The sequence below is a fragment of the Scatophagus argus genome, chromosome 20 (genome assembly GCF_020382885.2).
Source record: "Scatophagus argus isolate fScaArg1 chromosome 20, fScaArg1.pri, whole genome shotgun sequence".
In the NCBI taxonomy this organism is placed as follows: Eukaryota; Metazoa; Chordata; class Actinopteri; family Scatophagidae; genus Scatophagus; species Scatophagus argus.
The window spans coordinates 16,892,356-16,953,303 of NC_058512.1; the positions used below are offsets into that span (position 1 = coordinate 16,892,356).

General features: G+C 39.3%; 1 protein-coding gene across 5 annotated transcripts; it reads left to right on the plus strand.

The window, feature by feature from the left end:
• Positions 1–36,848: 36,848 nt before the first annotated feature.
• On the plus strand, positions 36,849–59,593 carry sh3bp2 (SH3-domain binding protein 2). Of its 5 annotated transcripts, none has more exons than XM_046375602.1 (13): positions 36,849–36,960; positions 52,109–52,248; positions 52,401–52,503; positions 53,409–53,526; positions 53,719–53,786; positions 54,376–54,461; positions 54,553–54,630; positions 54,845–55,601; positions 55,734–55,857; positions 56,939–56,994; positions 57,360–57,435; positions 57,993–58,052; positions 58,192–59,593. In XM_046375602.1, exons 2-13 carry the CDS (start codon positions 52,113–52,115, stop codon positions 58,327–58,329), a joined length of 1,800 nt encoding a protein of 599 aa, XP_046231558.1. In that variant the 5' UTR covers positions 36,849–36,960; positions 52,109–52,112; the 3' UTR covers positions 58,330–59,593. The 5 variants fall into 5 exon arrangements, with proteins under 5 accessions (XP_046231558.1, XP_046231557.1, XP_046231555.1 ...); XM_046375601.1 differs by lacking the exon at positions 36,849–36,960 and adding an exon at positions 40,944–42,269; XM_046375599.1 differs by lacking the exon at positions 36,849–36,960 and adding an exon at positions 50,208–50,853.
• The last annotated feature ends 1,355 nt before the right edge of the window (positions 59,594–60,948 follow it).

The window sequence follows — 60,948 nt, forward strand, 5'->3', positions numbered from 1 at the left end:
TTTTCACTGTACTGTGCAAAATACAGCAAAGCTGATAGTACCACTCTTGGTGGGCACATTAAAGTTTGAAACACATTACACACAATGGAACCACATTAGTGAGTGCACAGTGTGAAACTACATGACAATTCTTGCAAGCTGTGAGAGTTGCACAGGGGCTGGTGTTTATTTGCATGTTTTGAGTAGATTAAGACACTGTACAGTATTTTACTATGTTTTTGGCTTTGGAAAGGTGGCAGGTGGTGATGATGTCTTTCAGTGGGGGCAGAGGGCAGCCAATGACTTTGTGGGTTGAGTTTTTGACCCTTTTAAGAGCCTTTTTATCTGCTACTGGGCAGCCACCGTACCACACTGTGATGCAGTATGCCAGAATGCTCTTTATCATGGAGAGGTGAAAGGCCCCCAGCAGCTTTTCATTCAGATTGTTTTTATCTAAGCCCTCGCAGGAAGTGCAGACTCTGCTGTGCCTTTTTAACAGCAGCTGTAGTGTTGGAAGACCAGGAGTGAGGATCCCAAGGAATTTAAATTTCCACACAGTCTCCATCAAAGTATAGTGGGAGGGGGGTCTGTGTTTTTTTTTTTTTTTGGGGGGGGGGGGGTTTGTTTGTTTTTGTGGGCTTTCATGTCAAGTTGTTTGTTGAGCACCACGCCCTCACTGCCAGTTCTATAAGTTAAGTGACCAATGGGTTGTACATATGAAAGAGATGAGCAGAACGAGGAAGAGACGACAGAGGAGCAAACGGAAACTGAAAAAGAGACACATTAAAAGAGAAAGAGAAGAAAAGAAGCAAACGAACAGTAACAGTCGCGCAAGAAATAATTTCACAAAACAAAATGTCCATGAAAATAAAACAAAAGAAAAGAAAAAAACTCTTAGAGTCAAAGTCCACGTAACAGTGAGGGTTTGAAACCTATTTGGCTTCTGTTTATTGACTGAGCTAAAGCTAAACCAGCCTCAGTTTGGATCTTTTCTGCCTGAGCTTTGCATCTTCCATAAACAAAGTCTGGTTGTTGAGGCAGGAAATAAATTCATCGTGAAACAGACAAAGCTCTGGCTTTATGTGGCTGGGGTTGCCTATCCGCCTCATATAACAGCCAACTGTTGGAGCAACTGCAACATAAACACAGAGCTCAGTAAGAATAATAGAGTTAATCTGGTGGAAACGTCTTAAATAAAACCAGTCTGTTCCCTGTGACTGGCTCCAGGACTGAGCGGGACGAGAACCAAACCTGGCAACCCAAGAAACAATTCATCTGGGATGCTGTCGCTCACTTTATAGCAGACATGGTTTTTTCATGTTTTAAATGAAATATAAAATAACCAATAAGAGTGAGAGAGGAATAAACATCTTAAAGTCAAACATGTTGTTGAAAAACAGAAAAATAAAAAATGTTTTTTTCAGACTTTTTATCATTTCCTGATGCGATTCTTTTCTTTCAGACCACAGGTTCACAAACTCACACACACACACACACAGACACACAGACCTGCTGCAGTATTCTTATTTTCCACCCTCAGTTTCCACCATGACTGGGTGGCCGTTCACTTCCGGTATCTGGTTTGGCTGCAGTCCCTCTCTACCTGGAACCAGCAGCACGTTTCCATGAAATGACAAGGTTTTCATTGTGTGTGTGTGTGAGTATGTGTGTTATACACAGTATGTGTACAAACACGCAAATATTTTTTATGTACTTGTATCTCAACATGCTGTCATTAGGTAATTTGAAAGCATCATTTCTAAAAATTCAAATGGCTGAGAACACAAATTTTTCAACTTAAGGTAATTCCTATTTATATCTCTAAACATGGCTTTTTCTTGATAGTGTTTGGGTGACACTTAATTAGAACAGTCCAGTGTTGGAACTAAAGACTGAGTATTGATAGGAATTCATTATCAGTGTGATCAACACCACCCAAACCATATAAGGTTGCCTGTACTGCTCTATTTGTAAGCAAATTTCAATCAAAAAGCCAAAGATTGAAAAGAAGACTTTAAAAGCCAGAGCTTCATTTTATTTGAGTACCTGATTGAGTTAACATATATTAATAGTGCAGCTGTCAGTGATGTGTAATCAGATCAGTGCTGTGTTGTGGCAGAAATAAAGAGGAAATAATTTGAAGTGATATTAAATTCTTTGAACCGTCTTTCTAGAGCAAAGTTTTATAGTATGAGAGGTGGACATATGAGAGTCACTGAGATGTTAGGTGAGAATACTATATCCAACAGTAGGCGATGTTACACTGTGATGTACTGTAAGAGAGAATGATTCCAAATTTGTTCAGATTAAGGCTTTTTAGTTTCAGTGTCATGTATTATTTACCCTGTGGAGTGCTGCACGTCAGTCGTACAGCAGGCCCAGACCACCCGTAAAATGTGTGTGCAAGAAAATTGCCACTTAAGAAGAAATCTGTTTGTATGAGTGGTTTTTGCATGAGGCCAATGCTCACAAAGTCATTTATTGCCAAACTCAGCCATTCAGACCTCTTATATTTTCTTATGTTAGGGTGTGTGTTAATTAGGGGAGACAGTTCTCCCTGTTCCAGTGCTCCCTGTTGACATTATGATAGTTATGAAGACATGCATTTGGAAAAAATTCACTTTTGCACACTATTTTACTTTACACACACTAAGACTAGAAATACAAACACAGAACCTGTAGACGTGCATTAGTTTGGGAGAGATGTCAGAGTGATGGTGCATCGAGCAGTTGAGTTCGGTGACTTGTTCAAATGCACCTCTGCTGTGCACAAGAGGTAAAATGGCATCTCTCCTGCTCTGTACTGTAGTCTATGACAGCCTTGAACTGACTATCTTTGGTTCCCAAATGATTTACCCCGGTGCATGCACTACTGTTTGTGTAAGTCACGCTGGTATCCATTATAGTCTGCACAGTTGACTTGAAAACTTATTTGATTTATCAAGTGAGAATGACAACATGCATTGCATTCCTGTAACTGAAAATACAAATGAAACAGTTGGACAGCTAAAATGTGGTGCTGTTGAGAACACAATCTGATGTACAGTGGACAACATCAAACACCAAGAGTCGGTTGACATCTAGTATTTTATAAGCTAAAGCCTTCATGGAGAGCTGAGAAGATTAGAGATGTTTAGACTGATATTAAAAATTAAGCAATTTTCTCTTCAGATTGTTTACTCCAACTCATGTTAAAGAAAAGCTGGGCTCAGATTTGCTCTGACAGGTCCCGCCCCCCCAGCTCTGATCCAATAAATGCTCTACTTTAGCATCACGTGACCTCCTTTTCTAGCCCTGGCTTGGTTGTAAATGAGCACTGTGAATCTAAACAGACTAAATATGACAACAGTAAAAAAGTCCACACTGGTTCAGACCAAAGAAAAAAAAAGAAAAGAAACTTCAGTGGTGACAAGCTTTGCCTAAATGGCAGTGTTAGTGGAGATGCTGGCTTGGTGAACGATGCTGTATTGTACCTTCAGTTTGTTAGCAGTGGTGCAGGCTGATTGACATGCAGGGAAACACGACTGGTGTTTAAAAAGTTTTTCAATCAGAGGGGAATTACAGGATTGAAGCTGACATTTGGTTTCCTCCCTGTTTTTACAGGGTAAACCTGCAGATCCTGTCCAGAGAGCACAATTACATTATAATAATGAGTGAGACTGAGAGTACGATATCACACATTGTTTTATGAGTTCATTGATTCAGACTTTCAGTCACTTTCTGTCTTTCCATTTTCAAGGGATATCTGAATAAAAATACTTGATTAAATATTACAACTACCTGATAAACCATGATAATTAGTTTTCTCTTCTTCCTTTTACCTAATAGAGCTGAGTGATTTTACTAAATGAATCTAAGAAATACTAAAAGTAAAATTCCCAGCTGCTCCAAAACTTAAACAAATGAAAACTCTGGCACCCACAGATCAATAGTCTTCTTATTTATTGTGGGGAGAATGTCACACACTGGTGAATAACAGTGGAAGAGAAACAAAATCTCCCTTAGAAACAATCATGTCTTTTCATTATAAACCAGCAATAAGGCCATTTATATACCAAAACCAAAAAAAGACAACTCATTAGATTACAGCATCCGAATAATGAGGACTAATATGATTATGACCTAAAATAATGTAAATAAATAGGGCCTACTGATAGCTACTGGAAGACAGAGCAGAATCCCGGGCTGGAGGGTCGGTGTTGAGATATATATATATACTGTACTGTATAATCACCTCAGTATTTGCTGTTCCAGATTGTAGTTTTTCCTCTCTTTTACATTCATTCTGAAATTACAGCAGGTTGTCTGTCAGTAATTACAGATGCTCTTTCTTCTACAGTAGTCTGGCACTGAAACCAGGCCACTGAGTTTCCTGCCAATCCCAACTGTACAGTCTGTATATAGACCCATACAGCTGTGTGCATAATGTTTAAAGTGATGACACTTTTCTGACAGAAAAACTCTGCCTGTTTCCACTGGCTCCGGGTGGGAGTTGCTCAATATAATAAAACTCTCCGGCGTTTACAAAATTGTAAAGCAGAAAGTCCTCATATAGTGGTAGTGCACTAAATCCTAACACAAACCTGACTCAACATAGTCAAAATTCTTAAAACAACATGAGCATCAGGCTTGTCGGCACCAACTGTAGTGAGTCCTGCTGTGGTGAATGATAAGTGAAGTCTTTTTAGATGAATTTCCTCTTTCCACTCAAGTTGTTTGTGCACATATTGAAAATGTGCATTAGAACAGGTGAATGGAAACACACTCTATGACTTCATTTCTCAGGCTGCTGTAATGATATGTGGAGAGGCTGTTTCAGAAATCTGTCTTTTGTTTCAATTTCGCCTTTATTGCCTACCTTTATTTGTAGTTTTTCTTTCATGCATGCTTATTGGTCATGCTCCCTATAGTCTGAAAAAGAAAAGGTTTCTGCCTTTTCTCCACCTCAGATCCAAATCATATCACATTTTCAAATTCATGAACCAATCTATTTCAAATCTTCCATCAAACAGCTCTAATTCTCCCTTACAACTAATTCACTTTCACTGTGCTCAGTTTCATCTTACATTTTCTTCCACTTCTCCTTGATTAATTTTTCCCAGAAGAGTACTTCTCTGACTTTTAATGTCCTTACTTAATGGTCAGTCCACTAAATATAGGAATTGCTTTTTCTCTTGAAGTCTGTATAAAGAGCTTCAGCTAAACGCAGGACATTTCTCCAGCTCTGCTGTTTCTTAACTTTACAGAAAGTGGACCCCAGCAGAGGGTGCAAATTTGAGGCATATATTTTCTGTGTTATTATAGTGGTATGTGTGTCGGTTTAATTCACAGAGACACAGAGCAGAGCAGCGTTAGAATTAAAGGCCTGAAATATATACGTCCAGCTTCCTGTCTGTGTGAGGAGTTCAGGGTGGTTCCCTAACAACCTTTCTCAGACATTCCTCTTCTAATTATGCCTGAGGAGAAAGTGTGTATGTGTATGTGTGTGTGTGTGTGTGTGTGTGTTGGGTGGGGGACTAAGGGGGGGTGGGGGATAGTAAAGCATCATGTCTGCCAAAATGTAAAGCTCTATATTTCACTTGATGCCTGACACATTACACTGTCATAATCGTCATCGTCAACACAGAAAATCTCTGAGCCCTCTGTTTGGTTTGGCCTGTGTCTCAGACGAGATATTATGTGTTTGTTGAGTTTGTTGTCTGAGATGTAATTCATAATTTTCTGGGTATAGTTTGGGTGGAACTGTATTTAGGTTCATTTCAACTCTTCATGTCTATATAAATGTGGGAATTGTGTAACACCTCCTTTAGGCCAAATGCAACATTTGCTATGGTTGTATGATATGTTGTTGTTGCTGCAGAAGCAGGATGGATGACTAATTAAGGATGATCCTGTCCTTCTTAAGAGGATTTTTATAAAACTGGGTTTAGACAGTTTCTACACTTTTATAAATTTTCCCGGAATGAAGCACATAAAACCTTCCAGCCAGAAAGCCCTAAAGGGCCCAAAAGGGATTTCTGGCTGAAAGCCTTTACAAAGACAGGTCACATAGAATGATGAGCTAAACTGCAAAGCCAACAGGTTGTTGTGCATCCAAGATATCTGGTCCTTTATTTGCTAAAAGTTCCCGTTTCTTGCCAACCAGTTGCAACAATATATAAACAAAAGCATTCCGTCGCACCTCTTTATTATCAAATTCAGGTCTGGTATGGGACTGTTTTTCAGGGGTTGGGTTAGGCCCCTTACTTCCATCGAAGGGAAGGGAAATCTTCAAGGAAAGCCAGGCCTCCCATCTAATACCACTGCCCAACCCCACAGAAACACTCCAAAATCATGTGGGAAGCGGGATCTGCCACAGTCGTAACAGGGGGGACCAACTCCACACCAATGGGGGTGGCATCAGACCTGAGCCATAACTGAGAGTGTCACTGTTTGGTGATGTGGGAACGAGACTCAATAATTCACCATTTCACACACTACATCTACAGCATCATGTTTGCACACGCTTTTATAGGTATTGTTGCTCCCAGGCTTGATCTATAGTGGCTCTTTGCAAACTCTAGCATTTCTTCAGCAGTTCTTAAACCTATTCTCAGTCATTAGAAAGGATCAAGAGCATTGTGTGGCTTCATTGGCTGCTTGCTTATAGACTTATGTCACCCATTAGCAAGCAGCAAGACTATTATTTTTAATGCATATTAGTCATTTTTAAAGTTTGTTCCTCACTCATTAGTGAGCACCACAGTCATTAATTTTTTAGACATTTAAGTCACGCCTGCTTCCTGACAGTTTGTGGTTTAATTTGCTGCAGGCTTGCAGGATTAGATCAAAATGGGACAAGACCCAGTAGCTAATCCTGCACTTGTGGACAGATATTAAGTCAAGATCTTTGTCAAAACAAACACATTTAGTGAGATTACACTGAGGGTAAGAGCTCTGATGTAACTTTTTGTGTTTGTCTTATTAAAATGTTATGAGAGTCTGTGTTTATATGTGTGTATATTATATATGTATGTATTAACTTTGTTAGTGTGAAAGTTATTTGACTGTGCACAGTTATAAGATGTTTATGTAGTAGCAGTAGCAAGACACGGTCAGATCTTCAGGGAACAAGAAGGTAACCAACACACAATGGACAAAAACATCTTTACTGGAAACTGCATTTTAATACAGCATGTATGTACAAACGACTGCTTTTGTAAATCCTTTCAATAACAATCTCTTGTCAAAACTATGTCAAAGAGGTGTTAGTTCCACTTTCCAGTATTTTCTGAGGTTATGATTCATGCTCGCTGACCCGTATGTTAATTTAAGGTATTGATAGTATTGGCAATGGTTGGTGGTGCAACAGTGTCATAAATTAATTATTATTAATCTAAACGACATCATAACGTAATCAACCATCAAGCACTCTCAAACACAGTCTTATAGATTAATGCAGGAAAACCAACTCTAGCAGTGCATATTTGTTGCATGTCTATTGCATTAAGAACTTGATTATTAATTAATGACTTGTCCACAATAGGCCCGTTGTTTTCTTAAGAACCTATAATTCTTTTTTAATAACCTTTTTAATAATGTCAACATGTAGAATATGGCAAATGATATTTCACTCTACTAATGAGCCAAAAGGATAAACATATTTCCAGTTGAGGTGTTCAGACCACTGAGCAACAGCAGAACTTTTCACCAGCTTGGCTTTGATTGGCATTTATACCTAAAAAAAAAAACTACAAAGATTTACTTGACTGCCATTGTGAATTCTCTGATTACAGCAATTCAAATGAACACAATTTGGCGTGATGAATGTTTAGGCCATAATGTTAGCCCTCAGTCTGATTTGGTACAGGCGAAATAAAAATCACAGCTGAGGGAAGATTTCTTTAGATGAGAGCAGAAAGGCTCTCATTTAGTGATTGGACTGTTTCGCCATTGCCAGCAAGCTCCTATTAAACAATCTGAGAGTAGGTCAAAGTACAACACGAAAAAGATGATTTAGTAAGGGCTTAAGTTGCTGCTACTGAAGTCCAAATGCCCCAACTTCAGCTCTTCTATGCAAGATGACCTGGATGACTGAGAATCTACAGACATATGATTTAGTAAGTAAATGTGTTTACAGTCCTAGACCCAAGAATCCTTGCACAATGTAACCTCTGACAAAACCCACATTAATGATGTTCATCCAAGTTCTGCTTGACCAACGATACAGATGTGGTGAGTGCCATGGAAAGAACAGTTATGGACAAGTTCATTACAAAGTTCACTGTGACGCTAACAATATGTGAGCCAATGGTGGCCCATCCCATGTTGACAGTCTAGTGAGTCAACCAGTCACACTGGAAATACTAAAGGAGCTCCAAAAGGAGTGTACAACCCAGGAGGAGGTAACGAGAAACATACATTTACCCTAAGCTCTGTGCAGATGACCTAATGTGAACAAGTGGACCACCAACAAGGAGGAGTTTATTCCAGACTGCTGGGTAGGCGAGTATTTTTATTCGGTGCCACTTGGACTCTTAGACCACCGAAAGACCTTAACTTAGGCGAATATCCAACACTCACACTATAGTTCAGTTTCTGTTTCTTTTGTGAAGGTCACTGTCAAGAACTGGTGATGTGCTGAGTGCAGAAGCTTTAATGGTGTCTTCAAACAGTGAATGGCCATTGCTCTGTTTGACACACAGTCATCTTTTTATTCTATTTTCATAATATCTAACTAGCAGCCTCCCACTGCAGCTAATGGCTAAAGTAGACCAACTTTTAGCACCACTAACCACTCAGCCTTATTTCAGCATAAAAAGATAGGCTGCCCCTCACGGTCGATTAAAGCGTTACTCGATGAGAATAGTCTTCAGCTGTGTTCATTAGTCGGTTATTGGTGGAAAAAAACTACTTGGGAGCTTTGCCTTGTCATTAGGACCAAGAGGAAAGTACCACAGGGAAGGTCCCAAATGGACCTTTTGGCATGATGATGGTAGCATTTAGCGCAAAGCACCCCCTTCACAGAGTTTCACAGCTGCAAGACTCTTAGAGTTGTTTTCGACTTATGGATTGTTCATTTGGTCAACAAAATATGGCTAATCTGAGTAGATCTTTTCTTCTTCCTTGACCAGATATGAAATTTAGATGCCAGGAGGGCCAGACACACTTTTGCATTCACAAAGATCAGAATTTTACCAATTCCCCAAATGCCATTGATAAGGGGGGAGGTGTGTGTGTGTGTGGGTGTGTATGTGTATGTGTATGTGTGGGTGTGGACATGTATTCCTGTAATTGTGGGGACAAAAATCTGTATACACAGTCACACTGTGAGGACTCGCCTTACTTATGGGGACAAAACACAAGTCACCACACAAGTTGCTTTAAGGTTAGGTTGAGGTGAGGGTTAAGTTAAGATAAGATAAGGCTTAGGATTAGGCAAGTAATGTTTATTGTTATAGTTAGGTGGTGGTTAAACCTCCAGGAAATTCATGTAAGTCCATGTAATGTCTTCAGAGGTGATGGAAACACAACTGTGTGTGTGTGTGTGTGTGGGTTGAGGTGGGTGGGTGGGTGGGGGTCATATCTTTTCATTTAGTAGTTTGATTGTTGGGCTGCTCATGCCACTTACCGCCTCCTCATTCTTGGTACAGCCTAAACAGCTTTGTGGTTGAATGCAGATTGGCATCGTTAGGTCAGTCCCATCAGGGTGGTGTGTGTTTGTCACTGCTCTGTGTATGAAAGCATATTCCTGGGTTGTAGGGTGGAAAACTTGGGTTTGGTTGAGAGTGACTGTTCATTTGAGACTGCTGTGGTGGGTGGCACTGGTGCCAGAAAGCACATTGACTGGTTGTACCGCCAAGAACACTTGTTGTGAATGACATTCAGTTCACATATCACCATGCGTCGGGCCAGCATTTTTTGATCATGGCGGCTGCTGTTTTGTTTGGTGTTGATCCGTACTTCGGGGAATTCTGCTCACCAGTAACATTTAACAAGTGGCATGGCAAAAGCAGCCATTAAGTTAAGCACTGACATTGTTTTGTTGTACCAGGAGAGGAAAAAAATGCTGTGGTGTCAATAAATCAAAGAAGTATGTTGGTTAATGGGATATTAGCACTCCTCAATCCAACCATTCAAATGTCTTGGTTCTATGACTGTTTTTTTTTTTTTTTTTTTGGTGTTGTTGTTGTTGTTGTTGTTGTTTTGTTGTTTTGTTTTGGGTATTTTTTCTTTCTTTTTTTTTTTTTTTGTATTGTGTTGTGTTGTATTTGCTTTCAGGGCAAAAGGACCCATTTATTGTCATTACATCTCTGAGATGTAGATTTAGCCATATGAGACCTTCATGTATTTGGGTTAAAATCAGTCTAGTTCCCCACAAGTGCCTGTGTATTCTGTACTATATTTGTGTGAGGGTGTGGCTGCAGAAGGGTTGCATGGGGTATTTTTGTCTGTGAAGATGGACGGCTGTGGTCATGTTGTGGTCAGACTCTCCGATCAGACCAGACAGTTACTCACTAGAGAGAAAAAAAGGGAAAGAGAGAATCAAAGAAGACATAAGAGGAGAAGAGAGGAGAGAAAATTGTAATCGTAAATATATTTTTCACGATTTCATTTTATTTTTTTTTCCTTTATAATTACCTTTTAATTATGTTGTAATTCTGACAACGTGAGAATATTTCCACTTACCGATGCCCAGTCTCCACCATGGGCGTACAATGAGAGCATGGTCATGAGTATTACATAATACACACTTTAATACATCAATAAACACATGCAAAAATGACAAACAAACAGCCAACTGCTCCAGTAACAAATAAAGGCTTTTTATTCAGGTATACCATAGAAATCCTGCAGCATAATTAATTTTTGCATATAAGCACTGATTTGGTGATTGGCTGGTCAAACAAGAACAAAGTCTATATCCAAATTAGTGACTTTGTGAGACTGTACTACGAGGCGTAGTTGCAAACACCAGACCTCATTATGTTGAGTCTGCAGTTTGTTTTGGACAGAAAAAGACACAGTTTAGTCCCTTATCACAACAAGCCAGCCTCTTGTCATACACAATCTCACTGTGGTGTGTGATACAGTATCATTGTGGCACACAGTACGTTAGCCACAGGTTCCTATGTATTGTTCTCCAAACCTACAACTTAAACTGTGGTAGCTACTGTTGGAATAACCCATCTTTGTCTTCAGGATGTTATGGAAAATCAGTCAAAAAAAAAAAAGAAAAGTGAGTGAACAGACTGTACAATAGGTTCTATACATATTGAGGTCACTTTAGAAGTACTGTCAGATGGTTGAAGATTTCAAGATGTTGCATTTACAGTTTTTTGCCTGCTGTATGTCTGTGCCAGCCACAAGGCTGAATATGTCTGACTCTTCACTATCATCATTCATCATTTCTTACAGTGCATTTTGCAATGTTACTTTTTTCAGAAAGAGCAGGAAACAGCATAAAAACTGCTTCTGTACACGTACGTAATGTCTACACCAACTGAGAATATTTTACTGTAAACAGAATTGTAACTTAGATGTACATTATTTGCACAATTTTTAAACATACTAGAGTCATCACGTTAGTCAGTCAGTCAGTCAGTCGATTCACTACTTTGGTCCAGAATAAAGTATCCTAACATAAATTGGATTAATTGCCATAAAATTTTGCCTTGACATCAGTGGTCTCGAAAGAATGATTTCTACTGACTTTGGCAACTTTAGCAACTTCAACCCATAGGAGTTTTTATTTATCCAGTGAAATATCTCAACATCTAGTAGATGAACTGATTCTTGGTCCGCAGACGATGGCTCTACAAGACGTGTGTGATTGTAAGTAAAACGACTTGACAGCTATTGGGTGGACAGACATTCAGGGGACAGATATTCATGCATTCCTCAGGAATGAATGGTTATAACTTTGGTGATCCATGCCTCTTACCCAAGGCCCAGGATAAGCAGGCATAGATGATGGATGGATGGAACAAAAGGAGTCCCTGAGGCAGAAACAGTGGTATCATAAGTTTATTTTACATGAAAGGACATAGAGTGATATATCAGTCATTTTTCCACTGGAAAATATCATACAGTGTTTTGTCATAATGTCAGCGGACACACAGCCATAAATGACTTGACTAAGCCATAAAAAGAAAACACTTCATAGTCCTAAAACTTATGTACTTTCCCTAATTTAAAAGCCATGTATAGACTCTTGCCTCATACATTTGGTTCTCAGCAGTTTTTACTTTGTGACCCCAAACCTCTTTAATATTTACAGATTTCCTACCAATCCCTGACCCCACTAATTCATTCATTTCTAATAAACAGGCTTTATATGTAATATCTGCAGTAAAGTTGACCACTGTGAGGCAGTAAATGTGGATTTTCACAATGGCAAATCTGATGCTGAACATTATAATGGCAAAAGCGCTACAGCTGATACAGTGTGATTATGGGATCAGAGTCCTGAATTCAGACATGTCTCACAGTGGGATCAGTCCCATCTGAGGCTCGTCTGGTGTTTTCAAGGTCAACAACGATATTTCAGTGTGCGCCGGGTCCTAACTACAAATTGAAATATATTCACTAAAGAATACTGACATATATACAATAATGACATGTTATCATGATTTTAAGTTGAGTTTGTGAAATGTGAAAAAGTCCACTGCTATTTGCTAACTGGGTATCTTTACAAAACACAATAAAAATATGAAAAAAAAGAAAGAAAAGAAAAGAGTCTCTTAAATGATTTGAATTACCTAAAGCTAACAGTATGGTTAGAATATCTTGTGCTTTTAAAAGATGTTCAAATGCACAGTTTCAGTCAGTTCTCACCAGGAGCCACAGTTTGGTGTTAAACTGCTTGATGGTTAGACCTGTTAGAGCCGTTAGCATGTGGCCACAGTAGCATGCAGAGAGAAAGGTAGAGAATTTAGAACAAAACAAAAGCACAACAGCAGCTGTGTGCCATCCCTCAGAAACCAAAGTGAGTGGGATGAGCTTTGGTGTGTTTACATCTTTCAGGCAATTCCTAGAAGAAGAGGATGAAAAAAGAGCACGGCCTGGTTTTATATCATTACTGAGTAATTTATTTTGATTTTTGTTATGTCTGAGCTGAAGAAAGCTCAGTTTTGACAAATGTGTTTTATGAAAAATGGTAGCTTTCGGAAACAACTCGCTCTTCTCTTCTCTGCTGTAGTTAAAGCTGAATAAAACATTACAATGATTCCAGCAAATATTATACACATATTATAAGTAAATGCTTGGTGGTAAATTCAATATGAATAAGTGAAAAAATATAACTGCTTATAACATGAAAAGCATCAAGATTTTGTAAACCATGGAAATAATAATAATAAAACATTCATTTGAATAATCTTCTCCTCTCTTTTAATGTTTCTATTTTCATGTCATGTTTGCCTCATATGCGTACGCACATATGACACACATATTTACAAAAGCACACAGACACAGCCACGTAAAGTAAAGACATCTCGCTTTGACACAGCTGCTGTTTTCATTCTTGTATTTATTCATTGGTGTCAGAGTCACTTTTTGTAAAATTCCTATTTTTTCACTGATTTTACACGTTTTTGTTATCTTTCCCTTTCCAAAATGAATTTGTCAAATATAAACTTCCCTCTTTTTGTTAGACTTCTGACTGTTGAATCCCAGGAGGTCAAATAGCCAAAACAAGATGCTTCCACAATCAACAGAGTATAATAGAAGTAACTCTCAATAAGTAGTTATTGCTCTTTCAAAATTTCTGTTTTTAAACTCAGAATAGAGTAATTTGACAGTTTCCAGCGTAGTAAAGCTAGAATGTGCAGGAGTGTGACCTGTACCTGCACATCAGGAAGCTGTGGTTAGAAGGTAGATTGGGTTGGTTGCTGATCACAGTGATTCAGTCCCCACCTCCTCCTGTCTACATGTGTCCTTTGGGTAACACAATGAACGCCAAAGTGCTCCTGATGGAACAAATTGGCAAAGTCTAAAAACCAAGTCAGCTGTGCTTCACACAGGACATGAACCTTCTTCTCATGTGTTTGTTCACAATTTGCACAATTTGCTGCTTAACTTTATCCCTCTTTTTACACCGTATCAACTGTCTTCTGAAGGTAAACATCTCCCATAACCACCCAGAAGTTCAACGTAGACATATATTTTTTTGGTAGTCCCTGTTAGCAAAAGTCAGTAGCTAAAGTGTGACTTTGCAAAGAACCTGACTTATTGGAAGTCTGACTAAAAAGTCTCGCCTTGATGGAAAAGATCTAAAATGACAGATAGACAGGATATAACTAATTCAAGATCATATTTCTAATATTGACTTCTTTATATAAACTTCCTCTCTGGCTTTGCTAGGTCTGTTTCCATTGCTGTGGCAGACACATGCGTAACAGTAACCACAGAGTTCCAATAAAGTCTGCACCCAGCAAACACGTGAGACATTGACTGTTGAATGATAACATAGTGTACGATTCTGTCTTAAAATAAAAAGGGTAAAACTTAAGCAAACTGACACAATATCAACTTTACTGAAGTGTTTCTGTAGCCCAGCCATTCCTGATGGTCTTAAAGTGTTTTTCTGTAGACAAATGACTGTGTGAGAATCAAACAGCTGGTTTAATTCTGTATCTAATATTAACACTCAGACACACACACACACACATTACTTGAACTCTATGCTGAGGCAGTGATTCTATTTGTGTCTTTACAGGCTCCCAAACCCTGTGTAACCTCATTGCTGTCAGCCGCATCTTCATTTGCTGTATCTGCTATTAAATCCCCACGCACATCACACACACACACACACGACCAGATGCCATAACACACATGCCTTAATTACAAGATGTTCTTACTGTGTCAATGTGGACAACTGTGGGGGACTTATTTTAAGCCACAGCCTGAAATAACCTTTTTTTAACTAATTGCAAACAAATGGATGTCAGCGTTCCTGGTCAAGTATCAAAATATTCACAACTCTCACAAAATAACCTTCCTGAATTTGCCAGAGGAACGGTCGCATTTTACTGTCCTTCCTGCAGTAAGCTTTACATTATCTCTGCATGTAAGGCTAATGTAAAAGTCATATACCTCTACAGAGTTACAGTTGAACTGACGTAGGAGCTGATGGGTGTATTAACTGCAATAAAAAACAAAACCAGCTGCTTCATCACCTTTTCTGACCACAGTGACTTCAGAGCAGACGAGCAGTTAAAAGGGCTGTACTGGAAATGGGAGATCACTGTTTTCCTCATACTTGACTAATTCACCTTTAGGTACTTAGCTAATGTAATGACAGACAGAAATACAGGGGTTTCTAATAACATTAATTATACTTCTGGTTCATTACAAAGTCTCTGTGAGCTATGGCAGGGAGCCAGCAACCTGTTTAGCCTTTGTTAGTGTTATTATGCACACCTAATCTTTTCCCCGCATGCCAAAATGGCTTCTGTAAAAAAGGCCTATGGGTGAAAACAGTTGCACGTAGACAGGGACCCTGACATTAAACTGCCAGTAATATTATTATAGTAATGCAAGGGTAAATTCAAGCTTGTTTTGTTAGGATTCTTTCCTGTATCTGTAGCTATTACCTGTTAATTTTAAAAGATGATTATGTCAATCAGACTGAATTACTGTTGATTTACTCTTTTATCTGTATGTTTCAGACATAACAATAAATCCAATTCTTATGAAACTATGAAGTCATTCTGGAGGTAAGATTTCCCTTGGGAATAAGATGGGCAAACTCTGATTTCTGAGAATGGGATGCTTTGAGTAAAATGACTCATGCATGATTTTTATTGAGACTTGGTTACACAAAAAGATCCCTGGCTGTTAGGTAGATGAAGAGAGGTTCTCACTAATTTGCTCTGACAGAAGCAAACTGTTAGGAAAAAGCAAAGAGGGCGTGATTTACTTGCATACAGTCCAGGAGAAAATCTCTTTAATACTTATGTGGAGCTATTACAGTGTATATGGGCCATTATACCTACCTTGAGAATTTGGAAATATCCTCATCTGCTCTGCTTGTGTACCTCCCACTGGCAACGCTCTGAGGACTGTGGAATGGGTTGCAGACTGCGTTCATAAGCCACTGACCTGATTTTCATAATCTCTTGTAACTTAAACATTGCATTACCAGATTATGAACAGTATACTAAACATGATACAACTGAAAGAATTGCACTTTAGACAACTCCCATAGTAATGAAAATCATTTATGCACAACCTTTAGCCAAACCACTCCTCTCTTACTCTGACCATAACTCTGTTCACCTGACCCCCATACACAAGGCAGAACCACAGGTTAAATCTATCCATGCATTGACAGATGACAGACTGGGATACCTTCTCTGGAGAGTTAAATCTTAACTGTGCTACAGAAGTTACCACAGAGACAAGACAAGACAACTTTATTTGCATAGCCCATTTTTACAAGCAGTTTGTCTCAAAGGGCTTTACATAACATCAAAGCAGCATCCTCTGCCCTTCGACACTCACATTGACTAAGGAAAAACACAGATGTGCAATGGATGTTGTACAGGCAGGAAAGCAGTTAACAACATGAGATATGGGATAGATGGGGAATGTTCAGTCAGGGGAGAGCTGATGGAGACAGCTCCTGGTGGGCAGGCTGGGTCGTGAACAGGGGAAGCAGGAGCAGCAGGTTGGTTGATGAGCAGGGACGGCATGCAGGGTAGAAGCACAGGGAAGGAGGTGATGCAGGTGGTGGTTGGTGCAGGTGGATGGAACTCTGGACAAATCTGTGAAGACACAGAGAGAGTGTGAGACACCAAGGCCAGACTACACAGTATAACAGATAAAGATGAAACAGCACATGTGTTGGAGAGGAGAGGAGAGTAGATGGCTCCCTGTATCCTGATGACAGAGGAGGTGAAGGACTGTGTTAACAGAAAAAGAAAGCATTTAAGGCATTCAGTGACCACCTATAACAAAGAATTTTGAACCAGGAACACCATAAGAAGGCAATAGAGGAGAACCTCCTGGCTATGAAATCCCAAAAATGTGGGATTCCATGAAAACAAAAACTAAAATGAAACCCACAAAGAAATATTTATATCTTGTGGATAAACTGGTTAAACAAGTGAGATGAATGTATTTTGCAAGAGGTTTAACAATTCTGGCTTGCTGAATTTGACATGATACATGATGGTATTGCTACTGGTGATGTTGACAGGCTAGGGATCAACTCTAAATCCATCAACGGGGTCCACAATGCCAATAAGGTCTCAAGTCCAAGTCGTGAGGAGGTGGGGGTCGTGAGGTATGCAGAAGCTTCAGAGTGAGCCAACTACCTTTGCATGTAAGCCCACAGATAGATCACTCTACTACTATCAGTGTCTGATGATGCAACCAGCATTGTTGTACACACCATGAGAATTCCAGAGCCTACTGTTCATAGCTTTAAATTCAACCTTAAACACCCTACAGCCTCACATTCTCCTGAAAACACTGCAGCTGATGAACTCTGAATGACTCTGTGAACAGGGCCTATGCAGGTCTCAAACACTGACCATCAGTGTCAGTTTACAAAGTTTGTTCACTTGTGAATGTACAGGCAGCACAGCTAATAATTACATGATAACATTTTCTGATAATTCGACTAACTCTCAGAGTCTCATGTATGACACTTCAGATAAATTTGTATGCAAACATGAGATCTACAACTTGCAACACACTCTCACTCTCAACATCAAGACAATGAAGGAGATAGTATTTGACCCCAAATTCATTGGAGACCACGCACCAGTGTTTATCTATGAGCAGAACACGGCCCAGGTTGACTCTGAGGGGCACCTGGGCAGGAACAGTGAGAACACATTGGCATGCAGTGTTCATGGAGAAAATATCTGCACTAGGGTCCAGCGGAGGTTTCACTTCCTTCTTAGCTTGAGGGTCTTTGAAGCCAACCAAAAAATGTTGCTCCTCTTCTGCCATGATGTAACTGAGAGGATATTGCAGGATGGCATGTCAGCCTGGTTTGACAACTTCACTGTAGAGCCCAAAGTCCAGATTACCCACCCAACACAAAAAGCCATGAAAGTCATGTCAGGCAGCAACAAGATGTCTTTGAGCAAACTACTGTCAGATAGCCGCAGGACATTATTTCAGACCCCATAAGAACCACACACACACACACACACACATACTGCTTTGCTGACAAGGCTGCTCTACTCCTATTGTACATATTACATACACTACTATAATGAATACAGGAGCATTGTACCATTGTACCACAGGCAGTGTGCAATTTGCCGGTCGGTGGCAGTATTGTGCATGCACATACTGTCGGGACTGCATGTGTGTGCATGTTGGCTAGTGATAGTCTGTGAATACACTAGTGTATATATCATGTTATTCTGTATCTTTAAACAGCACATACTATATGTGTCCAAGACACATTTCCTTTGGGATGGTAAAGTCTATATATAGAGAGAATAGACGATATCTGACTTTTGAAAGAAGAATTTCCACACAAATGAAAACTCTCTCAAGCTTACTTTACTGTAGATGATTTTTACAGTGTAATTTGACAATACAGTGTCAGTTCACTGACTTTGCTAGGAGTCGTACTGCGTGCATTACATCACAGAAGCTACTGCTGCCAAAATTACAGACTTGCTGTTAAGAGAATATATAAAAATAATAAACGCAGTCCACACATCTGCATTATGAACACACAAGTTCTTTCATTGTGCTAACTGCAAGCCACCATACAACCAGAGAAAACAGAACCCAGAAAGATGAGTTATTTATGTAGCATATGAAGAAGTCATAAGTGACAGGTCATACTTCGTGTGAGAAAAAGTCACATGAAAGAAACTGTCATAGATTATATTGCTCTTGATGTGTCTCAGTTGCTATTTTATATGTTAAGGCAGTTCATGATGCTTCTTAATGTTAAACAGATGTTCCCACCTACAGAAGTATTTTTTTCCACATTGTTTGACAATGACGTTCTGCATCAGCTTTTTCCAGATCTTCTTTGGTGTTTTCCAGTGAGAGAAATATTTAAACCCAAGACTCATTCCGTCAAATGGAAATTTAGATGTTATAATTTCGTACACTTCCGCAAAATTCAGCCTGGTCTGATTGGTATCTTTAGACATAAGATTAAAATAATATTCTGTGTCAATATATTAGCGCTTTTTAAGAGTTTTAATTCGCAACCTGCGTGCCTGTGTGTGACTTGGTGTGTTTGCATGTGCGTGTGTACAGATATTTTAAACAGCATCACTGTCTCAGTGGTCTCACTGCCTGTGGTAACAATACAAAAGGATTTTAAGTGTGTGGGCAGATCCGTGGTCAGTGACACATGACAGCAGACTCATCCTCTTTCATGAGTCTGTGCCCAAAAATATGCAGAACACTGTAAACGTCAAATTTATTTTTGAGACCCATAAGGTGTTTGTTTTTGTTATGTGTGCAGCTTTTCTGCGTCTCCAAGTGTGTGTGTGTGTGTGTGTGTGTGTGTGTGCAGGTATGTGCATTCTAGGTATCGCATGTGTGTATTTGTGGATGTGGTCAGTTTTGTCTTCAATCTCAGCCAAGCTACAAGTAAATAAAATGTAGCACATACACAGTGCTTCACAGGATGCAAAAACAAGGGAAATAAACAGGTTACAAATAATTTAAAAAAATGACAAATAAAATCACTGTATATCCTGATCTTGGTGGCGCTGATTGTTTAATGCTTTCAGCAACAAAGACCGAAATAGATCAGATCTGAAAACGGAAGTTTAAAATGAAGAGAAATGTCAAACCAAACCAGCATCTAATTGAATTGAAGGCCACATTCTGCCAGCAGAACATTTTAGATACTCAGTGGAAGATCTGTATTGTAATGTAACACTCTCAAGGTCTTCAGATCCTGCAAGGATTTGTCTGCTTCCTGCAAACTCCCAACAAAACACTGTAATTGGTCAAACACAAGCTCACCTGTAAACTGCTTTTTCTGTACACCTGCCCTTAGAACAACAGCTTTCTTTTTTTTACAAGAGTCTATGCATACCAAGTACGATATATAGACAAAAGTAGTGGGACACACCTCTTCATTATTGAATTCAGGTGCAGTATGGGTCTGTTTTACAGGGGTTGGGTTGGGTCTTTTACTTCCAGTGAAGGGAAATCTTAATGCTTCAGCATACCAAGACATGACTGTGTCCCAGTGCACAAAGCAAAGTCCATAAAGACATGGTTGGATGAGTTGACTGGCCCACACAGAGCCCTGACCTCAACCCCATCAAACACCTTTGCGATGAATTTCAATGGAGATTGTGAGTCAGGCCTTTTGGTCCAACATCAGTCTCTGACCTCACAAATGCACCAAAATCTTGTGAAAAGCCTTCCCAGAAGAGTGAAAGCTGTTACAGCCGCAAAGGGGGGACCAACACCATATTAATGTCTATGTATTTTGAAAGCAATGTCATGAAAGCATATGGACTTTTTCCACATAGTGTATTTAACCTTTCAGTGAAAATTTATTCCAGTCTGTCTTATCAAGTTGATGGCAGGATGTTACATAACTTCGATCTGCCATTTCTCACAATAGCTCGAGCAGACAAAGCAGCAATACTTTCCATCTGAAGTCCATATAAGAATATAAATATGTTTTGCGGTTTTTCTAGACAAACCATGTATGGAGTCTACATACCACTGCCCACTGAAAGGCACAGGAAACAGCCATAATCATGGCATATCAGACAGATGCACAAGCACGTCATACATACAGTGTAGCCTCAAGAATTTGAGTTGTGACCACAGAGGGCCTCTGTACACTTGTATGTGCATGCATCATCCCAAAATACAGCAGGAAGTGAAGAAGCCCTTGACTGTGGACCTCCAAGTGACCTCACATAAACCTCATGTTTTCAGCAACCTATGAGACTGGTCCAGCAAACATCCTGTTTAGCCAAACAGCTTTCAGGTCGGTGAAAATATGTACGGCTTACCACTGCACACTTGAGCAAACCAGCGGAAAAACAGGAAATCAGACATAACTACTGTGGGCTAACATACAACTTAAATGCAACCTGAAAAATGATTTAGTCTTTGCAGACAAAGACACAGAAAGGCGTAGGCAAAACAATACAAAAGAGCACCCAAAAGCAGTAGTAATAGGAAAAAATTATAGAGGATGCAAAGAAACATTTATCAAGGACAGTAAGAGAAACAGTATTTAGATTCTCCTCTATGTCCAGCACAAATACTGAATTGGCAATAAAAATCTTTGAATCTTTGAATCTTGAAATGAGCAAACTGATCTTTTAGTTTTTAGCAGGATGTGGTGACTTGTGCTAAATTACAGCTGAAATTAAATTGTGGGGTTTTTTTGTCAGCGATATCTGTCCCTGACAGCCTTCTGTCCTGTGTGCTCCTTTGGGGAAAAAAGTCAGAACACATTTTTCACATCCTGATTTTGCATTAATTTGAGGGTATATCATATAGCACAGCCATCAGGATTTTGACTAACAAAAGTGCATGCATTTGACTAACAAATGTTAGTATGCTAACACTCCGGACTAATATGATGAACATAGTAAACATGACGATGTTAGCATGATGAAATTCGCATTTAGCTCAAAGCACTGCTGTGTCTAAGTACAGCCTCACAGAGCTGCTGACAAGGCACTTTTTTGAAAATTTTGTACAGCGATTTATTGTTGCTTATAAGCCAACTTATGTGTTAAGTCTGTAATAAGCTAAAATCAGCTAATACAATGGACTCTGATTACAGACGTCTCTTTTTCGTTTTTTCATTAAATAAATCTCTCCCTCAGACTTACAGTACTGACCTCACCCCTTTCTATTGTAGAGCCATCGGTTCTGGGAAATGAGTGCAAAACCACTGATAAAGCTGTAACTGACTCAGCTGTAACCCCATTCAGCCCAGACTGGTCTCTGTACTGTCCCATGGTTTGCGAGGTTTAAGCATTTATACGCATAAATGCATCAGTGAAATTCACAAAACACTGAGAGATACACATACATGCTCACATACATGCTTTGTCATTCACCACTGACCACTGTGACTGCACTGAACTGTGCCTTTGATGACCAGGCAGCACATTTTCACCAAGTTCTATTTGTATTCTGCAAGAATCAGCAGTTTTGTCACACATTTATAAGCCATTTCTCATTATTCAATAACAATACATTGGAGAATTAGGCAGTACAGAGCATACTCTATAAATATAGACAGATATCAGCATTTCTGTACGTTGCATGAAGAGTCCATGTCTTGAGATCTAAACCCTGTCTCCCCAAAATGTTCTTCATACATGTTATCAAATAAGTTTAGCTTTTTTTTTAATCAACATATTATAGGAAAAATCTTTACCTATAATTTGGAAATAGAGCATGTTACTTGGTTTTGGAGAGCTCAAAACTCTACTCTTGGTTAAGACCAGTTAGTGGTCTTGGTTAAGTACTGAAAAAGATAATGCTGACTTACTGTAAAGCACAAGACTTCTTCAATATTTAACCAAAACCACAGTCTTCCCCAAACCTTTGACAGACCACTGGAAAGGTAGTCATTTGACAAAACTAGGCCATCTACCGTATGTAGTGGAATGGTTGAATAATGTTTTTGAAAAATTGTTTTAAATTAGTACTATTAGTTAGTAATTAGTCTATGACCAAAGTGAAAAGGCTGTGGTATTGCCTATCTTGACTAAATCTTACAACGGCCAGCATGCACTGCGTTCAGTGGTTTTCAAGGCTGCTCCCAGGCTGCTCCTATTGGATAAGGTTGATCAGAGTCCTGTGTCACAAAGCAAGTTCATCTTAGCTGGGCTCTCTATGGGTTACATTGCTCGACTAAGCCTGACACTGGTCATCCTGCTGGTATCATTAAGCTAGTCATCAGCTGACTCTTTTAACTTCGACTTTTAACTTTAACTTGGGTTTATTGATGCGAGCGCATTCATTAAAAGAGAAGGAGATGTTAATTAATAAAATGGTGATACCCACATAGAACCCTCATCAGTCTCCATCATTGCTGTGGCTATCTTGCTTCCATAAATGGGTCCAAATGAGCAAGAACATTAAAGTCTCCTCTGCTGTCGCTTTAACAGCTTAATGAAGCCAGCAATGTTGCCTATTCCAGCATCTGTCTCCATCTAATTCTCCAAAAAGATCTGACACAAAACATCAAATCCACTATCAAACCATTAAACCATTTTAATTCACTTTGACTAGTCCAAGTACTTTCTGTCTCATAGGATTTAATAAAACAATGCTTGTCTGATAAAAATGTTAACACCACTGAAGCACTTTAATCTCAAAGTATTTTTAATATCAGAGTCAATGTAAAGAAATTAGACAATAAAAAGACATTTTTAGCTTCTAACATACACATCAAAGTCAAACAGGTTCCCGGATTTGTTTGTCTGAACATGTAAACAAATATGCTGTTTTTGCACATGCACATATCCATGCACATGTGTATATATGTGCCTGTGTGCGCATATATTTTGTTTGAACATGGTTTCTACATGTGTGTGATTACATGTTTACACATGTGTTTCAGCTCTAATTTGAAACATGTATGGAGGAAGTTCTTCTACATCTGAAGTAACACCAACGTGGCTCTCTGAGACTTCGGCCCTCATTGGACCAACCTTTAGTAATTACAGACTACCAGGCACAGGAGCCTGGCACTCCCAGTTAGCGGGGCCAGCTAAGAGGTCCTCTTTCTAGAGGAGGAAGTGACCTTACATGGGCACTCCTCTGGATCTGTGGCCTGAAGCCCATCTCTGGAGCCGCTGGCCTACAATAACCTTACTCTGTGGCTCTGTGAACACACAGGCTGGGTTATTATATGGATTCTGGTTTTTAGAAAATTCTGTTCAGAAAACAGAGAAAGAAGGGATAGTAAATGAAGGAGCACAGGAAAGAGTGCTCCTCTGGTTTTTCAGAAAGGTGCAGGATTATATCACAAATTCATTATTAATCATGGTGATCTAATTCTTTTCTTAAGATTTTTTGGGGGGGTTTTAGACTTAATTTGGATAGGACAGCATAGAGAAGGTGATGTGCAGTGGGGGCCCGGAGCCCAGGCCACTATAGGGGACTCAGCCTCAATACCTGGGTCACATGCTCTACTAGGTAGGTTTCCAGGGTGCTCCCCTATAGAGGTTTATAGTCAGTCCTACAGCCAGTACATACAGACAGACACATGGATACTGACTGCAAGTTCAAAGGCTCAAATAAACCTAACCTACATGTCTTTGACCAGAGGAAGAGATAATAGAAAATAATACTGATATTTTGGATATTGACAGAACTTATTTTCACTGTGTGAACCTGTCACCCTATATGGACAGTTTCCCTTTTCACTGACTCTTTTCAGCGTGCCTCAGTATCAAAATTCATAAATGAAATGCAATGCATAATTTCAGATTTTGACTGATAGTTATCACATTTAGACTTTTTCTTCAGTATCAACAGTAAAGCAGGTGCCTTACATGGCTGCACTGCAGATTGTTGTGCATTGCAGAATAAAGCAATACTGATGTTTCACTTGTTTTTATGATCCAGTGTGGAAACATGGCAGATTTGTGTGACTTGATGGTAGACAAAGAATCACTGAAACTTAGTTAAAAGCACTACAACATACTCAGCATTACTTGTGTTTTTGCAGAGAAATAAGAACGTAAGTTTTGTCTGGTGTGAGAACATTCATACATATCGTAACATCAAAACCAAGCTAACTCCCATCTCACAGGTATGAACACCGGCAGGGAACACACATGCAATCCACCACGATGAGCTGAAGTCAGATAGCTTTTGCCATCTAAACTTCCAAAATTTCAAATCCGCCAGTAGGACAGGTTACCAAACAGGGCATGTGTGAACATAAGCAAACCAAAAAGTCAACAGAGTCAACAGTATGTGGAGAGAAGGAGGGGAAGGAGTAAAGAGAGAGAGAGAGAGAAACATTTTCCCAATGTTTTTCCCTGTTTTGTACTCCGCAAACGATGACATGTATTCCATTTATTGGAATGGCTTTCCATATTTTCACCTTTGTTTATGTGAGTGGGCACTTCAGATCCTCTGTGTCGTCATCAGAGGTTTGGTTACACTTACAGGAAGAGTTTCCTCCACAAAGTAGTCCACTATGTAAACATTTTGTTAAAGATGTGACTTAATGTTTTCGCTTGTTATTTTTATAACATTACAGGTAATTACATGACTTTGTATGTCATCATTATGTGAGTAAATTCACTAATGTCTGCTGCTAAAATGACTTTCCCAGGCAAATCTATTTTAAACTCCACTGTTTCCATTTTGTGGAGGTGTGAATCTTTGCAAGCAACAAGAAAGAGTTTGGACAAAGAGGAGGGAAGGAGAGTACAGTAATAACAGAGTGAACATTTAGAAATAAATCACCTTCTCTCTCTCAAATAAAAGCAGCCATTAAAGCCATTTTTACAATTTTAAAAACACTATACTGTAGCAGCATAAAAATAGGTAGTTGGAATACCTGCTCATTTAATTAGTTTACTGTAGCCCATATGCTTTTCATGTATTCATCCACTTACTTTGTTCGTGTCAGCTTGCCAGCTGCTTCAGCTAGACTACTTTTACAAGAACACGTATGCTGTGCAACGTGCAGTTCACAATGCTTTATTAGGTAGGGGGCTGTGTTCGTTTTGGCAGCGGCGTTTTTAGTGACGCTACTGTAGATAGCCATAGGAAGCCACATATAGACACTCTGTGAACAGAACAGCTACTTCCTCTGAACAGCTGCTGTGCATGGTACAGTGGCTTTAGGACTGAGATAAGACCTCACGCTTCACCCAGGTTGAGGTGAAGTTTCATTAACATTGTTATATTTGGATGCTTAAGATAGATAGATAGATAGTTACTGTGCAAACAAGTTAATACAATCAATAGTTATTAGTTCTCTGCTTTCCGTCACATCCATCACATGTTGGTTGACAGTTATATAATGCTGAGAGCTTTTCAGGGATTAGCTTAGTCCTGTTCAACACTAGACAGACATATTGTTTGGTCAGGCTGTAATGGTGTTTACAGAATAAACCCAACATGTAAAAGTTTCATTAGAGGAAACACTGTTTTTTCTTAGTGCATTTTATTGGGTTTTCCCATTTTATTTGATGCTATACTGGCTCCATGAAGCTACTATTTTAATCTCTGATGGCTTTTTTGCTGGGCTTTGTTCCATTTCCTGACAAGTTTCAGGAAAAGCTTGTAAAAACTGTTTCACAGAACTTGAGAGGATTCAAGAAGAAAGAGAGAGAGAGAGAAAGGGAGAGACGAATGCAACATTAAAGGAGAGATGGATGGATCTCATTGATGCATAGATTCATTGAGTTTATTGTAAATAACATACACTGATTATTACAGATTAAACAAGACTCTACAGAGTCTACAACCAGGCTGGCACCTCTGAGAAGCTGTAACCACAATGTGTTGAGCTAAATGCTAATATGAGCATGCAATCCTGCTCCCGTGCTGGTGTGAGCAAATATGTTTACCATGACCACCATCACGGTGGCATATTTTAGCATGGCGGCGTGCTATTTAGCGCTAACCACAGAGTACATGTGAGGTCGTTGTGTTGTTTTATTAGTTTTGTATATATTTGCCATAAACAAAGACTAATTGAAATTGTGACCTGATGATGGCAGTAAGGTAAGTGCTCACAAAGTGAGTATAGTTCATTCCGAGGGTGAAGTGAATGTCTCTACCAAATTTCATGGTAATCCATCTAATAGCTAAAATTCTTCCCTTCATAACACAAAAAATAAACCTTGTGGAGGTGCAAGAGGAATCAACCACAGATCACTAAAGTAAGATTCATTCTGTGGGAACCATATCTGCACAAAATTGGCAATCCATCCAATAGTTTTGTTGTTTTTAATTGTGTGTTAACATCTTACCACTAACAGCTAACACCCCCCCTTCTCAAAATGATTGAATGAATTTATTCATTTATTAACACTGTTACTTGATCATTTTACATTGTTTTATATGACTTTGATTATACCTTCTTGTAAAATATTTACAACACCATCCATACAGATCCATACATTTGTGTTGCTGGGGAGATTTGCCACTCCAAAGCTCATTTTACAAAGGATCTGTGACTTTGCCAAAGATAATGCTACAAAAGGTTGCTTTTTTCCATCTGTCGTTTTGATTTGTGTAGTATGTTTCTCTTCCAGCCTTTTGTCTAACTGATTTTATCTGTTTAGGTTTGTTCTCTACACTGTGGAAACAGGATTTGAAAAGTGGTCTGCATAGTTTTATTCATTTTTGGAATATAAAAAACGTGCATTTTGACAGTTTGCTTATTGGGTAACATTTGTAGTGCAGACCGGCCTTTTATCTGTGTTCTGGTTTATGATGTATTCATCACAGTACAGAGCTGTCTTCTCTTTCTAACTTACCTGATTGAATCAGAGGACAGAGGCGTCTGTATGATTTAATTAGGTTAGTTGTAGATTTATAGATTGCAGGCAGTACCTAAAGTTTACCACTAGATGGGGTGATTGTTTAATAGCAGATTGAAGTTGTCATTTGGTGCTCGTATACTGTACCTTTCATGGGAAATCTTCATTGTTTTGGCACTGTACTCAATTAGTCACCAGAGGGCAGCATTTTCCTCTTCACCGCAGCTCCTTCGCACACAGTCACTTGGTCGAACATAACAAGCAGTGTGAAAGAATTTTGTTACTCAGAGTGTATTGTTTCAGCATAGCAAACAACACGCAGTCCTCCCCCCTCTGAAGTCCTCTTATATTAAGATTAAAACCACCTGCTTAATACTTTGTAGGTCCCCATGGTGATGATGTTATCCACTTCATCTGTCAGTGCTTTTAATGTTTTGTCTGGTTGGTGTATATACATATACATTCTGTAGACATTCATTAAACATGCACTATTTCCTTAATCAGTCTGATCATAAGTCTCCTAGTACTGAGAAGGAACGGAGAAAGAAGAATAAAGGTGATAAAAAGTGGTGATTTTATGCAACTATCAGCTGAAACAAACACAACCAAACTACTAACAATAAAACAAAATCTTTTTTCATTTTTTTAATTGTTACCCAATGGAAAAAAAAACTCTAGTAAGAATGATTATTAATAGTTTTATATGTTAAAAAAAAAAGCATTTTTCCCCTGATGACTGTTATGGACTCACATGTGAGAGAAAAAGTCAGACCTTATGGACTGATATTTGTAGATTTGAACTGATATCTGCCCATCATATTAATAACCATCTACTATCAGCTGTTTTTTTTTTTATCCCATTCAGGAAAAATAAAAATCTACAAATCCAGTTTAATACAAAACCAAATATCCAAAATATTCTGTCTATAGATACAATATGACCGGATGTGGTATGTTTTCTCATAGTGGGTAACAGACAGAAAATGATTAATTCATTCCTCTGTTCCCTCAGCTTTACAGCATGAATGCTTCATTTTCTTTATGTGGTCATTGGTATGGTGTTTACAGTTTTAATAAACTGATTGTAGGCTACAGTATCTGCTCAGCACCAAGCAGCAGACAGACACAGTCGACAAGTCTCTGGTGAACATACTGGAGCATTTAGCAGCTAAACAGTGACAATAATTTGTATGACTTTTTAATAGAAAATAGCTCCTAAACAGAACTTTTCAGAGAAATGGAGGTACATTGTTTCCAGAAACAGACACTGAATTCAAACATTTGAAACATCTTTTTTATGTAATGCTTTGAACACCACCAAACAAATTCAATCACGTGTATTATGTTCAGATGCCAGCAGAAGATTTAGAAGTGAACTTTTCTAACCCTCAACAAACAAAAAGCAAAACTGCCTGCATGGCTAGATACCACCAGAAGGACAGAAAGTGAGAAAATGAGGGAGTTTGTGTGAACTGATCCTTTCATGTCACGTACAGTAAAAGTTGCAAGACAAACAAAATCTGGACTGGATATGCGATACCAAGACAACTTTGAGGAAACAGAAAGCTACCGAGGCAGAGAGAAAAAGAAAGCTGAGAGGACGGAGAGCATCATCCAAACAGCAGAAGGGAAGAGATGAGTCAGAGACACAGAGACAAAGACACTGAGTGAGAGTCGCCTCAGCTCGCTGGTTTGGTTCAACATGTTTCCTGTCAGTGATAATAATAGCATGGTGTGTTCCTGTCTGTGAGAAGCGTGGGAGGAGGAGCAGCGATGTAACACGTGGGACGACCGCTTGTTACTGTCACTACAGGGGAAACAGCAACATCCCCTTTAACACACACACACACACATAGGCATACTCTCACTGACTCTGCTGTAGCACACAAACAGGCATCTATTTTTGGGCAGTTTCTTTGGAATCCTGCTTGGTGGCTCAAAACAAACCCTGGTCTGTTTGTTTTGTTTGCTTCAGTGGTCTGGTTCCAACTCACCGTCTGGCATTCTGTGTAAAAATGCATGCAGAACTTAATTTAGCAGCACATTTTGTCACAGAACAAGCGTGGTTACAAATCTCACAATCATCATCACATCATTTCATTCTATTATTCCTATTTGTGTATTAATATTTTTACAGTCGACTTTCCATGCTTGTTTAAGACGCGGCTGGCCAATGAGAATCCTAGACAATAACCTCATATATAGTGACAAGCATGGCTGACATGAGCACACTGTAGAGTGTTGTAAGTCAGTGTGCATCAATATATGACACTGAATGTCATAAAAATACAGTTAATAAACTGATTAACAGCAGCTTCTGTGCCAGCATTTGCAGTATGCAAGTATAAATTGTAACTTATGAGCAAACTGAAAAACCTCACACTCAGAGTCACAGCCAATATTATAGTAGTTAGTCAATTTAATGATTGATTTTCATGCACAAGGCTGTTTGGAACATGAGGCTTGTAGCTCTCTGCGGTTTTTCTTTTTTTTTTTTTTTTTTGTTTTGCTTTAATTCTTCAGACACAGGAAGTCAGTTGCTTTGTGAAGATTTTGAAAATGTGTGTCTTCTTGGAAACATGCACACAAAGACATGCAGATACATCGGCACCCACACATAAAAATGACCTTCAGAGAAGTAACGGAGCGCTAAATATACCTTTAATAAGTTTGAAAACCACATATGAAACTGATGTAGACGTCACCACTTACAGCCATATAAGTGTGTATGACAACTGGCTTTGACCACTGAAGGTGATATCAAAAACCTACTCTCATATTTTCCTTTACTCCAAATTTGACTGTTAATGTTGGTTCAATCTGAGGGCAAACCGATGCTGACTAAAACAGGCTGAACCGTCCATTGAATACTGAGGTTCCTTTGGCCACAGGAGGAAGAAATCTGTTGCCCCAAAAGATTCTTTGATAAATCTAAAAATGATGTTGATAAACCTGCATCAGTTCTATTAATATATTAATGAAATATCAATGAGACTGATAAAGTGTGTGTTTGTGTGTGTGTGTCTGTGTGTGTGTCCTTGTAAGTCAGACATATGATTTAAAAAATAAAAATAGTTTAAATCAAATAAGCCCCCCAAATGAAAACAAAACAGAACAAAACAAAAACAAAAACATTAGAACAGGTGAAACATGATCAAAAATCTCTCAGAATTTTTAGGGACTGCTGTATTTCAGCTTGTACAAAGGTTTGATGCCTGCATTACATAAAATGGGACAGATTTTAGTTATGGTATGTAAATCAACAAAGGCACATTTGGTAACATGTTTGATATAATTTAGGGAGAGATTCTTTGGCACATTGTAATATAGGAAGTAGGGTCAAGTGTTGGAATTGTGACAAGCTGCTTGTTTCAAAAGCTGAGGTGAGTCATTTGCAGTTACAGGAAGATACATAGCTATATTTGTCGATAGTATATTCCAGATAATTTATACTTCAGCACATTCTCAAAATATGACTAAGTAGCAGCATGTAAACCATGACTGACTGTAGAGTTGGACAACATGAAAGGTCCCAAAAAGTAAAGCCATAACATGTTGCGGCTCCAGTGCAGGTCATCACCCATTTTTCTTATAAATTTGGTTTTATTTAGTTATTGGATGCTATGAAAAGGGGTTGAAATGTCATTGACAGTTGAGCGCTGCTTGTGATTTGGTCATATGTATTTGTGGGCAGGAACTTAATCGCCTGGCTCCACCACTACATCACTATGGTGCAGATTCTGGCTCCAAATGACATCAGCAATGCAAGACCGCAGCGCCCGTATCCAGGATATTTTGGCTTCATGTTTGTACAGTGGGAACAAGTGGGGACGCTTGTACGTCTTTGTATGGATGCTGTGATTTTAGCTAAATGTGAAGCCAGTTTCTCTATTGGAAATTTAGATGATAAGGGAAAACCTGTCAATTTACTGACTCCACAAAGTAATCGTAATCTTATATGCAGTTGTGAGAGTCAAGAAAATATGCAAAGAATCACTCACCTTAGCTAGCAAAATAACACTGTTACCGAAGTAAACACAGTTTTCAGTTTGTTATGTGCAGACCATAGAAGGTGGAAGGAGGTTATAATTATGTCAAGATAGCTTTTATAACATTTCTAGCAAATTGTACCATGGATGATCGCACAAAAATAAATCATATTCATACGTAGGCAGGCTCTAAACATAAAGATGCAACCTCAGAAATGTCAGGCTTTGCATCATTTGATGAACAATAAAAACCCTGTATAGTTTCTATATCCATCTGTCCTCCTACCCACAGTACCTCTACATACCACCCACCTCTCATACTCACCACATGTTTGCACATACACCTACAATTTAGTTAAATCTCCCCAAGTCCCTTCATCAGAAGAAAACCATAACATGCAAAGTAGTCTTTACAAGGTAACTCCCACACAGAACTTTCAGAAAAAAAACAACTTTTTGAGCATCATTGTATTTGCATAATGTTTTTTTTGTTTTTTTTTTCAAATGCAAGAAACCTCTAACACAATAGCAGAGGTGCACCCAGACAGGAAGCGGTAGAGGTAGATGCTAAATTTATTCCCATGGTAGTCAGTTTGAACAATGTGTGGAAAATTAAACAAAAGTGTTTGGGCACTTCGTACAGACATGACAGTTAACAGAAAACCTCACTATGGTGTTTAGTTGGCGCAGTGCACATCATTATGACAAACTCTCAAAATCAAAGCTTTCATTTTCTGCAACTGTATGTCAGTATTCCACTACAACTTAGAGGAAAATTGTGTTCTTTTTAATCTAGTTACTTTGCAAATTTAGTTCAATAATAGAGAATATAATCAACACATAAATTATGATGTTATATTAAATGGACTGTACTTATATATGACTTTTTACTTTGACCAACCACTCAGAGTGCTTTACAACACGAGCCAACCTTCACCCTTTCACACACACATTCACACACACACACACACACACACACTAGTGGCACAGGATACCAAACAGGTTGCCACCTGCTAATCAGGAACAATAACTATTCACACCTTTCTTTGTGTACAGGTGTAACTAACATTAACGATGGCCCTGCTCAGATGATACAGTGAACTATGCCAGTAAATTGGACTCAGTCTGTGACACACCGCGTCAAACATACGTCTGTGATAAAAGCCTGTTGTTCTCTGCCAGATGGGGAAAGGTAGACAACCATGTTGAACACATGCACATGGCACCAAATTACCTTAAAGGTAGCGAGGAAGCAAGTTTATTAGAAGCTGCAGATATTCTCTGTGGTCCACCAGTTTCAGCAGTACAAACGTTGTTTTTTTTTAAGTGAAAAAACATGACTTTGATTGACTCTTTGTTAGTTTCATTGAAAATGAAAAAAAAAAATCAGTACATATGGAGTTAAAAAGAAGTGAGCTTACATGATATCTGTACCCCTCACCTCGTCTCTGCTCAGCATACGTTAGCCACAACTAGGACGACACAGCTTGCCAAACTGTCACCTATTAAGCTGCATTGTTCCACTGTGAGACTGACAACATGATAGGAATGTGGAAAAAGTTGTATACTTTCACCGATCTATCTAATGTAGAACATTTTAATCTCTATAACAAAATATTTCCTTTGCTTATTAAAGAGTTCTATTCAACAAAGGTCCACGTCTTGCTTCTTAATGTGAGGCAACACAGTGCAATCTACTGAACAGCCATTACTGCCTTTACCCCTTTAACACCCACCAACCTAATTTTAACTATCAGTATACACCAGTATACACAATAACATACATTTGGCTGTATGAAATATTGATTTGAGCCAAAAAATGTAAGTAAGTCATTTGACACTTACTAGTGACTCTGTCAGTTTTATTGTAACACAAACAAGCACAAAGATCTGATCAGAACCAGATAAAAAAACAAAACAATATACTGCATTTGGAGAAAATGTGCCCCATGGGAAATTGGGAAATGCTACATTCACAGAAATAGAAATAGGACTGTGTGACAGTGATACCTTAAAAATGATTGTCATGCCAGCAAAAAGTTAGTGAGGTCTGCATATTTGGAATTTCCCTGAGCGAGCATGAAAGTAGGCAGTAGTGCACACCCTTTCTTGTTTTCCCATAAAGGCTCAACTGCCACAGCAGTGAGAGTTTTGATGGGAGAGCAAAATAAAAGTGAGAGTCTTGTGGGTTGCCACTTTAATTCTGAGGCAGTAAGGTTCATACAGCGAACAGTAACAAAGATATTACAGCACAGCAGTGGAAACATATAATGAGCAGTTGTAATCCTATGTGCTGTGTCTATTCTGGATGGACGGGCTAGTTCTTTTGCATAAGTGGGATGCTATTTTTGCTTTAAACTGAAACCACTAAATTCTACAGAGATGATCAGGGGTCCCAAATCATCCACATTCTCCCACAAAGAAAACAAGGCTGCATCAAAAAGACAGTGAGAATATGAATGAAGATTTAAGGTGCACTTTGGCTGTTGCTTTTTGTCCTTTTTGTCCTTGTTTTAACGCTGAAACCCTTCTGAAACAGCTGTGGTCACCTCGCTGAATGGGCGGGTATATGTTTTTCTCTAAACGTTTCTGGCTTTCTGTTAAACCAAGCAGCTACAGAAGGGCCAGAGTTTAAACCCAGCAAGCCTGTACCACCACTTGTTTGCTCACCCGAGTGAAGGTATTTAAATCTCTAATTTTGGTTTTATAGCAGTTAGGATTCTTTGTGCGCATGTATGTGTGTGTCTCTGTGGTCAGAAAATCTTTAAATACGGACTTAAAAGGGTTGGTTCTGCACCTACAGTACACTTGTTAACAGCTCCAGAAGAGGATATTCCTGTTTATATCTCGGCACCAAGATGGGTGTTAAATCGTGATTTTAGAAGAGGGATTGTTTATCTTGAGGCGAGCTGTTTCAAGTTCTCCAAACCCGCACAGAGACCAGACTGCAGAGGCGCTGCCTGCAGATGAGCTGTGATGGAGGAGACCTCATTTTCATTCAGCATAGCTCCCATACGGTCACAGAGACAGTGTTACTACTCCCTCTGTACTGACAAAGACAAGCCACAGTTAATAAAGCCTTCTCTTCCTATCAAATGACCGATAAATGCTGTTGATGGATGTACAGTCCACCTTTTGCGCAAAGAAAACTGAAAGATTTGTTGAAAGAGAGAAGATTGTCCATTACTGAAAGCCAGTCCAAAGATGGAGTCATGGTCAGTCCATCAGGCTAACAGGAGTCTTACAGTTTTGATAAGTACTTCATATACAGATTTCTTACATAATACCGGCACCACAGCAGCATACGGATCTACCATATGTCATCATGTTATATGGCCATAGAAGGCTTAGATTTTCACCAGTGTCCAAAAACTATGACAGCCTGAGAAATACAGCTAAACAGTTATGTTCTAAAGCAGACTGCTGGACAGTATTAACCTGGTACAATCTGTAGGCGTGCACAACAAGGATCTAAACTTTGTTTTTAAAAAATGACCAGCTAGATAAAAATGCAGTGACACGTGCAGGTTGTGCAGGCAGAAGCATTGTATGATTAATTATAGTTAAGTATAGTTTGCAAAATGCAAATCAAGGCTGGCATTCATGCCAACAGCTAAAACACCATCACATGCTACATCAGCTGCCTTTTAGTTGCATTTTCTTCCTAATCCTTTATTATTTAAAGCCCTAAAATGAGACTCAACCTTCAACTACCTTTCTGACTTACTGCACCTTTAAATGGTGTGTTTACAACTGGAACTGACAAATGCTGCATAGTATACGTTTGAACATGAATATAAATTTCACAAAATAATGATAAATAGATAATATATATAAACAGAACATAATAAGCGTAATGTTCAGACCCCCTCCTGCTGTCAGTCAAACAGACAGCAGGCTCAGAGACTGATCCCTGTGGCTACATGTGCTGTTAGTGCCTGGGTGTGCTGTGTGTACATTTGCATGGCATTTACTGTGGTACAGCTGAGCAGAGAATCATTTATCTATTCTACAACTTAGGATAGCATCAACTCTTCTGGTTAAAAATGTAGTGGTTAAAAACTCTTCTGTTAAAAGTGTGGTGCTCCTCTTTCGGGTAGCAGGTTGTTGTTTGGATCAGTGCGACCTTTGGTAGACTGTTGACATTAATGTTTCGTGCATATGGTTTGAAATGAGCAATTTGACTACGTGGAAACAAGCGCTCTATCTAAGTGGATAAATAGCTAACAGTATTCTGAAGAATTAGACATTTCCTGTGGTGTGTTCAATCTCCATTAGTCTAGGGGGCTTTTTTGTTCATCACAAGGATGTACAAGCATGCACACTGGTAACATAATACCCATCACTGCCGATGACAATAATCCAATAACACACAGTTGGAGGTAATATATCAAGATATGCTGCAATGAGTATATGAGAGGGAAGAGAAGATGGGTACTTAATAATTCAGTTCAGTTCAGTTTATTTGTTCTATGTAGTGCCAATTCACAACAAATCTCATGATGCTTTCCAAATACAGCAGGTGTAGACTGTACTCTTTTGTTCTGTTTCGTTTCATTTTCAATACAGAGACACCCAACATTCCTGATGAGCAGGCAATTGGTGATAGTGCAAATAAAAAATGTCCTTTTACATTGATGTAAACGGGGCTGGACTTTAAATACTTAACGAATCATCACTGTAAATGTATTATGAGGAAGGAAATGCAGATAACACCTTTGTTGGGCTTCTGGATTCACTTAATATGTTTTGTTGAATGACGCTGAATGCAAACTTTTAAAACCTTTTGTTTGTTTACAATAAAACTTCGGCTTCTTTATGATATTTTTCTCAAAGGAGAACATAATACATGTGAGTTAGAGAACAGATATGGATGTAGTAGACAATACAATGGAATTTAGTTTTGCATGCCAATTAAATAATACAATAAGCTCAGTCTCTCCAACACTTTGTATTTCGAGATATAATAAAAATGACCTGTCAGGGGTCTGCGGTCCTTGTCTCATTTTTGTTTTTGGAATGAAGCTTTTTCTAGTCACCACACTCAGGGCTGGTAAAAAATGTGTGACTGTTTGTTAATGAAATAACTGCTGACCAGATGCAGAAGGACTGGTCCTGCATGGTAAAGGGGAAGTTGGTCATGATGGTCTGTCACAGAGCCAGTGAGACTCGATACGTGTACATAGACATTGTCACTATTTTGTAATTAATTAGGCTTCTGAAATATTGCAAAGTGACTGTAACACTATAAAACAGCTTCAAAAACAGTACAGAGCGCTGATCAGGGCTCTCAAAGTACTCTTCAAAAGTGCTGCTAAGTAGAACCAGCAATTTTGTTTTTATGTTGGCTTACTGGTTTATATGTTAGGTTGTCTGTGTTTGTACGAGCGCTGCAGACAGTTTCTTTTGTGGTTGAAAAGAGGGAGGGCGTCATGACACTTCATGCAGAAGCTCTGAAGTCCCATACCAGGAAGTGAACTAGGCTGAAGGGTTCTGTAGGGCTCAAACTACTGATGACACAGACACGGAGAGGAGAGCTACACCACTGACACAGCACTCCATGGGTAAGTTTGAACTTTTTAACAAGCTGTGAACTTTTATTTTCTGTTTTAAAGCATAGCTGTGCTGCTGCTAGATTTGTTTAAGGAGAAAGTGCTAGTGCCACACACACAGAAAGTGCAGCTTAAGATATCCAAGTCTGATACTGTAATTTTTTTTCTGCTATTTATTTTGTTAGAATTCATATCATGTTTTTGTCAGTTTAGTCACTTCTTGAGTCCAGAGAGAAAAGCTACAAAACTACAAACTCCTGTGCAGTGGAGTGTAGGGCTGGGCAATGACTACATATCACTAACTCAGCAGAATTGCATTGTGATGATATGACCTTCAAATTTCTCAACAAATTACTGTTGTTCAAATAAATGGCTACATTCAGGCTGGAATTTTAAAGTAAAATTAGTCTAAAAATATGATTTCAAGTAATGCATAACAATGGAACACAACTTTAACTTTCTTAGCTGTCAAGCTCTCTAGTCAAATGGCTCAGCAGTCAAGTAAATTTTATGTAGTCCAGAATCATGCATTAACTCAAGGGTCTTTGTCTATAGTTAACAAAACTATATGTTCTCAGACGCTATTGGGATAAGGAAAAAAATATACCTGCAAATGATACTGTTGAGATGAAAAAAAAACAAACAAAAAAAACATCAGAACCAGGAATATGGATCCGGGAGGATGTTGAACAGCTTTGGACGTCATTACATTGATAAAGATGACAGTTCATTTGAAATTCATTTGCCATTTCTGAAAAAAAAAGCAGGCTTCTTCATTTTAGCCTGTGAATTTAAATTTTGCTGGCTGAAATAACAACAGTCTGATTGAACGACAGCCTTGATAATTAAGCCTAACCCTGTGCCTTTGAATGGAAAGTCTCGACTGAAACTTTCTGAAGTTTCCTGTCATCTCATGTAAAAATGAGAACCCCTGAAAAGGGTGTTAAGTATGCATATGAGGACTACATTAGGCTAACTGAGACTAAAGTTTACAGGTTCGGAAAAAATCGGCATCCTTACCTGAATCTGCTAGTTTCAGTCTCACTGCTAGTTATATTATTGGAACTTGGATTTTATATTTTTCCGATCATTTGCTGTAATGTGATAAATACAGTTATCACAAAAATATCTTTGTTGACATTTTAACAAACATTTTGTATCGCTCAGCACTCAAAATAGACTCTTTGTTGCGTCAGTTACTCTAATGTTAAATTTAAAAGCAGACTTTTATTTTAGGAATCTCTGGATCTTTCTGATGCCCTGCTAAGCTATGGTGATGGTAGCATTACCACAGGGTTACAGCAGTGTGTTGATATGTTTTTCACTCTTTTGTGGATTTGTTTTGTATTGCATAGTTTTTAGTAAGAAGGTTATAAACTTTAAGGCTGTTTGAACAGACACCTTCTGATTAAATCCGGTTCTGCATACTGACTTGAGTCCTTCCAGATCCCTCAATATACTGATCTGAGTTACTTGAGTCCTTTGTGTCACCTGAGTCAGTATGACCAAGAACCTACCAAAGACACCAAGAAATGTTAGCTACACGATTGCTATGTGGTGTCGTGACTTTGGGATAAATAAGATTAGTAGGGTATTAAATAAACATCATGTAATGTAACATTACTGCTGATAACCCAACAGTCATGATTGCTGTGGATCCAGATCTGTTTGGCGCTATGAGTCATGTGCATTCATTCAGCTCAGTCAGTTACACCCTGATCCAGCTGAGCCAGATCAGCTATGTTTCCAGCCATGCAGGAAGTTTTTTTTTTTCTGACTCGACATCGTTGGCCCCCTGATTCCCCTGATGACGAATAAGGTAGCAACTGCTGCTAGTGCATGTAATTTATGCTATTTGTTGCAACAGTTTCTTGCTAACAACTACTTAGAACGGGGTAGATAATAAAGAGATTATGAATGGTGTGATTTATAATCTTGCATTTATATGAGTTGTTAGCAGACATTATAGCCAAGGACTCAACAGATCCAGGCTAATGAAGAGGGGGATTTGTGAATCTTGGCTATTTTTAGGAGCCAAGTGAATTAACCGACTGACGACTGACGCTTGTATTGTCTAATTCATTCGGGGCCATACAGAGCCAGTTAGAATGAAGTGACGTATCTTATTGGGTACACTTCTCTTGTTGCCTTTTTCACTAATAGACGCCAAATGTTTTGTGGCATGCTACTCTTTTTCTACATGTGAATGTAAAGTGGCAAAAATAGATGTAGATTTGGACTGAAGTCATGAAGCTCTGATGTGGTAATATACAGTAGAGGAGATAATAAAGACATAAACAAAAATACTGTTCTTAATACAGTTCAAAAGAACTTTTTAAGCATGTAAGTTCATTGTTAGCTGTTGGTAGCAGTATGTGTAACAAAATCTCAAAACAGAGTTTTGTCACCCAAATCAGTCAAGCAAATCATCTCACCTAAATGAATTGCTTCAGCAGAGAAACACTATGCAGTATGCCTTGATCGTATACGTAGTTCGACAACTCCTACATAACGTTCTGTGAAAATGAGCCTCATCTTTGCACAACTGTGAACATGTAGAAGCAAGGAGGAATTATTTTAGTTTTAGTTCACTTCAGTAAACCTGTAAGCAGCTGACAGCTTCACTTCCATTCATTAAAGCAGGCTTACATACGTTAACTTTTGTTTATTCTACCATCAGGTGGACAGTGGGTCCTCTGTTAGTATACCCCCTTCTTGATCATCCGTTTCCTTGACAAATGGTAAGCTGTGATTGGCTGGGGTCCAAAGAGTCACGTCTCAGTCATACCAAGAATTCGTGACTCCATGACCACTTTTATAAGTGGTCCTTAATCAGATACAGATTTGATTTTTTTCTTTGCTGGGTCTGAAGAGTCCCATTGGAATTCATGCATGTTTTATATAACTCACTTCCTGAAGTGTCTTCTTGTGAGAAAGGTGCTGACAGATGTAGTTAAAAGTAGCCCTTGACATCCTGAAATCATGAATGAAGTCTATTTCTGTGAAGCTATTTCTGTCATGTTGCCGCCACTCCTCCACACACCTCCACGTGTTCTGTGTGACAGTGTGACCTGATGATGTTTTACACTATTTTTGCCTGTGTGGTTCAGTTCAGGTTCACACCAGTATCGTATAGCAACAATAGTTGGAATACGTTTACTTATGTGTGCCCATAACTTAAAATAGGTCAGTGTTTAATTTTGGCTTCAAATGAAACACAAGTGCTGGTCTTCTTGGTGAAAGACTTGAAAGGCTGTTTCACCACTCCACCACCTCAGCCTCTCCCATGTACAGGCTTTCTCACTCTGTATACTACATCACCCCATAGTTTTTTTTTTCCCTCTATTTCATTCAAGATAAAATGACATAAGAGTTTGACAGCTTGACAGCTAACAGCGTATTATGACTAACAAAAAGTATTTCCTATAACACGCGAAATGACTCAAGAAATTGGTTGAATGTGGTGAGACCAGGCTGTAATGAGTCAAAACAAAACAGAGAGAGCAGGCGAGGTGGAACAGATGGAGGTAAAAGAAAGAAAAGAAAGCAAAAAAGAGACAAAGACAAGGAGAAAGTGTTCAGGTTCAGGGTTATGTTTACAACAATGCAGGTGTTGGCACTGCCTTATCTTTCCATTTCTGTTGTAAGACAAATGCAAAACCAAGATTGGATTCAGCAGAGGGCCTCGAAGTGCTAACTGGCTAACCGTGTCTGACTGTTGTTAATGGACCATTGTAAGTGGTCCATTAACAACAGCTCTCTCCACCAGCAGGAGAAAGCAGAGCTGCGATTGTTTTTCTGCAGCACCACAGACTGCACTGCCAGCTCACACTGATTTCAGATACAAACTGTCCTTAATGATGAAGGATGATTAGTATTAATCACTGAATTCATTATGAACAGCAATCAGATGTTTGAAGAATATGTCACACTTGCTTGCTTTGTCTTTGAGTTTGTGTGGGTTTTTTTTTTTTTTTCTGGCTTGCTGACTAACAAAGAGCTGGAGGTTTCAAAGTGGGCAGGTGACTCACTGTAACAAGAACCGGTAGCCCTCACTAATATGAATATCATGTCACAGCACACACTTGACTGTGTCTCTGCTGTGTGTGATAGAACTGCCACAGCTGTGCAAGTCTTCCTCATCAGCCCATATATTGAAGATGTGCTCTAAACCCAATCTAATCTTCTCTGAACATGTTTGTCTCTTTGGTATTAATGTGGAATACTTTAACCGATACAAGTTAATGTCTGGAAAAATAACTGCTGACTAACAGATCAAGCACTGATAGAACAATCAAGATGAAATGCAGAAATTACTGGACACCAGCCCACCTCTTTTATGCATTTACTGATCAAACTTCTGGTAACCACCACAAGTACATCACAGTGGCTTTTGTCAACTTGTGACGGTGCTTCTGTCTCTCCCACTAAACAACTCCAGAGAATATGTTTAAGTACAATACGAAGATGTGTTGGTGGTCTGTAAGACTGAAATGATGGTACATATGAGATGTGTGTGGAACGGGAAAGTATCAAGTGTGTATGAGCACATACCATGAAAGAAGTTGTTCGGTCACACACTTCAGATATAACAAATAAGAAGTGGCATGACATTATACCTGTAGCCTCACACAGGAATACTTAAGTTTCAGGTCGTATTTGCAGGCATCTATAGGTGTGTGTGTGTGTGCAGTCAGTTTTTGACCGCTGTATTGTTCCACTCATAGGGGGTGGAAAGTCCCGCGGCCTTTTTTCTGAGGTCCGAGCGTGTGAGGCATGTATGTGTTGAGGTGTGGGTTGTATCTGACAGCCAATCACATTCTAGCTCTGAGGAAGCAGGAAGGAACATACTGCAGCCGGTCTGCCAATGAGAAGCCATGGTTGGAGAGGATGGAGGAGGAGGCCCCTTCAGGAAGTGACTGGCAAAATATCAAGCGTTCAGACCTCTAACAGACTTCCTAACCAGCAAGACGACTTATTGTTCTATCTTCCGTCCTTCCACTTGAATTGTTTTTCGTCTTTCTGCTTTTAATCTTTCTCCACTCATCTACTCCTTCATTGATCTGTATTCTTATGCTGTTCTTCCGATTCTCACCACTCCTTTAATCTTGGATCTGCGTGTGTCCATTTTGCACTCGGTCCATCCGACAGTGCGTCTATTGTCTGTTGCTTGTGATTGAAAAGTATGGTGGTTTACTGCGCTGTGTTGCCGTTGCCATGTCCACCGACATGTCAGCTCCATCCATGAAGAAGAAGAAGTCAATTGCGAGGAGCTCGAAGCCAAGCGTCAGGATGTGTGTTCAGGGACAGAGGAATGTCATGTAAGTTATCTTCACTCTTTGTTTGCATGGCACATGTTGTGTTGAAGACTTCATCTTCTGTTGTTGGTCTCATCTCTGACATCCACTTTTTGTTACTTAATGTATGAGTGTATGAAGCAGGCTGGAGGTTGTGCTTACCTGCCTTGGTTTGGTGACCAAGTTTAAGATTTGTTTGAAGGAGTTAAGGGATATCTTGGAAGCTGGATTCTGTCTTCATCCCTTCTGATTTCTGTGATTTCTGACACTGGTATTTTTAACTATTTAACTTGGGTATTAGATGTGGTTTGGAATACCACTCAGCTGAAGGGTTACATCAACTATAACGGCTAATTGTTTGATTTAGTAATGCTAAATCCAGTGAAGGAACTGAGTGATTGCTTGGCTACTCTGCCCACTATAGCTGGAGAATTTCTTCATTTATGTCTTAATCTTCTAACTTTACATTTTTATCCACATTTGTATGTCTTTTACATATGCTGTTAACTCAGAATTCATTCATTTGATGGCTGCTGTTTCTATCGTAGCACCCTTCAGTTAGTGTAGAGAACAAGTTGCGCCTGTTAGGAGATGGTAAACATGTATGCATTATTTCATAACAACACAACATTCATCTGACATCCTCAGAATATAAATGAGCACTGTTTTTAGCAGCAACACTGCAGCAGTCACTGCAGTGTCATATTGAGTACTTTGTATATTCACCTGAGATCTGTGCAGGCAAGTAGTACGATGCATAATTAAGAAGCTAAAGTCTAGCATGATCAAGTAAATTAGAGTTTACCTGAAGTGACCTTTGTTCCTAAAGAGCTCCTTTTTGGGAGTATGGAGGAAATAGTCATGATAAAATCAATGCCACCAATACAATGTCTACTGTAGCAGATCACAGAGCAGAATGACGCTATTCAACACAAACACAAAAGAGAGCAAGAAGGGTACGAGGGCGTTAAACCTGTGTCCTTTGAGGTTGTTATACTGAATGCAGCTTGATTACAGAGAGTATGATGTAACCACATTGCAAAGTACATTATTACAAATCCAAGTAGGTTGTGCGACAGATCACTTCCTGCTGCTATTGGATGTATCGGATGGTATAGGCATCATGTAGTTTCATAGAAATACACCTTTCTTCAATTCATAGTTTTTTGCGAAATATAGAGCAATTTCACCTTTTAGTATCTGGAATGGTTATGTATATGACACAAACCAAAAAAGTTTGGAAGCACTGGTTTGATTTTGTGTTTTGTAAGCATATCTATTTTTGTTTGTTTTAGGTAAAAAGTACAATATTTCTCTCTTAATTATTGTGAAGTAGAAGTATAAAGTGGCAGAAATGGACATACTCAAGTAAAGTACAATTGTTTGGAAAATGACCTTAAGAATAGCACTCTCTAGTGCTGTTCTTAAAATGCACTTTATTACTTTCCACCATTGCAGCAGAGTAACAAAGAAAAAAATACCAACAGTAGAGGGAAAATCACACTGTGGGGAGTCCACAGGTTGTTTCCCATAAGATGCGAACATTTAGTCATTGTGGGCAGACAGTTGACATCGTTGAGACCACCAAAATGCCTTTGACTTAATGTTTTTCCACTGAGATTTGAGTAGAAAATGCCATGTGACCAAATCACTGAGTAAAGTACAAAGTGCCAAAGTCACAAATAGGGTTTTTATATGATGACACTTTGTTGAAGGTCCAGTTTTCTGCAGTGTTTAGTTATTTTATACTCTACCCTTAAATATCGAGACAGATGCATTTTATTTTCCTGTGGATAATCATGTGGTCGTGATGATAGCGATGGTGTACCAGTCACGTTAGCTATCAGTTGCTGCTTTGCTAAATGCTCAGCGAGGTTTGTATCAGATACAGACAAGAGGAAAGGCAGCATTTACAGGAAACGTGTTCTCATTTTTGACCCCATTTCGGGGGGGAGGGAGGGTGGGCATGTAGTCAGTGCAAAATCTCAATGCTGTCTCTGTCTCTTCCTGCCTCTCATTCTCTCTCCGCTTCAATATCTGTCTCTCTCCAATCCGACATGTGTATTCTGTGTATTTTTTGTTGTGTTTACTGTTTTCAGGAAACGCAGCTACATTATGATTTTTTATCTTCACAAAGGGTTAGGATTAGGCAAGTCATCTTTATTGTTATGATTAGGTGGTGGTTAAGCCTCCAGGAAATAAATGCAAGTCTATGTAATGTCCCCAGAAGTGATGGAAACAAGACTGTGTGTGTGTGTATGTGTGTGTGTAAGTGTGCGAGCATGTTAGTCTGAGAGGAATCCTTCCTGTAGCTGTTGGAACTGTCACGGCTGTGCTGTTCCTGTGGAGTACAACCATATTTGGAGACAGGAAGTAGTGATGCATTGGAGAAGTCAAAGGTATAGAAAGAGGATCTGCTTTTACTATTTCAGCTTTCAATGAATCCACTGCTGCAGGTGTGTGTGTGTGTTTGTGTGTGCATAACATTATGATCTTTCCTCTGACTGTCAGTCAGTGGAAGCTCATCATCAAAATATTATCATTGCCCCAAGAGTTTGGAGACTCAGCTGCAACCAGTTATGTGAAAAGAAGCAGAAATCGAACATTGGAAATGTTTTGTGTCGGACTTCATGTGCATTGCTCCAAAATTTTAGTTTGGACTCAACAGCCTAAAGGTGCATGAGCTCTCCATCTGTAAACAGACATGCTTACAAATATCACAGGATGAACCAAGCTGGTGCATGAGGCCTACAATTTACTGCTAAAAACTGTGCAAGTCAACAAAATCTTACACTGTGAGCTTGCTAGCATGCTCACAGTGACAACGTGTTCTCCAACAGCAGCAGAAAGTGCAGCTGAGGTCGATGGGAACGCCAATATTTTTGCTCTTATTCATTAGAAAACAAAAGCAGGGGACAAATTTAAAGACTGAGCTGATGACAGTGCTAGATAAAAAGGCATACATCAGACTAATCAGCTAAAATGAAATCATTTAAATGCATCATGTATGTATTTTTCACCTTTTAGGGCATGGTATTATGGTGAAATCCTTGCTGAGCTGTAAATTACTATTGCTATTTTTCGAAAAGCGGTAGGTTTCATTGCAGACAAACCAAACTGAAAACATCTCAACACATTAGTTAGCTCCTTTCTTATATTTGCCAGCATAATGTCAACAGATGCCAACAACATTCCAAAACAAAGAGATGACATCTTTAAATGGGCACCCACATGAAAAGAGGACTCATTTACAACAACATGAGATAAAGAAAAGAAACAAATAAATAATCATCTTTCTAGCTGCATGTCCAAGTCCTGTTTAATTATATGTCAAACTCTAGTTCTAACACAAGGTGGAAGGAATTCATTTTTAACACCATAGCAAGTTACACTTCCTGCTTCAAATTTCAGACGGTTTTCCTTCCAAGTCGTCAGTGCTCACACATTCTGTCACAGCCTTATTCAGTCAACTGGACACATAAAGTGGAAGAGGAAAAAACTTCAGAGTGCAGACTTCTCTAAACCTCCTAAACCTCGGTTTCTATTCACATGTTCGCACCTGAAAAATGTGAAGCTGAACCAGTGGAGGCACCGTTGTGGTCGGTCATCAATGGGAACAGGAAGCGTGCTGTTGTAGGTAAAAATGCAGTTCTGTGTGAAAGCATCTATTTCCTGAGCAGGACAGACAGCGGTTTACTTCTGACATTTCCCTCTGCCCGGGGTTGTGTGTTTCTGTGTCTTGCAGAGGCAGCAGAGGCTTAATAATCAGGTTTGAGGTAAAACACACACATGCATGTGGGGGCTTTGGATGTGGCTGCCAGCACCTGACAGCTGTCGAAATCACAGCTGCTGAGATGGCGTGTACACATATGAATTTAAACTTATTTTGTCCCATATTTTGGGGGCAGCTGTGGCCTAGAGGTTGGAGAAGCGGTTTGTGATCGGAAGGTCACTGGTTCGATTCCCCCACTAGGCAGGAAAATTTTGAGTATGGTGGAGTGATAATGTCCCCACCCCTCCATTAGCTGGCTGATGTGCCCTTGAGCAAGGGACTTAACCCCCAATATGTATGCTCCCTGGGCGCCTGATGCAGACCACTGCTGCTGTGTGTTTCACTGTGTGTTGCATGTGTGTGTGTTTCAATCAGTGATGGGTAAAATGCAGAGTAAAGTAATTTCCCAGTTTGGGATTAATAAAGTAACTTAAATTAAATTAAAATTAAATTAAAGTTGTCATCCAAAAAAAAAATATTTTGTGCTACAATAAAGCCTGAACAGTGCGGTAGGACACAGTCACACTGATAATCAGAAAAAATGCTGCATATCAGTTTCGATAATTGCCCCACTAAAATAAACCCATGCCAGACATAGATGTAGACATTTTTGTATTCCCCTGCCACTGTCACGTCCTCATGAGTAAATTTAACAGGAATGCTGCCCCATGATGTCATACATCAGGGGTTTTCCATCACATAGCTGCTCCTCTTTCAGTTTCAATTTCTCTTGTAAGACTGGTCAGCCTCGTGTCATTGCTGTGTCCTGTGCAGCCCTCCTTCCTCTCCGTTAGACTCTTGTCACATATAACAGACTAACAAACTCACATCCTCAAAGACATTTTTGTCATGACTTGCAGGGTGTGTAGCGTTTGAGAGGCTTTCAGAGATGGGACGTTGCTGTTGTTTGGGCTGGCATTGTCCTTGTTGTCTTCTATGAGGATTTCTTTGGTCCAGATTAGTATTTAATAAATAAAAAAGCCCAGAACATTATGGTTTCATGCTGGTCAAACTTCCGCAACAACAACTGTTGGCCATCATTGACAAGTTGCCATGTATTTTTAGCTTCACGGTAGCTGCTGTCCTTAAGTCCTGTTTGTAGTGAGGGAGCAGACAGTGAACACAAACATTCACTGTGTTTTTGAATGTGTCTTGTCTTTTATTGTGGAATGCAGCTCCTTTTCATTATATTACCAGTAGTTGATTTGACAGTCAGCTCTACATGTGTTAAATTTCCATTAAAATGGCTTAAACATCACTGAAAACGTTACAGTCTCGTAGAGAATGCTACCTTAGACCGCTGCTGAACCCAGACATAGTTTTATGTGGTGTGTGTATGTTTATGTCCAGGGAGGAAATATGTTTGAATGAGTGTGCTTCTGGGCTATGCTTCCTGACAAACAGCTGCTGTGCGATTAGCATCTCTGGTGCACAGATGTCAGCAGACTACAGAACAGCAGCAGGGTGAGAGGGTTCAAAGCCTCAACACACTTTTATCCTTTTTAAATAAAACATCAACAAAAACTGGTTTTAGGAGTGCAGAGTTTAATGAGTTATTCCATGATGCTGTTGTTTCCTGCATTTTCAAATAAAAAGTATATTTGTGGTCATCTGTGAATAGTTTAAATTCTGGCTTCTCATACCTTGAGGACATTGTTTGGATAAGCTTCAATACTCTGAAATCCTGTAACTCCACTGACAGAGAAAGACTGTATTTCACCACCTCATTCATCATTTCCTCTGAATGGAGGCAGTGACCTCACTTGACACGTTTACTTATTTGGTAATCTGAGTGATCTGGAACTCAGTCATTCAGCAAGGACAGGATTCCCTTTCCCATTGTGGTTGTTTTTGTAAGGTACTTGTTAGTTTTCTAATATTTTTATGGATAAAAGACTTTTTGCACATGTTGCACAAAAAACAATCTAGGTAACAAAATTATGGCAAACATTTTGTTAATCCAAGTCCCTGTGAACAGTATTGGGGCCACAAAGTTTGAGAAAAAGTTGTTTTTTTGGGTTTTTTTTGCAAATGGAGTCACAGTTTCAAAATATTACATGCTATATTAAATATATTCCAGATTTTCAGCACATTCCCATCTCATCTTTTCACATGTCACACGACCCTGTGCTTCTGGATGAACCTTTAGCCTTTAGCCTTTAGCCTTTAGCGTGTATGGCAAAGCCTTCCTGCAATTAGGCCTAACATGTGACTTAACATGAAAATGTACTTTGGTTAAGTTTAGGCACAACAAAATATAGTGTTTAGGCTCAGGAAAAGATCGTCCACATGCGTTTGCATTCATTGGACACAAATTACGCACTGGGAATAAGACTTAAAATTAGATCTTTTAATTCTGTGACATTTTCTAATATTATTATTTCTTAATTGTCATAATATTACTAGTTTATTAAGAATAATTATTCTGAATCATTTCAGATTTTCTTCATATGAGACAAAAAACGCAGTCAGATGGAGCCAGTGGGAGATGCGGTTTTTGCTGAAGCGCCTGCAGCACTTAGCAAGGCTCTGAAGTGTCGTTTTAAGTGTTTTCTATTTGACGGCAATCTTAACAAAGTCTTTGCAATTTAAATTTTAAACACCACACACTGTCAGCAGCCCAGCTGTTTTAATGTATGCACTGAAAGCTGTTGAAATGTGACTAAAAGAGCAGAAGATGAAAGCATGTAAATTGGCCTCTAAATGGTGAATGAAACTGAGATTTCAGTTGACGTGAAAGAGATAGTTTAAGGGTGTGCACTGCAAATAGTAAATGTCGGTTGACAAGTGAGCAGCAGTTGAAATGTCGTGAATGCGACTGACAGCGTGTTGCCATTCCTTCCCGTGTCTGCCTGATCTCCCACGAGCAGATCCTTCTCCTCTGGAAAAAGGGAATAATGCTGAAATATTAACTTTCAGGCCTCTTCCTATAGAAAACAGGAAAATGCTGAGTGTAGTGTCAGAGTTTTGTCTGCTTGATGTGTGTGTGTACGTGTGCTCTGCTGTAGCTGAACGATGACTTCAGGAAATCCTTGGATCGATGATAAGCAGCTGGTGACCTCACTCACACTGAGCTGAGGTTTAGTTAGCTACAGAATGGAGGCTTTTTATCTATTGTGTCTGCTGGTTATCAGCAAATGTTACACTGGACTATCGGAGAAGCAAACCACATGGTAGCCTTTGTAGATCTTCTTGAAGTCCTCACACACACACAGACACACACACACACACACATACAGGGCACTCGGAGGTCAGAGACAAGCCGCAGCTCCACCCTGGTGATTTATTGTTTCTCAGGCAAATTTTTTTTCGCCTCCACTTTGTTTGTTTTTATCAGCGTTGTATTCTCACTCCCCCCCTCTGTCCAGACTCTCATCTCTCTAATGTTTCTCTCTTTTTTTTTTCTTACTAAATTCTTGGAGCCTGACTCAACATCTCACTTTCTGCCAAAGGAGTAACTGAAGGCACAACTTAAAATTCAAGAGTCAGGTCGACGTTTTCTTGTTCTCTCTTCCTTCGCAAGCATTTGGAGAGGTTTTCATTAAACTAATTGAGAATAGTGTTCACTTGTAATTTCCCTGATCTGAAGCTGAAGCTGCATTTCATTGGTGTGGAGTTGTGTTTGGGTGGGGTTAACACAGTCAGGTCATGAAGTGAAAAAAACCTACCAGTATATGTTTTGTGCCTAACAATGTGAGGGGTAAGGACTCCGCTGTGGTTGGAGAACAAAACGTGTGTCGGTCTTGTCATAGTCCTTTGTTACAGTCGCATCACATTATTAACAGCTCCTGCATCAGCTAGCTAATGTGTGAAGTAGCCTCTAATAGCTTATACTCAGCTCTACATGGGCCTAAGCCTGAAGTCAAAGTCAAGCTCTCTCTTCTGATTCATCCCACTTCCACCATTTTTGCTTGTGCAGCAGACATGCATGCCTTTGAGGATGAACTGGCCAAAGGTTTTTCCCCACTCTGAATGATTCTTCATATCCTGCCTCCATCACAGCCACGTGTGGCAACCTGCTTATCAAACAGGTGGAAAGAAGGCAGATTTGTTTCGGTACACTGAATGGACAAACAACCATTCCTGTAGGTTTATCTCAGAGAAAGGGAGTGGATTTTGGAACGAAGTCTCAGATGTGGTGTTTTTCACTTCATCATACACGTTCGCACACACACACACACACACACACACACCCTCCCTCTCTTTCTCTGAAGTCAGGAGATGCTGTCGATAGACGGGAAGTTACACATAAACACTTGAGAGGATGAAGGACTTCACTTGGGATGTTTATTTCAAATACTGCACTCTCTTTCTCCCTCATTTTCCCACATTCTCTCTCTCTCTCTCTCTCTCTCTCTCTCTCTCTAATCTCTCTCTCTCATACAAACACACACACACACACCTATTACATGAAGCTCTGAACTCTACCAAAATGACTCAGGACATTATGAGTTTCCTGTCTCAACTGAATGTGTATTTGTTCAAGCAAAACTGTGTATGAATGCGCTTGCTTAAGTTCACTATCTCAGTTTGAGTCTGTTTATGAGAGAGGGAGGGTGAGAGAGAGAGAGAGGGAGATCAGCAAAAAGCAAGAGAGCATCAGATGGTGAAATGAAGACCGAGTGATCAGGGTAGGCAAGAGAGCAGACCGACAAATCCTATGAGAAGCAACAGTGAACCCACTGAGGGCAAAAGGAAAAGAACAAGGCTGAGTCTGTTCGGCATCTCTGCCATGGACCTATTGCCAGCGTTAGCATCCACAGTGTTAGCCTCCACAGTCAGTCGGCTGAGGGAGAGCGCCGCTGTTCAGAGCATCAACAGGAGGCTCAACATGAGGTAGGCAATGCCTGAGGAAGTCACACCTGAATCATTCACAGGACTTGCTGACAAATACTTTCTTTTTTAAGATTGAGAGAAAAGTTGAGGTTAAGAGGATATAATGAATTCTAGATGATGCTTTGTTTGTTTGACTGTTGATAGCACCAGCTGCCAGATCCATCGACGAAAATCAGTGAATCACTGGCCCCTGTGACAAAAGAACGGGACTTATGAAAGGTGTTCACGATAAGCTCAGAATGAATACGCCAATCATGTGGGAGCAAACCTTTTTGGTATTTCTGGCATTTCGAATCTTTTCAAAACACACAGATTTCAGTTTGCTTTTCGAGAGCAATTATGTGGACGAGGTCGTGGCAGCTGTGGCTTGAGGCAGCAGTCGCGGTCCTGAGCTGTGATTGGTCTTGGCAGTTGAACGATACTTCTTACTGTGTGATCAAGTTTCAATTGTCATTACCGTCCATGTGGAACAGCCCAAAATGACACAGCGCACAGCTGCACAAGAGCCTGGACAGAAGTATACAGATGTTTACACCTTGTCATAGCACAAAATGACATGTCATCAGTATACTGATACCAGTCAACCAATGACTAATTTCTTTTGTCCTCACTTTTCTGGCGCAGCCTAAACACAAAATCTTCTCAAACCAACAACAGCAAAAGACGACATACCTTCACTTTTCATAGTAATAAATACACTCTTCATTAGATTTCACTGCTCTATTGATGTATTTTTTGTCACCTAACCGTTACAGTAGCACACAGATTGCAGATTTTGAGAGTGAGAGCTTATTTTATGGTTGAAAAAACATTTTTGTTATTGTTTTATGTTCATTGGTTAGGGGAGAATGAGGAACAAGCTGGACTGAAGAAAGATTGCAAGATAAAACATATTCTAAGGTTTTTATTAATTTCTCATGAACTAGAGCACTTGTTGGAATAAAAGATAATCCTCTATGGTCTATCACTGCATGTGTATTGACTCAGAGGACTAAGCAGCCTTTATAAGACTTCTCTGTAACCGCTGCTGTGTGAGAGCTTGAGAACTTAGTTGATAAGAAACCAGGTTTGGTAACAGAGAGGCTTTCCGGATCATTAACAAAACTAATTTCTTCACAAGGCTACAGTTCGCTCGCTCCCTTTATGTTAGAAAGAGATATGAGGTGACCATCTTCACTGGTAGATCCGTAACACACGTCATGCAATAAAAATAACATCCTCTCCTCACCCCTCTTTTCCTCTCGTCTCCTGGCAGAACCATGTCATCTCCAGAGGTGTGCTGGCCGGTGCCGATGCGAGCCATTGGGGCTCAGAACCTCCTCACCATGCCAGGAGGAGTATCCACCGCGGGTTACCTCCATAAGAAGGGAGGCAGCCAATTCAGCCTCATGAAATGTGAGTTGATGATATAAATGTGGGTGGACAGAATAAGTGGAATGTCTGGCAATATATTGTTATCTCAAAATTGTTTGTTTATTTATGTGAATGTTCAGCTTCAGTACATGGGTGGATGGATGGAAGCATTGCTAATATCTGCTGTCTTACAGGGCCTCTGAGGTACATTATCATCCACAAGGGCTGTGTCTACTATTTTAAGAGCAGTACCTCTCCCGCCCCACAGGGGGCATTCTCTCTCAACGGCTACAACAGGTCAGTGAAAAATTCAGCCGCTGAGTGAAAACATGAGTAAGGTTATTTTTAGCATACTTTCAGACTTGCAGCTTGTTAACTAACTGTATATGGTGGTTACTAATGTAAACCAGTCTGCTTTATCAATCTGCTTTATATGAGGCATGCTGAAACATGTGTTTGAGTGCATTCACACACGCACCACTTTCAGGTGCTCGTCTGAATCCGAAGGAGGGTGTGTTCGCATTTAAATATACTGCAGTTGTTTAGAAGTATGTCATACTGAGCTCTAATTAAGGAGTAAGTTCCTCGTGATACTACAGTACTGGCACGCTGAAGTAGTTCATGCAGTCTTTTATTATTCATGTCCCAGCAGCTTGTCAGAGGGACAGTAGACAAAGAGGGAGTTGGCTGTTCCTCCATTTTGTTTAAAGTTCTCTCACATTGTTGAATGGAGCAGAAAGCAAGTCTGTTCATCTTTTTAGAAAGGAATCAACACCAGTGTGATTGGTTGTTACTGGGTTGCGCTCCTGCACATCAAAGGACATCTGCATAGACTGAAACCTATCTCAGCTTCCTCACATCGCCCCGCTTGGTGCCTTTTTAGCCTTCGTGTAGTGGTTTTTAAGGTTTAGTTCACAATGAATTGCATCTTCTTGCATCTAGGGTGTTTGAGTGTATGCATAAACAGGAAGTTATAGAGTATAGCAAAAGCAGCCGAATCTTCCCCTGTCTATAGGAAAAGACAAAGTGCTTTATTCTTTTAAATGGGGATGTATTAACTTCACTCAACACATCCCCAGGCTATGGCTGTAGACATGTCGATTGAAGGTAGCTCAACAGGACAGAAAGTCACCAGTAGAGATTAACTTTGTGTATTTCCCCCTTACAGAGATTTGTCATAACACATTTCTCCTCTTCCACAGGGTGATGAGAGCAGCAGAGGAGACGACATCCAGTAATGTGTTTCCTTTTAAGATCGTCCACTTCAGTAAGAAACACAGGACGTGGTATTTCTCTGCAGCCAGCGAGGATGAAAGGAGGGTAAGAACATACAAGGGCTTAACTGTGAACTGAACACAATTTGAACAGTCATTTCCATGCCCTTACTTTTTTTTAGTATGAAAGCTCCACAAATGATAAAATGATGATGAAATAATGATGGAAAAAAAAAGAATCATTCAGACAACGCATGCGCACACGACCACCTACTATGTATTGCTATTGTTTTTGCAGAAATGGATGAGATACCTGAGGAAGGAGATTGATTACTATAACGACAGGAAAGAGTCTCACATCTCAAGGTAACTTCAGCAAATCATGTCATATTTCTCAGTATTCATAATATATAAATCATCATTGTTACTATAGTATATATCAAAAAAAGACAAAAAAAAAACATCGCTACCAAATCTGACACAAAGCCAGCATACCTAATGGTTGTGTCATAGCTGTACACATCAAAAACTTCTCCTTTCTCACAGTCAGCCTTTTCTTTTTTTTTATCTCAGCTTTTTGGGTTTATTTTTTTTTATTTTTTTGTTTTTTAATCAGTGTGATCTTACCTTTAACGTCTGGCCGAGAGCTTTGCAAACTAATTATCATAGGTTGCAACAGCTCAGCAGACACTTGCGACACTAATGACACTTAAAGTTTTACCTCACCAGACACTAATTCTGGTTAATTTCAGGTTAATTTATAATTTATGCAGTTTAGCAGTTGAAATGGCCTCTAATCCATCTGGTTTTTTTCAGAACATATGCTGTTACTGGGACTGGACTTTAGTAGCTCATTTAATATCCGTTCATTGTAGTGAGTCTCTGCAGTGCTCAGAGAGCCTGATCTTTCTATCCATCTTATCTTATCTATTCATGATAACCTTTTTTGCCACAGTGACTCCGATTCGGATGCCGACAGTTTCTATGGCACGATTGAAAGGCCCATGGATATCAAACACTCCGTCAATGACATAGACCATGGTAAGACCACCTTGGTGAATACATGCACATTTAACACACACGTTATACTTTTGTGTTATGAAACCGTACCACCCCTCCTTTCTGTGCTTAGATTATGGTGAGGATGATGATGAAGACGATGAGGAGGACTATCTGAAGCCAGACAGCGACTGCTCACAGGCATCCTCAGGTGATTTCACACACTGATACTGAAGCAGACAGATGAAAGAAAATATTAATACACTTGAGTGTAAATGAAATAGTTTTTAGTTGCATGAGGACATAAAATCCACCTTCCAATCTTTGGTTACATCAAGTTTGTAGTTTATGTATGCTTTACGTATGTAGTATTTACATGTAGAGGATAGAATTTAACTCTTTACTCTTTAACTTTACTGCTTCAGGTCGACCCACTGGCCCGCCCCCCTCCTACCCTCCTCCCCCAGTGCCGTCAACATTGCACCACCGTCAAGACTCCAGTCCAAGTTTCCACAAAGGTCCACCTCCTCCCATCCCGTCACAACACAGAATCCCAACCAGTGCATTACCCCAAACCCCTGCACCCTCTGTCCCTCCTCACTCCATACTGAAGGACTCCAACAAAGGCCCACCTCCTCCTCTTCCTCCCTCCACCCACCACATGCAAAGGTCCCCTCCTTTCACGCCACCACATCCTCCCCCTCCCAACCCGAAGAGAACTCTTCAGACCAGGGCAGCATCCATGGGTGGCCCCATGAGCGACAGGAGAGAATTTAGGAATCTGTCAGCCGTATCAATTCAGTCCCCTGCCACTCTACCCATCTGTGACCAGTTAGAGATGAGGATGGTCCTAAATGGTCCTGCCCACTGCCCCCTTGAGGATGGAGGAACAACTGGAGGGAACAACCACCATGGGGTGACGAGCAACCACCACAACAAGCCGAGCCTAGCGAGTTCTCATTCCATGCATATTGGAGGGCCCCTACCCAGACCTTTGATGTCAAACTCCCTGTCTCTCAACCAGATGTCCTCAAGTCACCCACCACTGCCCGGCCACCTTCCAGTCCCTCCCTTACTTAAATCCGGATTACACAGTAAGGCAGGAATGCCCAAACCGCCTCTGCCAACAATGAAACCCAAGCCGCCTGCAGCCATTTCCAAGCAGCCAGGAATCCTACTTCAGTAAGTTGAACTCAAGCACATAAAACATTCATAACAGAATGCTTAAAAAAAACCTAGGTGTAGATCTTTCACTCCGAAGAAACACAAAAATGATCTGTTTGAAGCTGCCTCACTAAGATGTGTTTCCCCCAGAAGAGCATCTCCTGAGGGCCAAAGCTTCCGTTCACTGGGAGACGAGTCGCCCACAGAGATCAGGAGGAAACGAGACTTGGTCAAACACAGCGGAGGAGATGAGTCTGATGAAGACTATGAGAATGTAAGTGACTGAAATCAGGTGACAACTACAGGCTTATGAATTACTGTGCACACATGCTGCTTCTGTGCTGCTCACACAACAGGACATCATTTTTGCTTTTACATGAAGGTGCCCAAACCACAACACTGATCCCATTCCAGGCATATACATTTCAAGATTATGCCACTTGGAGAAATCCAAGACTGGATTAAATTGTTGCGATATTATGAGGAGATCACTTGAGAAGTCAGTATGGGGCAGATTGCAGCAGTTTGTCAGGAGTAAATGTGATGCATTCATCACAAACATATGTGGTGCACATATAGTTTCAAACAAAGTAGCAGCTGTAACAATAGCACAGAATGGATTCACATAACCACAAGGAAGGTTATGGCTGACGACTGAGGTTGGATACTGCTCTTTTCCTGTCTCACACTCATTTCCATTGAAACACTTAGCCTTTGTATTTCATCTTTTATGAACCTCATTCCATCCTCCCTCCCTCAAGTGTTGAGCTAAATTAATTTGATTTCAAAATTGGACAGTAAAATGGGTGATTTTCTCTTACAAACAGGTACATTGTTAACTTAATATTTAAATATTTATTTGTGTATTATGCATCAGAAAACCTCTGACAGGACATTGTCCATTTAGAGAATGGAACAATAGTATTTATCCAGATTATAAATTGTGACGCTTTGACAAAACATCAAAACAACAAAAGAAATATTATATTTTTCATTTAGTATTTTAAAACAACTGACTACTACTTCATCAATGCCATTTGAGACAAGTCAATAAAATTTTGACCTTGTTAAATATTGCTCATATGTTAATTCCAAAGCCTGTGCTTGTCAATCATTGTGAGGTCACACACGCCTAAAGGCAGGTCTAAAATGTGTGTGTGTGACCTTGCCATCAATATAATTTTATTGTTTTATTGTTTTTTCTACTAACTACAGATCTTTTAGAAATATTAACAAACTTGAATTTTTCAAACAATTTTTTGTGTGTTTTGATTTGTTATTTTATTTTTTAGCATCAGTAATAACCAATAAAAATGTTCTTTGAGTTGTGTTTAACCAGATGTTTCCCTCTGCAGGTGCAGTTGCCAGACTCTGTGTTCATTGACACGATTGAAACAAGCTTCGTAGAAAAGTAAGATATATACACTTTTTAGAATATAAAGCTGTAAACTGAAATATTCCTTCATCTGGACCATAGCTGTGCTGCTCTGTATGGGATGTCTGCCCTCTAGTGGCTAACAAAAAACTGCCTTCTCTTTCTGCTTTTTTCATGCAATTATTTTACTGACATCGTCTTTGTTATTTCCTTTATTTATGAGCAGTTTCTCTTGTTATTAACACCAGTTTAAATATATATTTGACAGATGGAGAAGAGAAAAAGCACACATTATTGTTTACATGTGTTCTTGTCCAGTCTTTCTTGCAGCTGTAGTTCACTAGACGTCTTAACTATTCTTTGATAACACATATTTTTGTGTCCATTGTTTGCACCTGCAGGTTATTCAAAGAGAGCTTCAACCCTCCACAGGATGGACTGTACGCTATCAGAAACTCAGGAACCAAAACTTCAAAGGTACAAAATAAAAAGCTCTTGTGATCTAATGTTGCACAGATGTAATTGACTTCTGATTTTGTTCTTTGGAACATGGGTATAATATGAATATTGTGTATATTCATACTTTAGACAAAATTAGACAAAATAATGGTTATAGCAATATTATGAAAACTAAAATCCTAGTCAATATCTTGTCCCTTTGTTGTTGTTTTTATCTTGTGGCAAAAATTGGGTTGGATTTAAGGTTAAACATAATCTAATTCACACACAATAGCAGAAGATTGATTTCTGAAACAAACCTCACAGATCTTCAGATTGAATTGTCCATTAACTTACTATTAATATTATGTAATTAAATCTATCTGCATCTACTGTTTGTGTTACATATCCAATTATGTCACGGTCTTATCATTTCTATTTCATTTGTGGTTCGTTTTCATATGCGATCATTAGAGATAGACAGAAAGCGGTCACTAACTCACGATCTTTTGTTCTGAAGCCTGTGACACTGATGTAAAGTATCACCTGAGTCTGACTAACAAGTCGTATTAACATCATTTGGCTGTGTTGTCCAGGTGCTGGTGGTGTGGGATGTCGGTATTGGCAAAGCCAGAAACTACCGACTGTTCGAAGAGGTAAGGAACTCCCTGCTCTCTGTTGAGTATTTACTGTAAAGACATAGTTCTACACATATATTATTGTGTTGTGAAATTAGACATAATGACATTAGAACACGGGACCAAAGTCTCCTGCTCACTGCTGGTGTTTTGACAGGAGGAACACATTTGTCTGGACAATGAAGTGACCTTTCCGAATCTGTCATCTCTGATCGAACACTACTACAGCCATCCTCTTCCTCACCATGGCTCGCTCTGCCTACAGAAGCCTTACACAAAGACTCTGTGCATCTGATCAACTTCTAAACACACAACACAAAGCAAAGAAGAACAGAGTCGGGGACATCTCTGCAACTCAATGTCCCATGAGACATATTCACTCACACAGGTTAAATAACTGTCACAATGTATTGAAATAAGTCATACCTCTTACACCTGTGGAAAAGAAAACTGATCATATTTCACCTGTTGTTGCACCAGAATGCACTATAAAGTGATAGGGATAGGTACCGAACTTACTTTAAGAGAAAGCAGACTCCTATCTTAACGCAGCAAGCTATGCTAATCTTACATTGTGCACTGAAAACATGAATTAATGAAAATACACATCAGTTAGTTTTGACAAAGATCTAATGAAGCGAATATTTGAATTAATCAGACACCTGCTCTTCTACTGAAACATCGCTGCTGCTTCATGCAAACAGAACAATCTGTGAGAACAGGAAAGTGTGAAATGTGCTCTGTCCACAGAGGGGCGCTGTGACACCAAATGACAGTTAACAGTCCAATATTCTACTGCACATCAGCCTACCGTATGTAAGCAGACATAAGAAGCTTTATTGTAAATGGTTTATCTTTAAAATTTCTTAAAATCACAAAAGCATGTTTATTATTTCTTGTTATAATTTCTATTGTAACAAGAAATACTTCTCATTAGTGTCGTCAAGATGATTTTTTTTCTAATATATATTAAGAGCTCTTTTAAGGTTCAGTCACAACAGTGATATTCAGACAATATATTATATACAATATTCAGGTTGAAAATGATTAATTTTTAATTTATGACCACGTTACTGCCAACAAGTCGATAGTGTGCAAGTCGGGGTTAAGTGAACTGTTTGTTGACAGGGTTCAGATATGGAGAACATTTGCCCACTTACCTAGCGGTTCATGGCAAGCATTTAAGTGTTAAAGAACAACAGTGTTGGGACTGAAACAGCCCTGTTGTCTCTTATCCTCTAATCACGTGACCAAAGATCATTCATTTCTGGCCAGTTTCAGGACAAAATGACACAAAACATGTCATCCCAGGTAGAAGCAGATAATCTAAACCTCAGGTGCCAAAGTCAGGAGTGAGAGGGCAGCAGTGTCGTTACGTATTTCACAAACCTCCAGTAAATTTTCAAGACATCACAACATCTCACAGTGTTTGACTTTAATACTGTAAATAACTTTATATTTATATGTAAATGCTGTATATATTGTGAAAAAAATCTGTAAAAATGTAAATATGTTTTCTACAGAAGTATATGTTAAGAATGTATAAAAGATTACTTAGAGATTCCCCTTGTTTTGTCGTCTTATTTAATTTCTATATCTTAACTTAAAGTTGTGTAAAAAAGTTATTGACCCCAGCAAACCAAGAGGTAAAAAGATTTATGAAGCTATTTTTTTATATTAACTATTTATTTGGTCTTCTATAAAATGTCAGAAAATTCTAAAAGACATACCCAGAACCAATGGTGGAGAGTTCAAAAACATTCCACAGCCACAATGTGTTCACATATTTACAGTCTTCAGGTTTAAGAATGTGGAACCAGAGACTTTCTGCTTGATAATTGCCTTAAACAACTGATTGCTCATCAAAATAGATAGCAATTTCCTGGGGCCCAGCTAATCAATTGATGAGCAAATTGTTTAAAAACTAAACCATTTAGTATTCCGACTATAATTTCCTGATTCTGTTGTCACAAAACTCCAAGCCAGAAGATCAACAAAACATTAACAGATGCCATAAGTGAGTTAATTTGAGATTTGATGCTTGCTGTTCTGCAGCCAGATGTCAGATGTTGGAGCTTGATGATGCTGCACACGTTTTCATTCTTTACTTGTAACAGCCTGTCAAGGCTGACAGAAGGACTTTTTACTGTATCATTTAAAGCTAGTACAAAATGTGTGTTGATTTTTTATGCAAATAAATTCTGCATCACCTCATCCTGTAAAACCAAAGCAAGTTTGAGTGTTGCTTCTTCTTTGCCTTAATCTGTTGTGTGAAGTTGAAGTAGGACTGAAGACTGGATCTCCCTCATGGAGCTGTTTGTTCACTCTGTTTTCCTATTCAAAATTGCTCCACTCAATAACATGTTTTACACAACTCAGGTTCTCTAAAAATCAGGTTCTCTAAAAATCTCTTAAGCACCAACCAGACTAATTCACAAATGAAAGACAACGTCTGCAGATTTGTCAGCACATATTTTCATGTTATTTACAAAAACACGACCTAACAACTTAAAGCTTCTTTTTCTAGTTAATAAAATAAAATAGTCAGACCACTGGTTATTCACTGAAAACATTTTTTAAAATTAAACTGGCGAGTTCAAACAATGAAATTGTTTCCCTCTGTTATGAGTTCTCAAAGATGCAAGTAGACATGACGTTTGCATCTAATCACACTAATCACACAAATTGCATGTATTCACACAAGTTGAAAATATTCAACATTTGCTGAAGAAATTGCGTTTTTAGTGGAGTGAAGACCAGACCGAGCTCAGCCGCTGAGAGCAGAGAGCTCTGTAGGAGAGAGAGGAACACAGTAAAAAATATCCATAATTGGAGTTTTGCTCACATCGGTAAAAGTGTATTGGGGAAGCAGCAGCAGCGACCTGAGGCGGTGCCAACCAGACCTCCACTGTCA

Excerpts from the sequence above, each read along its gene's own strand:
- sh3bp2 (XM_046375599.1), top strand. The coding sequence starts at position 50,678 with ATGAGAAGCAACAGTGAACCCACTGAGGGCAAAAGGAAAAGAACAAGG. Across the intron at positions 55,602-55,733 it reads CAGCCAGGAATCCTACTTCA|AAGAGCATCTCCTGAGGGCC; the intron begins GTAAGTTGAACT and ends TGTTTCCCCCAG. Across the intron at positions 55,858-56,938 it reads CTGATGAAGACTATGAGAAT|GTGCAGTTGCCAGACTCTGT; the intron begins GTAAGTGACTGA and ends TTCCCTCTGCAG.